Below are 72,089 nucleotides of genomic sequence, written 5' to 3'. Positions count from 1 at the left end.
ATTCAATTTATATATATAATTCATATATATGGTACAATAAAATATAGTAAATAGATAAAACATATACGTATAATTATATTAAATCATATATAATTTATATATGTATAATAAAATATAGTAATTAAATATATAATAATATAATTTATATTTATACGATATAATTTACACAAGAGATCAAACTACACATGCTTCTTTGTAACTTACTCATTTTCACTGAATGATAAGAACCGAGGCTCTTTCACGGCAACACAGATCTCACTGTTTGACTGGCTCCCTGATAACCCACTAAAGGCTTGTCTGTGTAACCAGTGCCCATGCATGGATGCTTAGGTTGCTTGTAGTGTTTGCTCTTGCAAACAATACTATATCTTGGTGCATATCTACAGGGTGAAATCCTCACTGGAATTGCTGAATAAACAACTCAATACACTTTTATTTTTGATTAATGTTTTATTTATTAACAATAAACAATCTGTTACTTGTATTAATTAGCATTTAGGCTCTTTGCATCTAATTAAAAATCTAGAGTAATTTTGGCTCAACCACATGAAAGTATATTTTCACTTTGAAAAATAAGTCCAGAGACAGGAAGTTCAGAGAGTCATCAGTGACCTAGGCTCCTTCTTTCTCTCTGCTCTGCCACACTGGGTATGTGACTTGCAGTTTCAGTGGTCCTGCATAGTTACTGGAGCTCTACACCTCACACCTGCATTCCAGGCAGCAAGAAAAAGAGAGGGAAGAAAAGAGGGACACACCTCCTAGATGAGTCAGCTCCCTTTAAAGAGCCTTCCAGAAAGTTCTACATAACGTTTCTTTTTTATTCTTTGTTAATTGGGGTATAGTTGCTTTAAAATGTTGTGTTACTTTCCCTGTACAATGAAGTGAATCAGCTATATGTATACATACATCCCCTCCCTCCTGGACCTCCCTCCCACTGCCCCCCCATCCCACCCATCTAGGTGACCACAGAGCACCCAGCTGAGCTCCCTGCACTATACAGCAGGTTCCCACTAGCTCTCTGTTTTACACATCCACATAACATTTCTGCTTACATCTCATTGACCAGAACTAAGTCACATGGCCACACCTGATAACAAGGAGGCTGGGAAATGTTTAGGCAGCAATGAAGCCTGCCAAACAATTAGGGTTCAGCTTCTAAGGAAGGAAAAGAGAAAGGGGGCAACTAGCTTCTCCCACACATCATTACTCATCTTGATAAATTCCAAAATGCTTCTTCTTTTCAATTTTTAGCAGAAAGAGCTGGATACATACATTTAAAACAAACAAAAAAGCTCCTCTACAACACCCACCTTCTTGTGGCTCTGTTTCATCTCTCTATTAAAGTGGGCATTTGGATGTCTTCATCCTAGAGCAACAGCAACGTTCATCCATACAAGCAGAGCAGACATGGAGCTCTGAAAAATTTCTGGCACATGGCACTAGCAGCTGTCATCACAAGGAAGGCCTTGGCGCCGTGTATAATGAGTCCCCATGAAACCATCATCCAGCTCTAACAAAATTCAACTCAGAGACAATCTCTTTTCAGCTAATTCCTTCCCACTCCCCCATATTTTTTGAAGAAAACTCCAGTCATATGATTTCATCTATAAATATCTCAGCATATATCTCTAAAAGATATAGACTCTTAAAAAAATACCACAATGCCATTATCACATGTAAAAATAACAACTCCTTAATACAAAAAGTCAGTGTTCAACTTTCCAAGTCTCATTATTAACAATTTGCTTGAACAAGAAAAGGGAACCCTCTTGCACTGTTGGTGGGAATGTAAATTGATACAGCCACTGTGGAGAACAGTATGGAGGTTCCTTAAAAAACTACAAATAGAACCACCATATGACCCAGCAATCCCACTACTGGGCATATACACTGAGAAAACCATAATTCAAAAAGAGTCATGTACCAAAATGTTCATTGCAGCTCTATTTACAATAGCCCGGAGATGGAAACAACCTAAGTGTCCACCATCGGATGAATGGATAAAGATGTGGCACATATATACAATGGAATATTACTCAGCCATAGAAAGAAACGAAATTGAGCTATTTGTAATGAGGTGGATAGACCTAGAGTCTGTTGTACAGAGTGAAGTAAGTCAGAAAGGGAGAGACAAATACCGTATGCTAACACATATATATGGAATTTAAGAAAAAAAATGTCATGAAGAACCTAGGGGTAAAAAAGGAATAAAGACACAGACCTACTAGAGAATGGACTTGTGGATATGGGGAGGGGGAAGGGTAAGCTGTGACAAAGCGAGAGAGAGACATGGACATATATACACTACCAAACGTAAAATAGATAGCTAGTGGGAAGCAGCCGCATAGCACAGGGAGATCATCTCAGTGCTTTGTGACCGCCTGGAGGGGTGGGATAGGGAGGGTGGGAGGGAGGGAGACGCAAGAGGGAAGAGATATGGGAATATATGTATATATATAACTGATTCATTTTGTTGTAAAGCAGAAACTAACACAGCATTGTAAAGCAATTATACTCCAATAAAGATGTTAAAAAAAAAAAATACAAGTAAGGCCCCTGCATTGCAATTGGTAAATATGTTTAAGTCTCTTTATTTATTTGTTTGTTTGTTTGTTTGTTTTAACATCTTTATTGGTGTATAATTGCTTTACAATGGTGTGTTAGTGTCTGCTTTATAACAAAGTGAATCAGCTATACGTATACATATATCCCCATATCTCCTCCCTCTTGCGTCTCCCTCCCACCCTCCCTATCCCACCCCTCTAGGTGGTCACAAACACCGAGCTGATCTCCCTGTGCTATGTGGCTGCTTCCCACTAGCTATCTATTTTTAAGTCTCTTTTAATTTGGAGGTTTCCAGCATAATTACTGGAGCTCTCTATCTCTTGTTTTTTACAATTAAAATAAACTTATTATGGAAAATTTTAAACACATATAAAAGCCTGTAGGCATTTCAGTTAGCAGCTGGTGGTCTAACTAGTACTCAAATCTGTCACCTTTTCTGCATCCCCAGCCCCCATCTCCCACCCCAGCCACCCACCCTGGTCAAGGCCACCATCATCTCTTCCTGGACCACTGCGATGGCCTCCCAATGGGCATTCCCATGCATCCATCCGTCTTCCACCTGGCACAAATTTTGTCTTGCACCCCTCTGCTTAAATAGGTAAAATAATAAGATCATTCACAAAAAACTTATATTTTTTTCTTGCGTTGTTCAAAAACTTGTCTCCGAAAGCAATTTCCAAGATGTGTCCTCCAAAAATGTTGGGTGCTCACCTGAATATATAATATCAGATATCAAGTGGTACAACTGTTCAGACAGAATCGCTCTGGGCCTTGGTGCGTGCACTCTCTTTGCTAACCCTAGGGCTTCAGGAATGTCCTGGGGCTCATTAAAGTCCAGTTTCCTGGTTCACATTCTCTATTCTTTCCTGCTGTCAGATAGCACTTTGCTGATTTGATTTCTGCCTTCTGGATTTTTCCTTGCCCGCATGCCTCAGTGTCCCTGCTTTCGGCCTGCCTTGGGTGCTAGTTTTTAACCTCCGTTCCTAGATCCCAGCTTGGCTCTCCCCTGCCTAGCTTTGGACCTACACCGTTTCAAAACTGTCATTTCCAATAGACGATATACACCTACTCTACCAACACACATACACACACACACACACACACACACACACACACACACACACACCCATCACCACCAGCAAAGACATGAGTTCAAATAATTTCTCCTTAATTGGCCACATTATCACCATACCTCGTATTTCCTTCTGTCTTGAAGGAATTAATCGCGTAGTGAGGCAGTGAAATGGACGCATGATAGCAACACCCCTCCCCACGACCTGAATATAATAACAAATGTCCAGTCCAACATGGGGATCTGGTATTTATTCGGCTAACAGAGGCTCCCCAGGATGTTGAATGATCATAATTTACTGTATAATATATTAGATATAATGTGCATCCAAACATAAGTTTAGGTGGGTGGCAAAGATGAAATCATACAGTCTTGTTTCGGCAGACTCACTGGATAAATCATACTTCTAAAATCCTGGGGTTGAATCAGTGCAGTAGCCAAAGGAGGGATGACAACAAGAGGAACAGAGTTACTTTTCAAGTTTGTTCACGCTCTGCTTTCTTCCTCTGCTCTGCTCCCAAATGTTCTTGGCGTATCTGTACAAAATGATCTCCTAAAATAATTTTCCCTCTAGCAGTCTCTGTGTCTGCTCCCTTCAATGGAGTAAACGAATATCTTCTCAGTGGCTACCCTTTAGCTGAACTTTCTGCCTTCCAGAAATAGAGCTTGGCTCTGGTCAGCTAACCCTGTGCCCTGCAAACTGCCCCAGCAGGGAGGGGCAGGCTGCTGTGACATGTCTTATGTAAGACCCTCCCGGGTGGCGCAGAGCCCAACAGAAGCAGGACCGTGCCAGGCAGCGCCTCCCAGCTGGCCCAGCGCTCCCCGACCCCATCATGTGAGCTACCGGCTGCTCAGGGTGGCTAATTTTATCTCTTGTTATTTCCACTACAGCTCTGGCTGCTCCTTTACTAGGGAATCTGGGGGAAGGTATCCTTCTACCTGTTAAGTCCAGATCAAGAAAGAACAAATGTCTTGAACTGGCCAGAGAACTAGGACTGAAACCCAGTTCCCCCTTCAAGCAGTTGGAACGGCACATTTCAAGGGACTGTCTGTGCTGCAGGCCCCATGGATGTTGGTTATTTAGGCACAGAATCTCTTTGAACTAGAGGGGACCTTAGTAAGAGAGACTGTCTAGTGCTACTCTCTCATAACTGTAGCTAAAGGACATCAAGGTAAGTGTCTAACAGACATTTCCACCTCCCCAGGAGCCCTTGCATGGAGGGAGGAAGGAGGGAGCTGGGAGAACAGCTGAAATGCACGTTTCTCCTCCAGTTCAGACAAAAGGCTTAATACGAGAGACTCGGGAAGCAACAGGAAACCTGAGATGTGGAGGTCACCTCTAGTTCTACTTTTCCATTCCATTCCTAGTTCCCATTTCTATGGAAAATCAGGGGAGGTGATTCTACAGATAACCTTGTAAGTGCCATATGCAGTGAGGGCACGTGTAGTTGAAAAGGCAGGTGATCTGAAAAAATACTTTTCTCCAAGGAATTCGCTCGGCCCCGTGCCTCATTTATCCATGCTATCTTTGGTAGGTTATTTTTAAATGCAAAAAAGGAAAAGGTCATTCACACAGACACGCAGTCTCACTGTCATAATCCGAGCCACCAGGCCTTGCCAAAGGAAACTGACCACAGAGCCCTTCCCCTGCAGGCCCAGATGGCAGCTCTGAGAGCAAGATGCCCTTCTGGAACCGGCAGCAAAGTCCTGCCACTCTTACTCACTTGTCTTGAGCATGTTTAGTTATGGAGCAACTTTCAGTGATGCCTTCACCTGCACATGGTAGAATGGCTCCTTTAATCCACGTATAGTATCTACATACTATACATATACATAAAGACTTCCCTTTAGACACCGCATTTCAGAAACAAGTCTTTAGAGGGACCTACAATTCACTGGAAAAAAAAAAAAAAAAAACGACAAACAAGGCTAGAATCAGTGCAGATACATGTTTAACAACTGGCTCTACAGAGAAATAAACTCTAATTTGTAGTGTTTGCCATTTTCCACACTGTTAATACTCCCACCTTGGCCAAGACCAAGCTAATCTAACTTGACTGAATGTAGGGTTGGAAGGAGATGCACACAACTGGCTCCTGAAGGCAGATGCGAGCCAGTGCAAGGTGGCATCAGCACGTCACTGGCTGGAATGGTCAAAAACAAATCACTTCTGTCCCTTCCAGAGCATCTCACTTTTCCTACACTAGTATAGAACTACTGGTTTTGTTTACTTTACCTCTGTCCCCCCAGAAGGACCAAATCAGGCCCTTTTTGGATCACTGTTGTGTCTTGGTCTCTTAACTGCTCAGAACTGACTCAATCATCACTTTGGGATTCTGGTAAAGTCCAGACAACTTTGGGCTGACTTGATAAGAATCTGTGGAACCAGGAGAAGCAGAACAGTACAATGATTGAGAATAGGATTTAGCGTCCAAACAAAGTGGTTTCAAAGTCAATTCTATCATGAAGATAAGCTAGGAGAACAACCCAATCAAAAAATGGGCAGAAGGGCTTCCCTGGTGGTGCAGTGGTTGAGAGTCTGCCTGCCGATGCAAGGGACATGGGTTTGTGCCCTGGTCCGGGAAGATCCCACATGCCACAGAGCGGCTGGGCCTGTGAGCCATAGCCGCTGAGCCTGCGTGTCTGGAGCCTGTGCTCCACAACGGGAGAGGCCACAACGGTGAGAAGCCCGCGTACCGCAAAAAAAAAAAAAAAAAAAAATGGGCAGAAGATAGAAAAAGACATTTCTCCAAAGAAGATACACAGATGGCCAAGAGGCACTTGAAAAGATGCTCAACATCGCTAATTATTAAAGAAATGCAAATCAAAACTACAATGAGGTATTGCCTCACACTGGTCAGAATGGCCAACATCAAGAAGTCTACAAATAAAAAATGCTAGAGAGGGTGCAAAGAAAAAAGAACCCTCCCACACTGTTGGTGAGAACGTAAATTAGTACAACCACTATAGAGAACAGTATGGAGGTTCCTTAAAAAACTAAAAATAGAGCTACCATATGATCCTGCGATCCCACTCCTGGACATATATCTGGAGAAAAACGTAATTCAAAAAGATACGTGCACCCCAATGTTCACAGCAGCACTATTTACAAGAGCCAAGACATGGAAGCAACCTAAGTATCCATCGACAGATGAATGGACAAAGAAGATGTGGTGTATATATCCAGTGGAATATTACTGAGCCATAAAAAAGAATGAAATAATGCCATTTGCAGCAACATGGATGGATCTAGAGATTATCACACTTAGTGAAATAAGTCAGACAGAGAAAGACAAATATCCTATGATATCGCTTCTATGTGGAATCCAAAAAAATGGTACAAATGAACTTATTTACAAAACAGAAATGGACTCACAGACTTAGCAAACAAACTTATGGTTACAAAAGGCAGGAGAGGGATAAACTAGGAGTTTGGAATTAAAATATACACACTAGGGGCTTCCCTGGTGGCGCAGTGGTTGAGAGTCCACCTGCCGATGCAGGGGACGCGGGCTCGTGCCCCGGTCCGGGAAGATCCCACATGCCGCGGAGCGGCTAGGCCCGTGAGCCATGGCCACTGAGCCTGCGCGTCCAGAGCCTGTGCTCCGCAATGGGAGAGGCCACAACAGTGAGAGGCCCGCGTACCGAAAAAAAAAATATATATATATACACACTACTATATATATAAAAGATAAACAACAAGGACCTAGTGTATAGCACAGGGAACTATATTCAATATCTTGTAATAACCAATAATAGAAAAGAATCTGAAAAAATATATATATATATAACTGAATTGCTTTGTTGCACATCTGAAACTAACACAACATTGTAAATTAACCATATTTAAATAATATTTTTTAATTAAAAAAATGTTAAAGTACACTAGGAGATTTAGGGTCTCATGACCTCTCCTAACCTCTCTAAATTGGAAAAATATATATATAACAAGCTCATTGGGAAGCTGTGAAAGTCAAGCAAGCAAATGTATACAGAACATTTACCTCAGCGTCGGGCACATGGTGCTCCATAAATAATAACTATGATCATTATTGCTATTACTTGACCTGGTTTCTATCTCAGCCCTGTCACTGCCTCGCTAGTCTATGGAGCCCCCTCCTGAGAAGTGATCAGGGTACCTGCTTCTTGTGCAGCTGCCAGGAGCCACCAAACAGGAATCTCATGAGTCTCACAAGGCAAGAGGGCCCTAGGGTGGGACGACAGGGTATCAGCCCCTGTGGTCCCATAGCCAGGCATTTTCTGTTTAGAAGAAAGACTGCAACAGACATTTCCAGCAGGAAGGCCACCATCAATAAACAGAGGGCCTTTGGAAGTGGACACAGTAGGCCTAGGCTGCCAACTACCCCAGCCTGAAGTTGGCTGCTGGGTAGGAGGCTTTCCCTCTACTCACCAGTCCTCCAGGCCTGCTCTTTACCTAATCCTGCCTCTCCGCCCTCAGCCCAGGCTCTTCCCCCCACCATCCCTGTGCTGAAATTCCCCTGCCCTGCTTCCTCCCTAGGCCGGCCACAGGGGCAGAAACATCTTCTAAAGCTTCCTTCTATTTATGTGTCACTGTACAGTTTTCAAACTCTTTTACATCCATATGTATTTTGACCTTATCCAAAGCTACTCAGCAAGGCAGGGCTGATCTTATTACCCTCCCTTCACACCTATAAAGAAATAGCGTCCCAGAGAGGCGAGTGACTTGGCCAAAAGTAGGACAATGTTCGTGGCAGAGCTGGTCCACCCTTGGCTTCGGGTCTCCCTCTACGCCTATTCTTTACACTAGGATTCTAACCAAAAGCCAGTTTTCCCTTATCAAGCCCCAAGCTGGACAGCAGCCCCGTCCTAATACCTGCATCCCTAGGATGATGAATCTCTTACCTCTCCCCAGTCTGTGTCTGAACAATCTGTTCCCATATTACCTTTGGCCAAAGTATCTTTCTGAGCTTGACTAGTTGTATGTGATGAGAGCAGAGCTGAGGCCCCTATACTTCCCTAAATGGACTCTTAGCCTTGTGAGTTATATAAAGGCTCTGGAATTCTCAAAGGAAAATCATTAAACAAACACTAGAGCTGGGAAGGACTTGAGGGATGACCTAGCCCAGCTTCTCATGGCACTAATGAGCAAATCAAGGCAGACAGCTTGAGGGATGTGGACCAAATTCCCAGACTGGTTAGCCAGTGGCCGAAGGGAGCCTAGGCCCTAGGTCTCCTGACTCCTTGTATACTGCTCTTTCACCTTAGGCCAAGGCTGTTTCTTGACCTTCTAATCCTTTTCTGAAGACTTGGGATTTTCCGTTGTTTTTTAGGAAGGCATTGAAAATACAAAGGAGGCAAGTTGTAAACCCAAATGTGGAAAACAGATACAAGTGCTTCCTTTACCAATGCAAGATCCCGCTGTTTCTTTACTCATTATGCCCAATGCAAGGAAGATTAGAAGATGTCAACTAAAGTAAATGACATTTTATACATAAATATATGTGAAGCCTAATTCCTAAACAATGAGATTTCCTTGTTCAAATGAGACCAAGTGTCTGAATGAGTGGCATAAACACCATGCTCAGAATGTCTTGGAATTCTTTTGGAATTTTCTTCAGAATTTCTTCAGCGTTTTCTTTAGAGTCTTTGCATGTCTTCAGTGAAATGATCCTACATCTTGGTGAAAATGGATTCTTAGCACCTTCTCTAGCAAAGGCCACCGAAGAAAAGACTCCATTGTGCACCTTCATCTCTCCACTGGGGTGATTCAGAGAATGTAGACCATTTATGTGAACCTGAGTATTCTTCCAGCTCTGAGAAAACCAACCGTCTTAGAAAATCTGTTGTGCTTTAGGAGAAAGACTCAGCTATGCTTGCTTTCAGGATCAAGAGAGCAAATCAGTCTCCCTTCAAGACCCAGATAAATAGTTCCAGTGAGGTTTGGTACAAAGTCCCCTTCCTCCCTCCTCCCAATCTTCTGGACTGCTTGCCGATACCAAAATTTTCTTTTAAAAGTGGTAAGGCTGAGACTTGGCAGGGAGAGAGATTATCAAAGCAGTGAAACCTTTCATTCTGCAATAAAAGATTTTTTTAAATTAAAGGTTGAGTAACCTAGTTAAGGCAGCGGGTAAGCCTTCACATAAACAAATTGTGTACATGATTTTCAGATCTTCCTTTGGTTTGGGCAGTATGGAAAGCTGGCAAAAACAGAGAGTGTGAAATACCTTCAAGAAAAGGAAGGATGTCCATGGATGGTGGGAGAAAAGCCCTCGAGGGCTCAACCAGGACAAAATGTAATAACGGAGAGGAGGTTTTATCATAAAACCAATGAAGCATAAGCTCAGGTTTCCTCAATTGCAAAAGGCTCCTTCTAAGGCTCTCTAGCTAATTTATGTTTATAAATTTATTTTTTTCTTAAAGAAGACCCCTTCTCCCGATTAAATATTCAGCCCCACAAAATCTGGGTGAGCCTCTGAGTGTGCCAGGTAGAGATTCTGTAACAGAGTTACATGTGTAGGCCAGGCTGAGGTGGGTCCTGGATGGAAATGCTCAGAGTCGCCTCTTCCACTTCAATGTGCAAGAAGGACCACATCTCTCTATTTTCTGTGAATCAACCTGATTGCCACCTGGAAGCACCACTTTGCTGGGCGGCTGTGCGTGCGCGCGCGCACACGCACACACACACACACACACACACACACACACACACACGCACACTCCTGAGGATGGCTGCTCTGTCCATACTGGAGGCACAGAAGTTGCTGCCAAGGCCGAGAACCTCAGAGCCCGTGTCCCCACGCCCTCACGGACATCATACAACCACCTTCCTTGAGGATTAGCCACTTCCTTGGGCTCCATTGACAGGGAAGAACAAATCTGACTCCATACTGGATCTCCTTCTTTTACTTTAATCTTTGTATTCTGCTGCCTTTGCTACAAGTTAATCACTAATGGGATGTTGCCTATAGCTTAAAGTATACATAATGGCCCATCTCCCGGAACCCTGCCTCCCAAGCCTGAGTGTCAAGCTAAAATACTTTGGTTTCGCTCACAGGAAACATCCTGACCAAGTCCACCTGTGAAGAGCTGCAGGAAGGAAGAAATTAACACATTCCCTCTGGAGTCTGGCTGGACCAGGAAATATTTGCAACAACTTATCACCTTTTTTTACCTTATCTCTTCAACTCCCCCTCTTTGCTCTATAAAAGAAAGTAGCACCCAAAACCAGGCAATCTGGCTCTCTGGGACACTAGTCCGCCATCTTCTCGGTCTGCTGGCTTTCTGAAAAAAGCTGCTATTCCTTGTCCCAACGCCTTGTCCTGCTGTGTGGTGAGCAGTACGAGCTTGGACTCGACAACACTCCTGAACCAAACGACGGGCACACTTCCTCCTCCAGAAACCCACTGACCTCTTTCCTCTTCTGCTACAAGAGAACCTCCTCTTCACTAAGCAGCTTCCTTCGAGGCACTTGCTTCTTCTCTTTTCTGTTCTTTTAAGATCATTGTTTTGGTCTACTCTACCCAGAGTCTGAGGATGAACAAACCAAATGCATGGGTACAAGGCCCTGATCAGCAAACACTCCCAAGAAGAGAGGAGACTTTATGTTGGGTCCCTTTAGTGTAGACAAAGAAGGGAGAGTGGAAAGAAAACAGTACATTTCCATGTTAAAATAGAATGATTGTTTCTATAAGTCGGTCACATGCCGTCGGTCCTGCCTCCTTATGTCTCTAATGGCTGGGAGAAAGGCTGTTATAAGCCAGAAGAGAAAGCCCTTTTTGAATTTAGATGGGGTGTAGAAGATACTACAGGTTGCATACAAAGGAGTGCTCATTTCTAGGCTTGATCCCCGGGCCAGGGAAACACTGCCTAAGGGAGTACCCAGCGCTTTACATGGTTGGCCCAGCTCTAAACCAGGTTTGTTTTTCCCCCTCATATTTAAGAGTCAATATTTGCAAAAGTACCGCAAATATCACTCCAAGGAAATGTTATTAATGTGTTCCCGTGGCCTCGTTTTTATTGTTTGCTTATTGTTTTTCTACTCCAGGTTCATTATAAGGAACCTTATCAGGTGGTTTGCAGCTTGGGGTAGAATGGTTCACTGCTGAGCAAAAAGCCACACAGGCCCTCCTGAAAGCCAGACCTGACCAAGTAAACCCTGGCCTCTTCTTGGTCCCTTCATCAGCAGGACTGCCCCAGTCCCAAAGGGCAGGAGAACTGGCTGTGGGTATTTACGCAGCTTGTGGGCAACGGAGGTCCAGCCATACTGTAAACAGTTCAACAGAAAGAAATGTACACTCTTTGTGTGAACTAGACTAGGTTCTCTATTATTTTTGCTTGTTTGTTTGTTTGGTTTTGGTGCACGGCTTCCTGATCACTTGAATCCATTTCACATTAATGGAACAAGTAAGTGCATAAAGGTTTCTTACGCTCAAAGATGTGATGAGTCAGATCTTTGGAAAAGAGTGAGCCTCTCTTAGGGTTCTTCCCCAGGGCTTTGTGAACGCTGCAATACAAATCTACCTGAGCATCTGCACTCCTGAGGATTGTAGCTTCCAGTTCAGGTCTGTGTGCCTTCAAGTTGCCAAAACAACACTTGCTAATGATGTTTTAAATTCCCCTAATGTTACCCAACTTGTGCTAAGCACAAATGAGGAATTGAATAAATAGGCCTCTGTTGATTCCACCTCTCTGTATTCAGCTTGTAACTAGAATACCCAAGACGAGAAATTACTCCTGAATCAGCCTGCTGATTCTTGCCACTTCAAGCATACCTGAGCTTTCTATCGCTATCATTGTATTGTATCTCTAGGACCCACTGGTGCCTGTCTCTCTATTTAATTGTCTGACATTTTTAAGGCTTTAGCAACAGTACCACCAAATTTTCCCAGGATGTTTACCATCAGTTACTCATCTTAATAGGCCTATAGGGCAGGGGCGTGTGAACACTGGCATTTTACGGACCAGGAAACATACTCCTGATGACACAAAGGGAATGTGAGGCAGAACCATGATCGGACTTCTAGATATTCAGGGCTATACATTACCTGAGACAAAAGTACGTGGATTTTCATCATTTTATGGGTGACCCATTATTCAAAGCACCACCTTCTCTAAAAAGCCTTTCTGAGCCACTCCAGTCCACAGCGACTCTTTCCTAGAGCACCCCGCCCCAACCACCTCCTGAAACCCTAACACACATCTTATTTGTATGTTATGTTGGTCTTTAAACACATTCTCTTTACATGATCAATCATTTTCAATGGTTCACAAAACCTTCCCTCTGGAATATTACCTCCTTAAGGATACTCTTGTTTGTATTCCTCTACCACCCCTAGCACCATGCTTATTCCAAGATGGGGCTGAGAATGCACTGCCTGTGACCACCACTAGCCTGGATGGCTAACTGAGGACAATAAATTGACATAAAAGTGAACCAGGATGTGCGCCTCAGCTTGACCCAAAAAGGGCACATAGATAACGCCTCCCAGGTACTGCCTGCCCAGCGGTCTCCTCTGAGCCAAGCAGGTAACAGCCACTGGCTCCCTACAGCCCTTGCAGGAATCTTGCTGGGTAGATTCCACCTGTGAACTGCCCTCTTCGTCTCTGGAGTTCATGCAGAAAAGTCTCAGGAGCTAACGTTGAAATGAGACTGTCAGAATACCCTGGGGAACTTGGCAGCAAAGACAGAGCTGAGTAACAGCCTGCCTCCTGTGTTCAAACCAACAAGCCTAACAGTAAACCCACCTGTCTACCCAGCAAGCTCCCCACTTAATCTGATCACCTGGAGAAAACCAAAAACACATTGACTTAAAAGACAAAAAACAAAAAAAAGGCAAAAATGTTCAACATAGAACATTTAGGAAATGAAGAAAAGAGCACAAAGTTATAAAATTATCCATTATCTCACCACCCAGAAATAAATACCATTAACATGTTGGTATATTTCTTTCTAGTCTTTTTTTTCCTCATGTAACTGAAATTGTAGTTTCGCAACCTGATTCACTTAGCAGTAACATTTCACTTAGCATTTTTCATGTTATTAAAAATTCCAAAAGCATGATGTTAATGGCTTCATAATATTTCCTATCACAGAGGTACTCTGACAATTTAGCCAGGCTTCTATTACTGTTCTGTTCACATGTCATGTTAATGTTACTAGAGGGTGGGACTGGGAAACCTGCCCAAATCATTGCACTTAAGTCCTTTTTAGGAAACAGACAAATAGACCCACTTCCTGTTGGAGAAAATAACTAGAATTTCTCATGACAAATCTGTTTTCCAACTATATAAAAATGGCCAGTGTGACTGACCCCATTGATGTCCCCTCCCCCATATTTCTCTTGATCTATTCACCTGCAAGATGTTAGACCCATTCCTTGCCCCGTGACAGCTTCTCATCTAAAGCACCAAGGCTTTCTCCTTTTCTGCCTGGAAGTTTTCTTCAGGATTCAAAGCCCCCAGGGGCAATTCTCAACCAACAGAGCAGAGTTGATGGATAAATACTCCCAACTTCCTTGACCCTCCCTGGGAAAGTTGTAAAGCTCATTCTACTCACTTACTTGAAGGTTCCTGGTAGGACTGGGCCGCAGTTGCCTGCAGTGGTAATCCACTTATTACTGGCTTTCGTCCCATTTTCCTAGTCCCAGCCCTTCAGAGATGCTTTCTGGGATCCACTCCCAAATAACTGGCTAACCTCAGCCTTGTCTCCAGGTCTGGTTGGGGGGAGACCAAACAAAAACAGTCATCTAAAATCCTATCTGAAAAAGAATATAGAGGCAGGAAATCCCAATATTTTACAATTGGCCGATAAACTACTGCTATTAATCATTCACTCTATGTGGAAAACACAAAAGTTTGCATCACTAACATAAGACTGTCTGAAACCTCCTTCCTTTCTGAGCCGTCTTAACTCCCTTCCATCCTCTTTGAAATTTCTCTCCATGATTTTGAGTGTAAATAAAACCCCAGTCCCCATTTCTTCAGTGGCCATTCTTTAGAACACACACATTGTTTGTCTGGAGGGCTATTTAGAAATCAGCCCTGTCACCTTCAGTGGTTGTTCTGCAAAGAATCTGTAGACACACAATTTGAAATGTCAGTGCATTTAAACAGACCAAAGTGCCTGCTAAATCCAACCCATAGGTTCGTAGTCTTTGTTTATACAGCTGTGGCTTCATCTAAACCTGCAGCAGCAGTCAAGTATCACATAAATAATTCACCGAGGAGTGCTTGAGGCCAATTCATGAAGCAATGAATGTTTTAAATAAGTTAGAAAGCCAAAGAGTCTTTGAAACCTCAAACTGTTTACAAAAGAATTGAGACTCCTCTTTCTACATAAAATAATGCAAACCTTTTGCACATTTCTAGAACATTCTTTACTAAGAAGTATTTTTAGCCCAATGATTGAAGAGTCTATGGCCCATCCCTTTCCCCCCATCTTTGGACACTCATTTCCCACGCTGGTAAACCTTTTTCTTCTCCAGTTCTTGTTTTTATGCTATTTAGCACTTAGAGACAGATTAAAACCTCCAGACGCTAAATTATGATACATTTCCCATTCCCTACTGATACATAGTTGAAAACTAACACAATTCTAAATCACAAAATTAGTAGAATGACAACAAAGTTCTAGTATTTCCTATTGTGCATATTTTCATACTTTTTTGAAATATCAAACATATTTCAAAGAATATTTACTTTCTGGCATCCTAATCCTAGGCTGAGTTTGCCTATTCAGTAACGCCATCAGTGACACACCCAAGATTACAGACCATTTTGCAGCACAGAATGATGAACTGAAAAGCTGGCTGAAGTCCCAAGTCACATATTCAACTATACCCAATATACACAATAGCCAAAGGATTAAAAGATGCTCCAAATTTGGCCCTCGGGTTAGTATTCAGACAGATGGTGAATTTATTTTACAAAAAAGTGGCCAATCTTACCAAGGGTGGTTATTGTGATGCCACAGCCCCATCAAAGGAGGGTATTACCAGTAAAAATCAAATTAATCTACATATCACCAAACAAATGTCCCCAGGTTTTTCTACCAGCTACTGAAAACAAATTAAACCTTAAAATAGCCACTAGACAGGTCTGGCAGCACAGCCAATTTATCAGCACTCATGCTGGCCAAAAACCTCAGCGGGGTTTGACGTCCGGGAGGTGAATGGGAGCAGACTGCAAATAATTCAAGTGGTCTGACATAAAGCTCCACATCTTAGGGCTCTTTTAGTCTAAGACAGGGAGAAAAACCCAACTCCAACTAGCATAAGGAAAGAAAGGAGGAGGGGAGGTTATGGTTTATGTACATGGGGACCCCTGGGTCTTCAGCAAAGTCAGGGGACTTTGGGCAAGCCTGAATCCAGGGGCTCGAACGGTGCCACTGGGGCAGCGCTCCTGTCTTTCTTCCCTCAGCTCTGGTTGCCCGGAACACTGGGGTCATTGCACAGACTGGAGCCTCTTCTTCATCACTTCAGTAAGATTTGGGGCTGTCCCTGTGTGGTTCAGCTTGCATCACTTGCCCTAGTCTTAGTCTCAGGCTATTTTGGCCAAGGCTGGCGTTACTTCCAGCCATAAATCTGGAGGTAGGGCTGCCCACATACACATGAACTGAAAATGAGAAGGGGTGATTCTGCAAGAGATGCTGGGTAAGCAAGAAAAGGTGTTTACCATTATGCCTTATCCCTCATTCATATCATATGTTGACTGAAAATAGCAACTATGTCCTGCATCTTCCTGCTCAAAGCAGCTGGCAGAGACCCTCAGCTCTAGCAGGCACTCAACACCATTTGTTGATTGATTGACTCTAGCAGAGCAATAAAAACCAGGGGGTTTGCTCTGAGCAAAGGCCATGCATGGCAGTCTGCAAAGACAAAGGACCTCACCAAAGGGCAGAGCTTAATCACACAGGTTTTAATGAGTCTCTAGCATTTTAACTTCAAACAGGAAGCCCGAACAGGCTAGGAGATTTGACTCTATCTAAACTAGATACCCAACACCCCAGAACATTTTTGAGAGGTGAACTTGTGGCCTGGTCCTGTATATTAGGGGAACTGGGTAGCTCCTTACACAAAATTTTGACAATTTCACAAGCACTTTTAGGTCCCTACTTTCTCACCAGCTGAACAACCAAAGCGCGTGTGGTAGAGCATTACAGAAAAGACATTAGGGTGGGTTCTAGTCACCACGCTGCTATTAATAAAGATGTGTGATTCTAAGCAAACCACTTGGTCTCTCTGAGCATTAGCTGCCTCATCTATAAAACAATGAATTTGTTCTCTTTAAGTTCTGGCATTCTAGAATCCACAACTTACTGAGCTCTGTAACAGGGCAGTGGCTCCTAACCTTGACTGCACATTAGAAATAGCTTGAGAGATTAAAAATAACCCTGATGCCTAGGCCACAATTCAGACCAATTAGGTGCAAATTTCTGGTGATAGGAGCAGGCCTCAATATATATTTTAAATCTCCCCCAGGTGATTCCAGGTGATTTGCAGCCAAGGTTAAGAACCACTATCCTGTTTCATTCTGCAATCTTCTGGAAGAGCAAGCTGAAAAGGGTGAAAAATGAGAACCGACAAAGCACAGCTCCCAGAGACCCCGTCTGCAGCCATTGTGGCCCTGCAGCTAGTGGCATCTGCAATGAGCATTTCACTTACTGCATTAGAAATCACTGTCTTTTACTGATGTGCCTAGTGCCATCTGGCACTCAGCATATTCCAGGGCAGGTTTCCAAAATTAGGGTATTATTATTTTTGGTGAATTCTTAGTACCAATGGTTTACCTAAAACTATTTCAGCCAAAGGATATTTTTCACTCTTAAGAGAATAGAAAACTTCAAGGTACCTCCCATGTTGCATAATGAACTAAGAAATGAGAGACACCCGAGCGATAGTTTAATCATTTTCCTCCTCTTATGTAATAACAAATGTTTTTGTTCAATTACATGAATCATCAGATTCGCCCTAACATCAGAATGCATTGAAAAGCAGGGGGAACTATATGCTTGGCAATTAGCTGCTTTTTAAAAGAAAAAAATCAAAATCAGTTGAGCTTTCTATGGTTCAATAATACTAACCAGCATTTATGTCACTTTCAGTGATAGACTGGTCTGTTTCACTGAACCTTTTTTCCTAGGAAAAAATTGCTATACAATTTCATGATTCACATCCATACCTCCTGCCACATAATCGCATGTTCCAGGCAAGCCTGCCTCCTACGTGCAAGGGCTTGCTTTTCACTTCTGCTGTTTGTTCCTTCTTCTCTCTGCTTTGTGAGCTCTGATGCCCTTTGAAAGTAGCAAGTTGGAAATAACTTCGGTTGAAGTTTCAGGAAGTTACCTTGCCTTCATGAAACGCTATTCACTTAAAAGACTTCTTAAAATATATCTGACACAGGATTCTTAAAAAATGACATAAGTGAAGTCAATGGAAAGTGAGCCCTCTTCACTCCTCCCTTTTAAAAAAGGAAACATTTTGGTGATTAAATAAAAACAAATGCCTCAGTTGACCAAATTTAGCTTTATTTATTTTCTTCAAAGAGGCTCAAACTCATGGGACCCATTTTCTTCTTTGGGTAGGGAGGTCCCTGGGTGTAAAGGGGGGCTTGTGCTTATTTTATATGGCTTCAAACTCAGTATTTCCTACACTTCAGGGTAGATTGCACTTCTATGGGAATGTTCAAAACCTACCTCTTCTACAAAACCCTTTCTAGAGTGATTTCTCACAATAATTCAGATTTGGGCTTCTCTTAATTAATCACGTTGTCTGATAACACCAGACTCCACTCCCACATAGGAACCCTTGCCTGGGGTTGAGAAGACATCACTCCTTTTCAAAGGAACCTGGGTCCCTCATTCACCATTGTCTCTGTCACTCCTACTTCACTCACTTCCGTTACCATTTTTTCTCTGAAAGTTTTAAGAAGTTTGTATTAGTAAGGGTTTTCCAAAGAAACAGAACCTCACGGGACAGATAAAGATACAGATAGATATCCTGTATCTATCTACCTACCTACCTACCTACCTATCTACACACACATATACATACATTCAGGGAGGAGCGGAGAGATATATTCATTGATTTTAATGGCCTCGTTTACATGACTGTGGGGACTGTCAAGTCCAAAATTTGTAGGCAGGCTGGCAGGCTAGAAATTGAGGTAAGAGTTGATCTTGAAGTCTTGAGTCCAAAATCTAGAAACTCAGGCAAGGTTTCTATGTTGCTGTCTGGAGGCACAATTCCTTCTTCTTTGGGAAACCCCAGTCTTCACTCTTAAGGCCTTCAACTGATTGGATAAAGCCCACCCAAACCACTGAGGGTAATATGCTTTACTTAAAGTCTTCTGATTATAAGTGTTAACCACAACTTTAAAAATGCTTTCACAGCAACATCCAGACTGGTGTTTGACAAATAATTCAGCACCATAGCCTAACCAAGTTAACAAGTAAAATTAACCATCACAGAGATGCAGCAGAGAGCAGGGCCCCTTTCTCAGAAATACAATGTTAATGCACCCCTCACTTCCCCTCAACTCTCCTTCTTCCTTAACCAGGGGGGGCCGATATCTAGTCCTGAAACCAGAGAGCCTCAAATTCCCCCAAAGTTATTGATGATATTCTAAGAAATCTTTGCTCTGCTTCAGCAGCCCTTCCCTGAGGCCATACATACTGCAAGGCTGAGCTGCCTGTATGGTGGAAAGGCCTGGGGTACAAGCACATGTGGGAAACCACATCCTCAAGTAGTATTTCAGAATATCACCTGCCCCCATTACATTCCATCAGTGTTCAGTGCTGTTTCAGCTGTGCCCTGTTTTTTCCTTTCCTGCCCAAATTATAGAAAATTTCCTTTATGGCTTGTTGCTAATTCTTCATCACCCACTTACCCTTAAATGTTTTTGCACCCTGACTTCTGCTTTTCACCCCCACCCAACTGAAGCCATGCATTAGAGAGTTCTTGATGACTCATTAGTTATCAGATTCTCTTGGGTCCACACTGCCTTTGACCCTCAGCTGCATCTGGGGCTGTTACTATGCCTTCCTTTTTGGCTTTTTTCCCCCTGACTCTTTATTTGAAGGAGAATCTCTAACTGACATCCTAAGCACAGTACTCCCCAAAGTTTTTCTTCAGCTGGTCTCTCTTCTCCTCCACCACTCCTTAACAATCTCATCTACCCCCAAACATTATCACTGTGATAAACAAGACTCCAAAACGTGTATCTCTAGCTGCAACCTCTCTCATAAGCTCTAGGCTAATATTTTTTCCCATATTCAGAACCTCTTCACCTAGCTGTTCCTCTGGTACCTAAATCTCAATATGTCAAAAAATCATGGTTTGGATAAAAAACCAAGAACCTACAAAATGATGCTATAATAGACACACTTTACAGTGAAAGACACATATAGATTGAAAGTGAGGGGATGGAAAAAGATACTTCATGCAAATGGAAACCACAAGAAAGCAGAGGTAGCAATACTCATATCAGACAAAACAGACTTCAAAACAAAGTCCATTAAGAAAGACAAAGTAGGACACCATATAATGATAAAGTAATCAATACAAGAAGAGGATATTACAATCATTAACACATATGCACCCAATATAGGAGCACCTAAATGTTGGGTTGGCCAGAAGGTTCATTCGGTTTCTCCATAAGATGGCTCTAGTAGGGCTTAGTTGTCTTTAACTTCATTTGAAACAATTTTGTTAGACTGTATTGTGACAGCTCTCATATCAACGTGCATTAAAAAAAAACAAAACATCAAAATTGGTGAATATTTGTGTAGCCATTTTAATATTGAAGATGGAAGAAAAAAGCAACATTTTCTGCATATTATGCTTTATTTCAAGAAAGGTAAAAATGCAACTGAAACACACAGAAAGATTTATGCAGTATATGGAGAAGGTGCTGTGACTCATTGAACACGTCAAAAGTGTTTTGCAAAGTTTCGTGCTGGAGATTTCTCACTGGACGATGCTCCACAGTCGGTAGCCCAGTTGAAGTTGCTAGCAATCAAATCGAGACATTAATTGAGAACAATCAATGACATACTCAAAATATCCAAATCAAGTGTTGAAAATCATTTGCACTATCCTGGTTATGTTCATCACTTTGACGTTTAGCTTCCACATAAGGTAAGCAAAAAAAACCTTCTTGACCATATTTCTGCATGCAATTCTCTACTTAAATGTAATGAAAACATTCCATTTTTAAAACAAATTGTGACAGGTGATGAAAAGTAGATAAACTGTACAATAATGTGGAATGGAAGAGATCGTGAGGCAAGTGAAATGAATCACCACTAACCACACCAAAGGCCGGTCTTCATCCAAAGAAGGTGATGTTGTGTATATGATGGGATTGGAAGGGAGTCCTCTATTACGAGCTCCTTCCAGAAAACCAAATGATTCATTCCAACAAGTACTGTTCCCAATTAGACCAACTAAAATCAGCACTCGACGAAAAGCATCCAGAATTAGTCAACAGAAAACGCATAATCTTCCATCAGGGTAATGCAAGACTGCATGTTTCTTTGATGACCAGGCAAAAACTGTTACAGCTTGGCTGGGAAGTTCTGATTCATCTGCCGTATTCACCAGATATTGCACCTTTCGATTTCTATTTATTTAGGTCTTTACAAATTTCTCTTAATAGAAAAAATTTCAATTTTTTTGAAAAATGGAAGACTGTAAAAGGCACCTGGAACCATTCTTTCCTCAAAAAGATAAAAAGTTTTGTGAAGATGGAATTATGAAGTTTCCTGAAAAATGGCAGAAAGTAGTGGAACAAAAGGGTGAATACATTGTTCATTATAGTTCTCGGTGAAAATGAAAAACTGTTTTATTTTTACTTAAAAACCGAAGACACTTTTTGGCCAATCCAATATATAAAATAAACACTAACAGACATAAAGGGAGAAAGTGATAAGAATACAATCTGAGTAGGAGATTTTAACATCTCACTGACATCAATGGGCAGACTTTCCAGACAGAAAATCAATAAGGCAGCAGAGATCCTAAATGACACATTAGAACAGTTTGACTTAATTGATATCTACAGAACACTACATCCAAAAAAAAGCAGAATACACATTATTTTAAAGTGCACATGGAACATTCTCTAGGATAGACCACACATTAGGACACAAAATAAGCCTCAACAAATTTAAGAGGATAGAATTTATTTCAAGTGTCTTTACTGACCACCATGGTATGAAACTAGAAATCAACCACAGAAATAAAAATGGGGAGAAAAACCAATCACATGGAGACTAAACAAAATGCTACTAATAAAAAACAATGAGTCAATGATGAAATCAAAGAGGAAATCAGAAAATACCTCAAGACAAATGACAATGAAAATACAACCTTACAAAATCTATGGGATGCAGCAAAAGCAGTTCTAAGACGGAAGTTCATAGCAATACAGGCCTTCCTCGAGAAATAAGAAAAATCGCAAATAAACAACCTAACTTACCACCTTAAAGAATTAGAGAAAGAAGAACAAACAAAACCCAAAGTCAGCAGAAGGAAGGAAATGATAAAGATCAGAGAGAAAATAAATAAAATAGAGATCAAAAAACTAACAGGATCAATAAAACCAAGAGCTGGTTTTTTGAAGAGATAAACAAAATTGACAAACCTCTAGCTAGGGTCACCAAGAAGATAAGACAGATCACCCAAATGAACAAAATAAGGAATTAAAGAGGAGAAATAACAACTGATACCACAGAAATACAAAAAATCATAAGAAAATACTATGAACAGTTAAATGTTGACAAATTGGACAATCTACAAGAAATGGGCAAGTTTCTAGAAACATTCAGCCTGCCAAAATTAAGCCAAGAAGAAACAGATAATTTGAACAGACCAATCACTAGAAGTGAAATAGAAGCTCTAAATAAAAAAAAATAAAAAAAAAAAAAACCTCCCTGCAAACAAAAGTCCAAGACTAGACGTCTTCACTAGGGAATTCTACCAAAAATACAAAGAAGAATTTATACCTATCCTTCTCAAACTATTCCAAAGACTGAAGAGGAGGGAAGCTCCCAAAGTCATCCTATGACACCACTATCACCCTGACCAAAACCAGAGAAAGACACTACCAAAACAGAAAATTACAGGCCAATATCTTTGATGAATATAGATACCAAACTCCTCAACAAATATTAGCAAACCTAATCCAACAATACATAGAAAGGATCATACACCACAATCAAGTTGGATTCATTCCAGAGTCACAAGGATGGTTCAACATACATAAATCAATCAATGTGATAAATCACATTAACAAACAAACAAAAAAGACAAAAAACACATGATCATTTCAACAGATGCAGAAAAAGCATTTGATAAAATTCAACATTCACTCATGATAAAAATTCACACCAAAGTGGGTATAGAGGGTACATAACATAATAAAACCCACTTATGACAAACCCACAGCCAACATAATATTAAATGGTGAAAAGCTGAAAGCCTTCCCACTAAATTCTGGAACAAGAGAAGGATGCCCACTATCATCACGTCTATTCAACATAGTATTGGAAGTCCCAGCCACAGCAATCAGACAAGAAAAAGAAATAAAAGGTATCCAAATTGGAAGGGAAGAGGTAAATTTATCATTACATGAAGATGACATGATAGTCTATATAGAAAACTCTAAAGACTCCACACAAAAATATTAAAACTAATAAATGAATTCAGCAAGGTAGCAGGATACAAGATTATTAGATTGAAATGTGTTGCATTTCTTTTTTTTTTAATCTTTTCTACATACAATGCTTCACATTTTTTAAATTTATTTATTTATTTTTGGCTGTGTTGGGTCTTCATTGCTGTGCACAGGCTTTCTCTAGTTGCAGTGAGTGGGGGTGACTCTTTGTTGCAGCATGCAGGCTTCTCACTGTGGTGGCTTCTCTTGTTGCAGAGCATGGGCTCTAGGCACATGGGCTTCAGTAGCTGTGGCACACAGGCTCAGCAGTTTGGCTCACAGGCTCTAGAACGCAGGCTCAGTAGTTGCGGTGCACAGGCTTAGTTGCTCTGCGGCATGTGGGATCTTCCCAGACCAGGGCTTGAACCCGTGTCCCCTGCATTGGCAGGTGGATTCTTAACCACTGTGCCACCAGGGAAGTCCTGAAATCTGTTGCATTTCTTTACACTAACAATGAAATATCAGAAGGAGAAAGTAAAAAAACCAATCCCATTTAAAACCGCATTAAAAAAAAAAAACACCTAGGAATAAACCTAACCAAGGAGATGAAAGACCTATATGCTGAAAACTACAAAACATTGATAAAGGAAGCTGAAGATGATGCAAAGGGATGTATCTCATGCTCTTAGATTGTAACAATTAATATCGTCAAAATGGCCATACTACCCAAAGCAGTCTACAGATTTACCCTACCAAGTTACCCTTGACATTTTTCACAGATCTAGAACAAATAATCCTAAAACTTATGTGTAACCACAAAAGACCCAGAATTGCCAAAGCAATCCTGAGGGAAAATAATAAAGGTGGAGGCATAACTCTCCTAGACTTCAGACAATACTATAAAGTTACAGTAATCAAAACAGCATGGTACTGGCACAAAGAAATATATATCAATGCAACAGAATAGAGAGCCCAGAAATAAATCCACACACCTATGATCAATTAATCTATGACAAAGGAGACATGAATATACAATGGAGAAAAGACAGTCTCTTCAGCAAGTGGTGTTGGGAAGGCTGGATGGCTTCATGTAAATCAGTGAAATGAGAACTCCCTCACACCATATACAAAAAAAAAAATTCAAAATGGTTTAAAGACCTAAATATGAGACATGACACCATTAAACTCCTAGAAGAGAACATAGGCAAAACATTTTCAGACATAAATCATAGCAATGTTTTCTTAGCTCATTCTCCCAAGGCAAAATAAATAAAAGCAAAAATAAACAAATGGGACCTAATCAAACTTATAAGCTTTTGCAGAGCAAAGGAAACCATAAACAAAATGAAAAGACATCTTATGGAATGGGAGAAAATACTTGCAAACAATGTGATCAAGAAGGGCTTAATATCCAAAATACACAAACAGCTCATACAACTCAATAACAACAACAAAAACAAACCAATCAAAAAATGGGCAGAAGACCTAAATAGGTATTTCTCCAAAGAAGATATCCAGATGGACTAACAGCACATGAAAAACTGTTCAACATCATTAACTTTTAGAGAAATGCAAATCAAAGCCACAATAAGGTATCACACAGGTCAGCATGGCTAACAACAAAAAGTCTGCAAGTAATAAATGCTGGAGAGGGTGTGGAGAAAAAGGAACCTTCCCACACTGTTGGTGGGAATGTAAATTAATGCAGGCACTATGAAGAACAGTATGGAGGTTCCTTAAAAAACTAAAAATAGAGTTACCATATGATCCAGCAATCCCACTCCTGGGCATATATCTGGAAAAGATGAAAACTCTAATTCAAAGAGATACATGCACCCCAATGTTCACAGCAGCACTATTAACAATAGCCAAGATATGGAAACAACCTAAATACTCATCAACAAATGACTGGTTTAAGAAGATACATGTATCTACACAATGGAATACTACTCAGCCACAAAAAAGAATGACGGACCTAGAGATGATCATACGAAGTGAAGTAAGTCAGACAGAGAAAGACAAATATTATACAATATAACTTATACATGGAATCTAAAAAATAATACAAATGAATCTATATACAAACCAGACTCACAGACATAGAAAACAAACTTATGGTTACCAAAGGGGAAAGGGGGTGGAAGAGGGATAAATTAGGAAAATGGGATTAACAGACAGCTGACTGAAAAATGGCAGGAGGTACTGGAGCAAAAGGGTGAATACACTGTTCAATAAAGTTCTTGGCGAAAATGAAAAGTGTCTTTTATTTTTACTTAAAAACCAAAGGAACTTTTTGGCCAACCCAATACTATCTATAAAATAGATAAGCAACAAGGATTTACTATATCACACAGGGAATAATATTCAATGTCTTGTAATAACCTATAATGGAAAATAATCTGAAAAAATATATATATATAAAACTGAATCACTTTGCTGTATACCTTAAACTAACACAATACTGTAAATCAACTATACTTCAATAAATTTTTTTAAAGTTATCTCTTTGCCAAAAAATTGTGTGTGTGTTTCTGTGTGTGTCTATGTGTTTGTGTGTGTGTGATTATGTGTGTGTTTGTGTGTTTGTGTGTGTCTATGTGTTTGTGTGTGTGTCTGTGTTTGTGTGTGTGTTTGTGTGTGTCTATGTGTTTGTGTGTGTATTTGTGTGTGTGCGCATCTATGTGTTTGTGTGTGTCTATGTGTTTGTGTGTTTGTGTGTTTTTGTGTATGTGTGTGTTTGTGTATGTCTATGTGTTTGTGTGTTTGTGTGTGTGTCTATGTGTTTGTGCGTTTGTGTGTGTGTGTGTGTGTGTGTGTGTGTGTGTGTACTCCTGGTACTGAACCCACTATGAATGTACCATATTTTCCAAGTACTCAGGTGCCAACTCTAGCAGTATTTTCTGACCGCTGTCTTGCCTTGGCCCCCACATCCACCTCATTTCCAAGCACTATTTATTCCACCACCATGTTGTCTTGAGTCTCTCACACACTGTTCCTTCTCTTTATGTTCTCATTGCCACCATCCTAGTGAAGGCTCCTCATGGCTCATCTCCTCTTTCACAATAGTCACCTCACTCCACCAGCAAATGAGCCTCCTTAATGTTCCTAAACACAGCTGGTTTCTCACTCACCACACTTTTTTGCTCAGGTCAGTTCCTTTGCAATCCCCTTTCAGGAAGTTACCCTTGAACCCATAGACTTTGCTCTGCCATTTTGGCATTTTACCATATTGCCTTGTAGCAATTTGTGCACCTCTAATTTTTCATTATGACCTTAATTTATCTTCGAAGCCCCTGTAGAGCTAAAGAGTTTAAAATCTGAAAGGGCAAATAAGCTATATTCACCAATATAAAGTGTTGTTCACAGAAGGTGCTTCATAGATCTTTGTAGAAAGAAGAAATATGTGTTAATCTTGTTTCCCCTCTAAAATTTAAAATAAAGGTTTAAATTTGCCTTATACTGTTCTATTCCCACTCCCATTCCAAGCCCTGGATAGTGTGGGACACAGAGATCTCAATAAGACTCTGTTACTTGAGGGGCTCATGGACTTTAATAAAAGACCTGGAAAAAACAACCCTGCCCTGAGCCAGGAAAATATCTCAACTAGAGACAGCAAACTGGTGGCCACATACTGATTGCAAACATATTTTGATGATCCTCGTAAGGTTTTAAACATTTTTAAATTAGTTTCTTAACATTCAATAAATCAGAAGTGTGCATGCAAAAGCTGGATTTCCAGCTTCTCTCGAAAAACAGTGACATTTAGCAACACTGGACCTATATTCCCCACTGGCTGACACTTGGCTGGAGCTGATTCGTGTGCCCTCTTTGGGACAGGGCCTAGAGACTCCAATTAGCCACACTTCCTTCTCGCCCTATTTAAAGAACCAGCCTGATCCCAATAGACACAGGATTTTGAACCCCCTGATCTAAATCATTCAGGACCATAACTTCATTCTGTAGCCCACCTACCAGTCAGGTTCTTCCTACGAGAACATGCTAAGGGGTTTTCCAGATTTCACGCTGACCTCCATCTCCGGGCTGATCCGTGAAGGTCCATCTCAGAGGGGCCAGTGGAGCCATTCCCTACACCAATTAATGCCTGTGACCTCATTTCGTTTCCTTCGGCCTTTCTTCTCCTTTGTTTCAAGTGAAAGGAAGCCAAAATTCTAAACAAAAACAAGCTTTCGACCTCACTCTCCTTAAAGAAAAAAGTAGAGCAATGACTGCCAACCCATCTCAAGTGCAAGTACCTCCACAGAACAAACAGCAGCCGTTTGACATGGCCCAGAGGGGACCTCAGGGGAAAATGAAGGGACTTTCCCAAGTTCAGCAAGGATTCAGCACTAGTGGCTCCGGAAGTGTTTTTAGATAAAATGTGAAAGTTCCAGAAGCCATCTGGTTATTTTTTTATAAAGCAAATATTTAGGGACTCCCAGGAATCCTCCAGATAATTAATGGAATTTACCCTTTTTCATCCAGTTACCTCGTTCACTGCAGACTCAAGTCTCCAGAACTGAACAAGACAGTATGGTCTGTGAACAGACTGAACTCCTTTGACCGTTTATCTTGGCAGAAACTCCAAGGATGAATATGAAATGTCAGTTGCTGGGTGGCACCCCAGCTAAGATGAAAAGTGAAACAGGGTAAGTCTTCGGCTGGAAGTGTGTGTTCAATTAATGTGTCGTCAAATTCCTCAAGTTTTACTGTAATCTGATTCACCCACAGCTATTTTTTCTGAGGGAAAATTTATATATATATATATAAACACACACTGTACATACATTGGTACACTGTACATACATTGGTTAAGATTTGATGCTTCTCTACTTCCACCACTTTGCAAAAACACAATTAGATGCGTCAAGAGCATGTTACCTAGGTTGCTGTTAATGCAAACAAGGAGTGAGATGCTGTCACCTTCCCAGGTGCCTCAAGTCTAAAGAAGCAGGGGGTTTTCTGGTGAAAAGTCTTTCCTTAGACTGATTTGTGACCAGAAGTGTACCTAATACAGATTCCTAGACATGTGTTATTATGAGGAACTACCGCCATGCAGCTGGACTGGCACTGGAGGGACTAAAGGTCACCGATTTAATTCACCAGCGCCTCTGCCCCCCCGCATGTGCAGGGGCAGCGGACCTGCCAGGACCCCTCCTGTGGCTGGGAGCCGGGGCACTGCGCAGACTCAGGCCGGCCTGTCGGAGGTGCTGGCAATGGCCGTGAGCGGGCTCCAGCAGCCCCAGACAAAGGCCCTGCTCCCACGTGCACTTTCCTGGTGACAGCAGTGACGATAATAAAAAAAATAATACAAGTATGCCCAGTTCCGGGCTACTGTGGCATTGAGAGCCAGCTGAGGCTCCTTGCTTCGGAAACACTGGCTAAGGGCTAACCTAGGTGGGGGCTTGCTCAGCACCCCAACCTCCTCCCCCCAGGCACCCACACCCCACATCGCTCGGTGCCACGCTGTCCTCTCTGGCTGGGAAGTCTTGCCTCCTGCCATTTCTCCTTCCCACCCCTGTGTGTCCGCTCAGGCCCCGCCAGTCCAGAGCTCCCACGCTGCAGCCGAGGGGAGGCTGGATCCTGCCTGCAGGAAGCGTTTGTCCATCTGCAGAGTGTTCCGTCGGCTGTTTTGCACTCAGCCACTCACTCCACATGCCCCGCAAGTGAGTGTCCCCCCTCCAACGTCAACACCTGGCTCCCCGCTTCACTTGCTCCTGTCTTGAAGGTGAGCGCAGCACCCCGCCCCCATCCCTTCAACACCTGGCTCCGAGGTCCTGACTCAGCACCTTCAGCCACTCCTGACTCGTCCCCACGGGCTCCGGCTCCTCCGTCACCGTCGTACCACATGACCTTAATCTTGTTAAGAGCGTAGCGTCTGTTTCTCCTCAGTCTTTTTGTCAACATGTGCTTTGCTTCCTTCCTGTTGGAAACAGGGAGCTCCTTGAAGGCATGAACTGCAGGTATTTTCCCACAGGGTGTTTTTAAGGGGCATTATGGCAGTCCCAGGGAGAAGATTCGGTGGGCTAGGAGACAGGAAGAGACAGGGACACAGAGGGCAAGAACCAGCTCAACTCTTTTCATAACGTCCTTCACAACGTTCAAAAGAGATTCAGGCTACCCATTCCTCAGGTAAGATACTGAGGCCCCCAGGCTGATGAAATCAACCACAGACCACGTGTGGGTAGGACCCAGCTCTGAGCCTAGACTTTCAACACAGAGCTCTCTCTATTAAGCTGTGTCGTCTGCCTTTGGCCTATCTAGATATTTCCCTAGATGCAAGAAGAAGCAAAAGAAATATTTCTTCTATCTGGATAAAGGACGAAAACTAAGAACCAGTGAAGACTTCCCTTTCTGTCATTCATGGTGGAGACAAATGAAAAGTGGAGCAATTCAGCCAAATTAAGCCACTTTGCTCGGCAAAGCCCCACTTGCTTTGCGTGCTTCTATTACACCCGCAGGAAGAGACCAGAGGCTCCTGTGGGCTCCACACGGTCCCCCAGCACTTACCGAGCGCTCCCAGGTGCTGTGTGCTAAGCGCATGGTTCAAAATTCCTAACGAATGAAGTCGACTTGGAGACTTTGTGAGGTGTGAAATGCAAGGCTATTTTGCCTAGCAGGAAAAAGCTGCTATTTTTCTACCTTATTTTAACTGCTCTAGGAAAATGGTAAGAATGACAAAGTTACTCCCACACCTGTCCCCTCCCCTCGGTGAAGGGGAGGTGGGGCAGGAGAAGCGATGTAACCATCAGGGCTTCCTGCCAGCTCTGCTGCTAAAGGCTGAACTCATTTTAATTTTGTCAAGTAAAATGAAGACATAGGAGGCTTCTTGAATTGAATCTGTACCAATAAGAAGAGGAGAGGACAGGGTCCGTGTTAGGAGGGAGGGGGTTTAAGGTGCAGTTGAATTGTTCAATCGCCCCTGGGCAGGGCCAGGGCAGTCAGGCACTTGGTCACTGCTGAGTGGAAAACTTGATGCCCTGGGATGGTTTGAGGTCTCCAACATCACCCTGATAACAGAACAGAGCAGTTGGTGCGAAGACCTGGCTCTCAGAAGCCAGGCTTCATTCCAGGCGAGGCCAGGACCAGAGGCAGAGCTGGCATCCGAATGACCACTAATTCCTCCAGTGGTGTTATCTTGCTGCCACAGGACTCAGTCAAGCCAGAACAAAGCAGGAAGATGATGACCTGAGAACTCCAAAGGGTGAGGCCCTGAATTCCACGAAATCCCAAAGTTATTACAACAACCTTGGGCAGCTTCTCAATCCTCCAAGCAATCACTCTGCTCCTGCCCAGCTCAGGACATGCCTTACTTTTTATCACATCTACATTTGGGGTGACACATTCTCCCCTGACTGGCTCCTGTTAGGTAACAGTTTGTTCCAATGACTTGATGAGATGCCCGGCTGATGGCTCAAGGATTAAGGATTTAGATTCTGTTCAAGTTCACATATCTCTAGGAAGCCCCACTCTTGGCTGGCTGGTAGCGGGAAAGTTTCTTGAATTTAATTATTTGATTAGACAATCCATTAATGTGCTTCAAAACTCAAAATGATATAAAATGTTCCCATTGAAAAATCTAACGTTCTCTTACCCACCATCACCCCATCCATCCCATTCTCTACCCCACAAAGTAACCATTTTACTAGTTCCTCAGTATGCTTCCGGTGTTCCTTTATGCAAATACAACCAAATATGAAAGTACACTCATTCCCCATCCTTTACACAAAATGTAGCCAATATACACTGTTTTGCATCTTTGCTGGCAATCATTCTCTCTTAGTTTACTGAGAACTTCCTCAGTCATTTCTGTAGCTGTGTAGTGTTTATCTGGTTCCATCACAATTCATTTAACTGGTCCTTGGTAGATGGTCCCTTAGATTGTGTACAGTCTTTGCTATTACAAAACAGAGCTGCAATGGAAAACCTTGGACATACATCCTGTTTTATATATATGCAAATCTATGTGTAGGAAAATTCCCAGCAGTGAGATTGCTGGATCCTAGGATCAATGCATTTGTAATTTTGAGGGCTATAACTCAACTGTCTTCCACACAGCTGGCCTGTGTGCCCCTCACAAGCATCGTAGGAAAGCGCCTGTTTGGTGGGATAAATGTTTGAGGAGAGCCGGTTCCCCATGCAGGGACGGCTCTGAAGATGCTCTGTGAGAGAGAGGTGAGAGGCAGCAGACTGTTCTGTGTTGTACTAAGTGGTACCCAGAAGTACACTGGAATGCAGTTCAGAAATGCCAAATCCACTGGAGTCACCACAGGGCTCAGAAAGTGCCCTGTAGCATGGGTGCCTTTGGGAAAAGAACTTGAACAACTGCTTTAGACCCTAAGTTGAAGAACTCAAAAAAGATCTGATGCCCTCAAGACCAGTTTTTGTAGGATGAAATAATACCATTTGCAGCAATATGGATGGACGTAGAGATTATCATACTAAGTGAAATAAGCCAGACAGAGAAAGACACATATCCTATGATATCGCTCATATGTGGAATCTAAAAAATGGTACAAATGAACTTATTTACAAAACAGAAACAGACTCACAGACATAGAAAACAAATTTATGGTTACCAAAGGGCTTTTCTGAAAGGGAGGAGGGGTAAATTAGGAGTTGGCGGTTAGCAGATACAAACTACTATAAATAAAATACAAAAACAACAAGGTCCTACTGTATAGCACAGGGAACTATAGTCAATATCCTATAATATACCATAATGGAAAAGAATCTGAAAAAGAATATATATATATATATATATATACACACACACACACACACACATATATATATATATACACACAGCTGAATCATTTTGCTGTATACCAGAAACTAACATAACATTGTAAATCAACTACACTTCAATTTAAAAAAAAAAAAAAAGACCAGTTTTTGAGCTTATGAGCCTTTCAGCATCCGTGGCTCGAGCGCTGGTGAATGGCAGGAGGGCTGTCGGGGGTTAGGGATCATGTTCTCCTTTCACCTCTGCCTGGCTGTGACTACCTCACTCTCCCTGGGCAATATGTTCAGCGATTCTTGTCCTGCACCCCTCTCTAGGGAATCAGATCATGTGGACGGAATCCCCTCACCAACTGTAAAGTGCTCTCCAATGTGGGAGTTATTCTAACTGAAAGACGGTGTCCAATCAGAACGCTGAGGACAGTGGATCAGGCAGGGCAAATGAATGAGAAGTAGGTTATGAGAAACTGAGTCACCCAGGTCCCTAGCGTATAACCTGGGTCAGCTGTGGAGAAGACACGAGCCAGTCTGTTCTACACACTGCACACAAGGGCTCTGATTAGAAACTCTTGGATTCCTTCCCCAACACAGCTTGGCCTTTGACAAGTTTAGCATGGACAGGAGGAGGACATTCTGTTTCTTCAGTGTCAGAGGCTGACTCATTTCCCTCTTCTCTGCAATAAGCACAAAGGCCAAAGGCAGTCCCTCCACCCAGAGACAGCAAACAGCTCTGAAAGCGGCGTCCTTCCAGATCAGCGGTAGGGAAAATATATCTATGAATATTCATCCACTACTCATTTAGGAGTGTTCTGTGTAAAGACCCTTTGAAAGCTGATGAGAACTGGCATAAAAGGGTTTGATGAATTCCTGAGTCAGATGGCCCCTACCCCAGAACACGTGCAATGGCTGTCACAGAGAGCGGGTTTACAAAGAAAATGTTTCTGCAGATGTCTGGGCTTGCACTGCAGCAGCCTCCCACTTTCAAGCAAGCATAAAACAGACGCTGGGATTGGGCTGGGCCCTGAGGAACTAAGCCACAGATCTCAAAACCAAACTAAACTTCAGCTCCCTGAGGGAACTTCCACAATGCTCATAATTTCTAAGATGTCAGGTCTGAGGATGGGGGACCTCTATCTGTAAATGTCTCCCTTCCCTGTCCCCTTACTCAGCTCCCACCATTCTAGACAGATCATCTCAGACCCTCCTGCCTCCTGGTGAGGGCTTCCCTGACTGCTCCATCCCACAGGGATGCTTCATTCTGCAGTCACAGAACTGCCTGGAAGTACCTCCCATGAGGAAGTGAATTACACACCCCGCCATCTTGTCAGTCTCCTTGCATCGTTGGCCTGCTTTAGTCATGAGCTTCATGATCATTATTTCACTTTCTATATGCTCTTTCCCTGTTTATTCATTCCCACACTTATTTTCATGCAACAAACATGTATTGAGCATATAACACGAACCTTGACTAAGTGCTAAAGATTCAAAGATAATGATAAAGATAATAATGATAATAATAATGATGATGATGATTATGTAACAACACAACGATAACAACCACCACCACCATAATAACAATACTTACTGAGTACTATACTCCAGCTTCTGGGCTATACTCTTACTTCATTTAATTCTCACAACCACCCTTGGAAGGAAGGTTTATAATTATCCCCATTTGGGAACTATATTCAGTATCCTGTGATAAACCATCATGATTCATAAAAGATTATAAAAGATTATAAAAGATAAAAGATTATGAAAATGAATATGTATATGTATAACTGAATCACTTTGCTGTACAGCAGAAATTAACACAACATTGTAAATCAACTATACTTCAATAAATTTTTTTTAGAAAAGAAAGAAAAAAAACAAAAAAATCTGGACTGAAAATATATATTTATAATTATCCCCATTTTACGGATGAGGAAACTGAGGCTCAGAAAGGCTAATTAATTTGCCTGAGGCTGGAAGCAACCTAAAAGTCCATCAACAGAAGAATAGATAAAGAAGATGTGGTACATATATACAATGGAATATTACTCAGCCATTAAAAAGAACAAATTAATGCCATTTGAAACAACATGGATGGACCTAGAGACTGTCATTCTGAGTGAAGTAAGTCAGACACAGAAAGACAAATATCAGATGATATCGCTTATATGTGGAACCTAAAAAAAGGGTACAAATGAACTTATTTACAAAACAGAAGTAGAGCAACACATGTAGAAAACAAACCTATGGTTACCAGGGGATGGGGGAGGGAGGGATAAATTGGGTGATTGGGATTGACACATACACACTACTATATATAAAACAGATAACTAATAAGGACCTACAGTATAGCACAGGGGACTCTACTCAATACTCTGTAATGGCCTACATGGGAAAAGAATCTAAAAAAAAAGTGGATATATGTATATGTATAACAGATTCACTTTGCTGTACACCTGAAACTAACACAACATGGTAAATCAATATACGCCCATAAAAATTGTTTTTTGATTTGCCTGAGCCTATACAGCTAGTATATGATAAAGTAGTTAGTAAATCCTCAAAAAGCTCCTGACTTTGTGAAGAAAGAGACCCCTTTTAAAATCTACCTATCTGAGATAGTCTGTGCCCTATACACAAATTATGGTTAGTTCGAGCTCCATGCAGGTTTTCTGAGGAACTCTGAATTCCTGCCACAACTAACTGCTCTCCTTATTCATGGTTTTAAGCCCCTTTCACATTTACAGCACATGTTTCTTTCATGTGTTTCTTTTCTCACATGTTTTATTTTTTCCCCCAAAAGAAAACAGGATAACTTTACATAGCAGACCCTGTTAAGTCCTAACCAACATTTATCTGGCTGCCCCCTTTCCAACAGCACCCAAATTTTGTTCACTCTCCCCCAAGGATCCGTGCATTTCAGGGAAGGTCTGAGCCTCTGGGAATGGGTTTAGGATGAACATGTAAATGAAACACAGAGGAAGACGGCCAAGGAGGCTTCTTGGAATTTTTTTTTTTTTTTCAGCTCTTAAAAAGAGATGAGTGGGGACTTCCCTGGTGGTCCAGTGGTTAAGACTCCGTGCTACCACTGCAGGGGGCACGGGTTCAATCCCTGGTCAGGGAACTAAGATCCCATGTGCCATATGGCATGGCCAAAAAAATAAATTTTTTTTTATATTTTTAAAAATTTCAAAAAATTAAAAAAAAAAAAAAGAGATGAGAGAGAGTAAACAAGAATGCCCTTTTTTGTACCTCTGCACATGACTGACTGTGTGTGAAGCTGGAACTATGGCAGCCATCTTGAGACCAGGGGAGCCAGACAAGCGAACACACTGAAGTTGGGAAGAACCTGGGTCTTTGATGACACTGTTGAATAGCCAAATTAGCCAAGTCTGGAGTGGTCCTTCTATTAGATTTCTTATTAAGCGAGATCATAAATCCCATTACTGTCCCAGCCTTGATGCATACCACTATGTTCTCTGCTAGCAATGGCCATGCACAGTGATGCCCCTCCAAAGACAAGGGGAGGGTAACAAGCACATCTCACTACCCTACAGCTGTCCACAGTCAGCTACAGTCTCCACTGCCCTGCACTGCCTACCAGCTCCCTTGCTCTGGTTCCCAGTGCAACCCTCAGCCCCTAAGGATAAGGAACACACCTGATCACATGAGCCTCACTTCTCTCTAAGGCTTCAGATGCCCTGCCCCTTGCTCTCTGGGTCCATCAGAGGACATAGAGGTGGGGTGGCACCTGGTGACAATGCTGAGAAAACTGTACAAATTGGAATCCAGGACTGAGTAAAGTCCACTTCAACAGTGAGGAAGTCTCAAAGAAAAGAGAAATGAGACTTTCTAACAGTACCTGTGCCAACAAGTTTGCAGAATTGAAGGGGCAGAATAAGGCATGTGAAGGGGGAGGAGACATGAAATGATAACATTCATTTGTTTTGTAGAAGATACCATTTACTGAGCATTTACTACATGTCAAACTGTGCTAAGCAATTAATAGATATAATCTCCTTTTCTCCTTACTCTTTCTCCTTTTTGCTTTCCCTGTGAGGTATAGAGATTGCACTGTCTCTATTCCAGAGAGGAATGTTGAGGAGATTATGAAACTTTCCCAACTCTATGCTGCTGGTAAATGGCAGAGCCAGGATTCAAACTGGCTTCAACTTGTCTGAAAGTCCATGCTCCACAAACCACCACCATGTACTGAAACCGAACAGGACGCTGTGGGGCTCCTGGGCACAGAAGCCTTTCCATGTCCCCCGTTTCTTGTAGGGAACAGACTCCAGCCTCCATGACCCTCCCTGAGTTCCAAAGAACAGGTGCTAATCTGGGAAGGGAGGCGATGCAGAGACAAGGGAGGACCAGCCAAGCAATAACAGTGCAGCCACAGGGCAGGTCCTGGTTCTGCCTCAGGGATACACATAACAATATCTTTAAGGTCTTTACGGAATTAAAACCTAACAAAATGGAAGGTGTCAGCATTCTTCATACTGGAGAAGACCAGAGAAGCTCATCAAGAAGATTACTTGAGACAAGATTAAAGGAATGCAGACCCTGCACACACCCCACCCTTGAACCGTTGCTGTAAAACTCCTCATCAAATCCTCTGGGCTTGGGACAGTTGGGGCAGGAGCCCACCGTGTCCCTCTTTGCCTGGCAAAGCAATAAAGCTATTCATTTCTGCTTCACCCAAAACTCTGTCTCTGAGATTCGATTCAGCACTGGTGCACAGAGGCTGAGCTTTCAGCATCAGTATCGCGTCATTCATTCCTTTTTTTTTTTTTTTTTTTTGCAGTACGCGGGCCTCTCACTGTTGCGGGCTCTCCCGTTGCGGAGCACAGGCTCCGGACGCGCAGGCTCAGCGGCCATAGCTCACGGGCCCAGCCGCTCCGCAGCATGTGGGATCTTCCCGGACCAGGGCACGAACCCGTGTCCCCTGCATCGGCAGGCGGACTCTCAACCACTGCGCCACCAGCGAAGCCCCATTCCTTGTTTTAATAAGAATTTGCCGAGCACCAACACTAAGAAAGCCAAGACTTGGGCTAAACACTAAAGATACAAAGACAAGTAAGACACAGTCTCTGTCCTTACGGAATTTACAGGCCAGCAGGGGCACAGCTATATCACCATCTCTGTATAGTACCATGGAAAGACCCCAGGCATGATGGAGCACAAAAGGGGCAGAGAGGCCAGAGGAGGAGTCCTGGAGGAGATGACACCTCCTCGATTTTAAACAAAAGTTAAGCATAGCTAAGGGCGCAGGACGGGGCAGTGCTGCGTAGGGGGGAAACAGCAAAGGCATGGCTGGAAGAGACATGAGATGGCTCGAGGCTGGAGGTGATCTGGGGACTGCTGGAGACAGTTTGGCTCATCACAGTGAGGGGAAGGGGACCACACAGTGAAGGTGAGTGGAGGCCAGGGATGCTGCTAAACATCCTACAGTGCACAGCACAGCCCACAGTGAAGAATTATCTGGCCTAATTATCCAGCTAAAAAGCAGGTCGAGGGCTTCCCGGGTGGCGCAGTGGTTGAGAGTCCGCCTGCCAATGCAGGGTACACGGGTTCGTGCCCCGGTCCGGGAAGATCCCACATGCCGCGGAGCGGCTGGGCCCGTGAGACATGGCCGCTGAGCCTGCGCGTCCGGAGCCTGTGCTCCGCAACGGGAGAGGCCACAACAGTGAGAGGCCCGCGTACCACAAAAAAAAAAAAGCAGGTCGAGAAACTCTGCTTTAGATTTTTAACTTAGTCCAGCCCTAGTCATTTTGCAAAGACTGAGGCCCTAAGAACTAAGTCATCTTGACTCTAAGAAGCCCAGGTCAGGCAGGACTTGGCCGTTGGCAGCTAAGACCTGGCACCAGTAGAGCCAGTGGTTCAGGCTCTGGAGTCAGACTGCTTGGGCTTGAATTCCATATCTGCCTCTTACCATCGTGTGACTTTGAGCAAATCACTGAACCTCTCCATGTTTTAGTCTCCTCATCTGTAAGATGCAGATACAGTAGCACTTAAGAGGTAGGGTAGTTGTTCTAGTTGTTCATTGCTGAATACAAACTACTCAGAAGATAGTGGCTTAGAACAGTCATTTTAGTTTGCTCACAAGATTGTAGGTCAGTAAATCAACTATACTTCAGTTTAAAAAAAAACAAAAGATCATGGGTCAGGAATTTAAGCAGGCTCAGCTGGGCAGTTCTCAGATCCAAGTGGTGTCACTTGGCGTGGCAGGATTCGAGGTGGCTTTTGCTCTCCCAGGTCTGGTGCCTCGTCAGGAAAAGCTCGAGGCTGGCTTCAACTGGCCCCTGTCCCTCTCCTTGTGGTCTCAGGGGCCCTCCCCATGGTTTCTCTGGCAGAGTAGACAAAGCTCTTTACATGGTGTCTGGCCCCCCTAGAGTGTTCCAAAAGACAGCTCAGAATGGGCCCGTCAGCATTTCTGCCATATTCTATGGATCAAAGCAATTATGGGGCCCATCCAGATTCAAGAGGAGGGGACATGGACCCCAGTTCTCAGCGGGAAAAGTATCAAAGAACCCGTGGCCATCCTTAATCTACCTCAGTGGCTGTGGGAATTAAATGTGTTGGTACACATAAAACACTTAGTTCTAGCACGAAGCAAGCTGTTTTTTTTAATGCACGTTTGCTGTCAATGCTATAACTTTATTAGTAGCAGTACATTCAAAAGCCTTGCTGGCAAGATCAGGGAAGCAGCACCTTTCACAGTTGACTGTCCACCTCCCTCCACAACCCTTCAGATAAACGGTGGTTCGTCTTAGAAAGAGGAAGGTGTAACTCTGACCTGATACCTCCACCCAGCACGGTGACCCTGGCCATGACCTGATGTGGCTCCCGAGGGTGACTTGCAGGTAAACTTGAGGGTGGCACCCTGGCCTGGGGCCAGTGTAGAACACCAGCTGGTTCACCCATCTGCTACCCTGACTCACCCCAGGTCTGTGCTGACCACATCTGGCTGCGATCACCTTCTTTGCAGGACACTCTGTTCCATGAATCCCAAGTAAAGCCTTCAGGAAAAAGGAAGATTGCATTTTCCAACTGTGCCTGTTGTCCTTTATGGCAAATATTTCCTATCTCTTCCTCCCCATCAAGATGAATCTATGGCATCGAGCATGCATGCATGCATTCACTCATTCACACATTTAACAAACACTTATTAAGCACCTACTGTATACCAAGCACTGAGCTAGACCCTGGGAGTACAGACTGAACAAGATAGAAAACCTTTGCCAACATGATGCTACTATTTTCAATGGAGGAGCCAGATAATAAACAAGTGAGATAGATTCTGATCACTGCTCTAAATGAAACAACGTGACATGATAGAAGGGAAACGGAGGAGTCTCTTTTTCAAGGGCTCTTTGAGGAGGTGATATTGAGTTTGGACCTAAGAAATGAAAATATGCCAACCTCTCAAAACTCTAGGGAAGAGAATTGTCAGCAACACGGACACCAAAGGCAAAGATGCTGAGGTGGTAAAGGGCTTAATGTGTCCCAGGTCCAAGGTGAGTGTAGAGAGGAGAATGGGCTGTGGTAAGGTTCAAGTCTAGGCAGTGTTCAGATCCTGCAGGACACATGAACCTGGAAACTCAACTCAAATCTGAACTTAAAAGGGAATTGATTGGCTCAACTGAAATGTGAAGGCATCACATGGGATTGAACTGGCTTCAGACAGAGTCAACAGGACGTGGCCTTTCTCCATCTCTCAGTCATCTTTGTTCTGAATTGGGTTTAGCTCGGGAATCCTCTCCCAATGGATGGGTTTCTGTAGCTCCAGGCACACATCTTCTTTACAGCCAGCAATCCCCAATGTTCTAGCAAAAGATCTGGACTTCAGTCTTACTGGATAAACTCAGGAGACGTGCTAATCTCTGAGCCAATCACTGTGACACAGGGCAAAAATATGCTGATTGTCTATACTAGAGTTACATGCTGCCCCCTGACACAGGGAGTAGAGTGGAGTCAGCCCGCCAGACCACTCACAGTAAGAATCAAGGCAGGAGTCCTGCTCCCAAAGAGAAATGGAGAGGCAGCTATCAAAAGAAGGTACATGGATGCTGGGCAGGTATCTATAAAGCAGGGCGATGGTCAACCATGGTAAGGAGTTGGGATCTTATGCTAAGAGCCCTGCAAAGCCATCAAAGGATTTTAAGCAAGGGAGTGGTCTGCTGCCATTTGACTGGGCAGAGAAAGGGTTCCAAGCAGCAAAACTTGGAAGGGTTGAAATTAGGGGGTATTACAGAATGACATGCAGGGGAGGTTGGTGCCTTGAGCTTGGGTACTTGGGTGATAGCAGTGAGAGTCAGAAAAATGTGGACAGATTTGAGATTCTCCTGTGGAAGAGCTGACATCTACTGTGGAAGGAGTCGAGGTGGGGAAGTAAGTGAAAAAAGAAGTCAAGCATGATTCCCAGGGTTTTGGCTTGACACCGAGGTGAAGCATGATGCCATTCACCAAGAGGGCAAAGACATGGGAGGTGGGAGGATGGGGACAAGTCAGGAAGGTCAACCCAAGAGTTCCATTGTGGCTGTGTTCAATTTGGGATTATCAGTTGGAGATGCTGAGTAGGTGGTTGGACAAACAAGTCTGGAACATAGAGGAAAGGTCTGTGTTGGAGTTATAAATCCAGGAGTCTGTATATGGACATTATTTAATTCAAGACTGAATGAGTTCACCCAGGGGAACATGAATATAGAAAGAAGGAGGGGGGCATTCATACTATTTCCCCAACAAATTTTCACTCTGCTCAAACCAATCTACTTAGGATCTAAGCAAATATGGGCTCTCCCACCTTTGGACTTGTGTGTGCACGTGTGCGCCACTCCCTCTGCGTGCAATGACTTCCTCTCACTCCCCTGTCCCCCTAAACACTCATTCTTGAAGGATTAGTTCAAATCTACTCTCTGCAGGAATCCTTGCCTCATTATCTGCATTGCATACATCAGTCTCTTTGCTTCCTCTAACTTTGATTGATTCTTCACCATACATTTAGCATTTACAAAACATTGTCTTTGTGTTCTGTGTATATGACATATTTCCCCCAAATCGATTACAGGCTCTTAGAAGGTAGCCTTGCAAGCCTTTGTACTCCCAACACCTGATTGCCCAGAAAAAAGTTAAAACAAAGATCTGTGTTGATCCAGAACACTCACTCCTACTTTCTTTCGGTAGTTTTTGTTCCAGTGGCTGGGAATTCATCTCAAGTTCCTACCCTCGGGGAGACAGCAGCTGAGCCAAGAGTGCCCCAATCAAAGCCCTAAGAATGAGGTAGCAATTGTTCAGTGCTTTAAAATCCTTATGGCACATATATTCTTGTGTCCAATAAAGAGGATGTGAGTCAATCCATATTGAAAAGAATCAGATGAAAGTAGTTTCCCACCGAGGAAAACCAGAGAATTCAAATGAACGCCTGTGAACCACTTCCCACTATGTCTGCACCTATCCCTGAATAATAGTCCCCTTATTTGGAACACATCTCCTGTGTTCGTGCGCATCTAACACTCCCTCCTCCCTTCCCAGCCCCGGTTTCATACCTTACAGCCTAAGGTCATTCCAAGAGGTCTCCAGGCGGTTAAACTGGATTCTCCAGCGCCTGGGAGCTCAGCCAGCACCAGGGACTGGGGAGAGCCCCAAATTTTCACTCTTCTGGTTATACTTGCGAAAGACCTCCCCATCCCGCCTCTCTGCCAAACTACCTCTCGGTTCTCTAGGTGTATTTGTCTCAACTTGTTACCCCAACGGCCTCCGGCTCTTCCAGGTGCCCTCCATCTGGGCTCTCCCTGCTCAACTACCCACAGCAGAGCTCTTCAATTAGGCAAACCACCCTCCAACCCCCAAATTCTCTTTAAAAGTGCAGCAAGCACACCCACAAGTTTGTGGATGCCAGTGGCTGTGACCACACGGAATCAAATCGAGCAGGTCTGACTCAATTTTCCAAAGCAGCCTTTTACTGCTGATTGAGTCATATCTGCCTGTTTTCCAGAGGTCACATTATTTTCCCTTTTTGACTCATGTTTCACTTCAAAACTAGTGTAACCTGAACCTGCTTTGCCTCTGGGAGCAGCAGCTGCACTCAGCCCCCAGGGCTCAGCCTGCAGATGCTGCGCTGTGGAAAAGGACCCCGCTAGGAACCAGACATGTGATTGCCATTTGTCTCGGTCGAAAATGGCCGAACACTGACAATTTCATATGGCTCAACCTGCCATGAGCTTGCTGCTCAGGTATCTGGGAGATCAGTGTCCAATTGGCTGGAGTACTGGGTACAGAGATGGTAGAACCTCAGAGTTGACTTTTATTTAAATCATCAGAGAATCAAGGACTGCTAGCACCCTGCCAGATGCTTTCAATGCTGGGAGATTTTCTTGACTCTGAGCTAGTTGAGCAAATCTAATGTAAGAGCTAGGATAACAATGCGGCTAGGAGCCTAGACTCAGGGGAGAGATTTCCTGGGTTCAAACCCCAGCTCTGCTATTCACCAGCCCTGTGACCATGAACAAGTTTGTTAGGTTGTCTGAGTCTCAGTTTTCTCGTCTATGACGTGGGATAATACAGGGTTGTTGTGAGAACTAAATAGGTGTGAAGTGAATAGGTGTGACGTTCTTAGCACACTGAAGTGTTAGCTATCATTAACTTGATTTAAGATAGGTGGTGTGGCCAAGAGACCCGTGGACAGAAATTAGAACCCCAGCAATGGAAAGTCAGCCTCCCCTTCCTGAGCAGCACTGTATGGCAGCCAGGACACCCCTCGGGAAGCTTGAGGATGGTGGATGTCACCACCCAGGAGACCTCAGCAATCCAGTGGCCTTGCATCCTTCCTTCCGGGTGCTTCAAGGGAAGGGTAGAGAATTTTATAGTCACTGAGAGCAGAAGTAACTCACACATGCCCTGCAGTCCCCAACAGAAGAGAGATGACAGGAGATGAAAAGGGAGGGGAATACAACTACCAGATGCCGAGAAGTAGACACGCTTGTTCTGGTGGGAAACGGAAGCATCGCTTGAATTCAGTGTTTACTTAGTAACTCAGATTAATGAGGACAAAGGCATGGTAAGGAAAATGATTAAAAAATGTCCTACAGGCTTTCCCATAACCACTTCCGTGTATATTATCTGACTAAATCCACACAAAAAAACCTGTCAGTTAGGCAAAGCCAGCATTCTATTGATGTTTAAAGGGGAGGAACTGAAGGATCAGGGAGCTTAAATGACCTACTTGAGCCTACCTGGTAGGTGATGGACTTGAGATCTGAGTCCCTTAAAGGCAGGGCCATGTTTATCTTTCTCTTCTGAAGGACTAAGTTCACGTTTATTGAGCAACTGAATGACCGAATGGACTGTGTCTCGAACACAGGCTCACATTCTCAGGCTAGTCTAGGTTCTCAGGCTAATGGCTCTGATGCTTATGCTTTGTGGAGTCCCAGACATGCAGTTGGGCAGGAATCAGGGGCATCTAAAGGAGGCAAAGGGACAGGGTTTCAAAAGTTTGTGCTAGGGGACTTCCCTGGTGGGGCAGTGGTTAAGAACCCACCTGCCAATGCAGGGGACACAGGTTTGATCCCTGGTCCTGGAAGATCCCACATGCTGCGGAGCAACTAAGCCTGTGCACCACAACTGCTGAGCCTGAGCTCTAGAGCCCACGAGCCACAACTACTGAGCCCATGCACCACAACGACTGAAGCCTGCACGCCTAGAGCCCATGCTCCACAACGAGAGAAGCCACCACAATGAGAAGCGCACACACAGCAATGAAGAGTAGAGAAAGCCCGCGCATAGCAACGAAGACCCAACACATCAAAAATAAATAAATGAATTAATTAAAAAAAAAGTTTGTGCTAGAACAGATTAGGCATCTCATATACATAATCAGCATAAAAATTCCCTTTCTCCATAACCCTCATGACAAGTGAGACTGTCCACCCACATTTGGCAGGCTGCCATTTAGAACACATTTGCATATATATATCACATTTGCATATAAATATATCACATCTCATTAGTGACATATCTGGAAGAGCACTTACCTCAAAAGGGTGTCTGAATGAACATCTTTCCTTCATGGATCTTTGAAGGAAAGGTAGGGAAATATGAGGTTGGGAACTGAACAGCCTCAGGCCTTGCTCTGGGCTTTCCCTTCATGTAAGGGATGTTCCTCCTCCATTCCAATGCAGTGGAGATTTCAATTCTAAGTGTTCAAGCCCTGCTCTTTTCCAAAGAGTTTTCTGGAGTTCTGATATGTTGGAAGAATGAGGGGAAAAGGTGTTTCTCCAAGTGGAGCATGTTTGATGAAGGACTAGGGAGTGTGGAGGCATCACAGCTGCCCGGAAGATAGATGGGCCCTGTGCTATCTGCCGTTAACTGGTGGCAAGTACAGTGATAAACATAGGAATGTCATGCTCACGTGCTTCCTGGTGCTGGTGACAGATGATGCTTGCTCCCAAGAGACAAATATTTGCAGCTTTTATTTGCCAGTTCTATCGTCAGTGATTCTAACCTCTCTATGATGAGTAGAGAAAGTCCTCAGGGTATACGTTAATGGAATTTATCTTCACTCTTTTGAATCCTTTAGAATTTCCTCATCATCTCGAGACTTCCCTGGTGGTGCAGTGGTTAAGAATCCGCCTGCCAATGCCAGGGACGTGGGTTTGAGCCCTGGTCCGGGAAGATCCCACATGCCGCAGAGCAACTAAGCCCATGCACCACAACTACTGAGCCTGCGCTCTAGAGCTTGCGAGCCACAACTACTGAGCCTGCGTGCCACAACTACTGAAGTCCGTACACCTAGAGCCCGTGGTCCGCAACAACAGAAGCCACTGCAATGAGAAGCCTGCGCACCACAACAAAGATAGCCCCTGCTCACTGCAACTAGAAAAAGCCCACGAGCAGCAATGAAGACCCAATGCAGCCAAAAATAAATAAATTTATTTTTTAAAAAAAAAGAATTTCCTCATTACCTTTTTGAAACATTGCCCACCATGTGGAGTAGGGTGTGTGCTTGTGTGTTCACCTCATTCTGCAACATAAGGAAAGTTTATTCTTTCATTTATTTGATGGCTTCTTCCCTTTGTTCTTTCCTTGCAAAACTCTTATTAGAAGGCTGTTGGAATTGCTGGATCTGTTTTCCAAGTCTCTTAACTCTTCCCTCCTATTTTTTCTCTTTGTCCTTTTGTACTATGTTCTGGGTCAGTTTTTCAGTCAACCTTCAAGCTCACAAATTTGCTTTTCCTTTGTGTCACTTGTGCTCCTCATCAGAGGAATATTTTAGTAATAAAGCTAACATAAAGAAAACTGTGGAAACTTGCAGAAGGTCATAATGATCAAAATAAATGGAGAGATTCACCATGTTCTTGAATAGGAAGACACAGTAACAGAGAATTGACAATTCTCAAATTAACCTATAAATCCAAAGCAATTTTAGTAAAACCACAGGAGAATTGTTTTTAATAGACAAGCCATCTAAAGTTAATTGGGATATGTTTTAAGAATAAAGATTTTTATCTCCTTTCCTGCTTTGAACTCCACTGATTGATAATAAAGGAGCTACAACAACAAAAAGAAAGTAGAAACCTATAAAAGACAAAGAGAATAAAGACAGAAACAGACAAGAGAATTCAATGCAATTTCGGAAGACAGAACCAGATGGAAGAGAGGTAAGTGACTGATCATAGCAGAGGAAGCAATGGTCTGTCACCTGGAAGGGCATGACCACTAGTAAGTGAGTCAAGTCACCCCAGTGGGAAACCTGAGATGCTCAGCTTTGGAGACTGCAGGTACACTGAAGGGCTGGGTTGCAGCCAGGAGCCAAAAAAAGCTGTTGTTGAAAATTTGTTTATGGAGTAATCATACCTTTCCCTCACCTCACACAGTCAGGTTACTAATTTCCCAGACTGGTGATTAAAAAGTTATTTTCTGTATAACTTAACGGGAAAGGCTGAGACTTAGGGTTACCCAGATGGAGCAGCAGTGGGGAGGCACATGGAAGTCTGCAAAAGAAATGAACTACATAGTTACCTTTCCCCAAATTGCCCTCCATAAGCTGACAGGCACATAAAGAACAGCAGAAGATTCTTTTTCAACAAGCTAAATGGCCCTAAAGAAAAAGCTTCCAGTTTTCTTTTCCCTTCCTCCCTCCCTCCCTCTTTCTCTCTTTCTTATGAACCCCCTGTTCAATCACCCCTAAACAGGCCCCACAGGTTCACTCGTCCTGCCCACTCACTCAGGGCCCCCAAACACTATTTAGAGGCTCACTCTTAAATATGAACAGAGTGCCAAGGCTCTCAAACAACTGAGTAAAACCTCTAGCATGAAAGAGAAAAACCAATGCAAGAATAAAGGGAAAGAAACATCTACAGGAAACAAACAGAAGAGGATATAAGATTTAAAAATCCACAACTGTAGGGAAATAAGATATTTGTATCCTTACACCCAGAAATAGAGGTTATGTAAAGGGATAAATCAAAGAAGAAGAAATACAGTTTTCTTCTGGAGATAAAAATTTAATCAAAATAAAACATTCAATAGAAAAGTTCTAGAATAAAGTTGAGGAAATCTTTTAAGAACTAGCACAAAAGAGCACTAAAATTTAGGAAAGAAAAGATAATTAAGGTAGAGGATGAATGCAAGGGGTCTATCGCCAACCAAAATGATTTCTTTAAAAAGAGAAGAGAGAAAATCGAGAGATGGGAAATATGAAAGTAATATGGCAAAAACATTTCCTAGCAGTAAAAAGTAAAAATCTCCAGACTGAAAGTGTCTCTTTCATGCCCAAGAAAACGAATGGAATGAGACCCATACCAAGGTACATAAACTGAGATGTGAGAGTTCTGGGAGAAAAGAGAAGATCCTAATGGTTCCCCAAAGGAAAAAAAAAAAGTCATTGGCAAGGAAACAGGCATCAGGTAGGACTAGGATTATTCAACAGCTACAGTGAGCGTTAGAGATCAATGAATGTTAGGGATCAGTAAGACAGCGCCTTCAAAGAAGTGAAAGAAAACTAAGTTTCAACCTAGACTTCAAATCGCAGCCAAGTCATCACTGCACAGACTGGATAAAATCACATATTTTCAGAAGGGTAAGAACTCTACAATACTAACCCCGTTCCTTCTTTTAAAAAGCAACTGGAGGACTTTCAAGTCTGCTAATGACAGCCTAGACCAGTCCTCCCATTCAGGTCAACTAAAACCGCTGTATGGAAAAAAATGTATAGAATATATATATATGTAATATTATATATTTAAAGATATTAAATACATAAGTAAATATATTTTTATAAATAATCAATATTTGTATTTTTTCTTAAAAGCATCAGAGAGTTTATAAGATGGCAAAGGAGGGCTTCCCTGGTGGCGCAGTGGTTGAGAGTCCGCCTGCCGATGCAGGGGACACAGGTTCGTGCCCCGGTCCGGGAAGATCCCACATGCCGTGGAGCAGCTGGGCCCGTGAACCATGGCCGCTGAGCCTGCGCGTCCGGAGCCCGTGCTCCACAATGAGAGAGGCCACAACAGTGAGAGGCCCAAGTACCGAAAAAAAAAAAGATGGCAAAGGTTTACCATGCCAAAATGTGAATGCCACACCAAGCACTCAAAGCTGTTCTGACGTGATCAGGAAGAAACAGCTGCACCATGGAGCTGGGGTATTTGGCAGCGTCGCTGGGCAAACCAGATAAAAGGGCCTGCCAAGTAGAGAGTCTGATGAATACCCACACATTAAGTTGAGGTCCTGAAGGGCTTTACTCTTAGAGCAGAGCTTCCCAAACTTGTCTGCACATTAGAATCATGGAGAGCTTTTAAAAATTCCAAAGTGCAGGCCACACCACAGACCAATTAAATCACAGTCTCTAGGGGTGAGACACAGGCATCCGTGTATTCTGAAGCTTCCCAGGTGGTTCCAGTGTGCAGATGAGTTTGGGAACCACAACTACAGGAGAAAGACTGAATTGGAAATAACACTGTTCCCGCATGGATGACTCAGGCAATCTCAGGTCTGGAAGTTCAATCAGATGGTCCCAGGGTGTCGGGAGCAAATGAGAATTCTCTGCGGAGGTGTATATTTTCATCCTGGGCCTCAAATTAGTTCTACAAATAAAACTTCAAACTCAATATTGAGTATAAGGTCTCTATGGCTGAGAACCAGGGGGGGATAGAAGACAACAGACATAAACCCACAAAGACATGAAGACTTCAGATAGTGAAAGTATTGGGCACAGACTCCAAAACCATGTTTCCTGTCTTAAAAGGTAAAAAGCAGGGCTTCCCTGGTGGCGCAGTGGTTAAGAATCTGCCTGCCAATGCAGGGGACACAGGTTCGAGCCCTGGTGCGGGAAGATCCCACATGCCACGGAGCAACTAAGACTGTGCACAACAACTACAAAAGCCTGCGCTCTAGAGCCCGCAAGCCACAACTACTGAGCCTGTGTGCTGCAACTACTGAAGCCCGCGTACCTAGAGCCCATGCTTCACAACACGAGAAGTCACTTCCACAAGAAGCCCGCACACTGCAACGAAGAGTAGCCCCCGCTCACCACAACTAGAGAAAGACTGCGCACTGCAACAAAGACCCAACGCAGCCAAAAATAAATAAATAAATAAAATAAATTAAAAATAAAAGGTAAAAAGAAAAGCTTGAAAACTTCAGTTGGGCAGTGAAAACTAAGAAGTGACTTTGATTTGAAAAAGAATCAAGTAGAAATTCTAGTAATAAAAAATACAATATTCATAATTAAGGATTTAATGGAAAGGTTTAACAGTAGATCATATACAGCCAAAGGCTAGGGAACTGGAATATAAATTAGAATAAAGTATCCAGAACGCATTCATGGAAAGACCAAAAGGATGAGAGAGAAAACAGAAGAGAAGATAAAAAAACATCGAGTAGGCATTGACAAACTTTTGCCTGAAATGTCAGATAGTAAATACTTTAGGCTATGTAGGTCTTACTATGTCTGTTGCAACTACTCACATCTGCCACTGCAGCTTGAAAAAACAAGGTAAACAAATAAGCATGACTATATTCAAAATTTACTTACAAAAATAGGTGGCTGACTCATAGGCCATAGTCTGTCCACACTTAACATAGAATTAAAAGATCTAAAGTAGGCTATGTCTCCAATTAGGCCTCAGAGGAAAATAGAGAGGAATAGGGTAAAGGCAGTAATTGAAGGAAAAAATCGCTAAGAATTTTCAAGAATTCATGAAAGACAGCAATTCACAAATTCAAGAGTCCAGTAAGTCCCCAGGATAAATATCTAAATATCCACATTTTGGTTTGTAAGAAAAAGCAAAAAGAAAGAGAAAATCTTAAACGAAGCTTGAGAAAAAGATTACCCTCAAAGGAGTGACAGAGTGACAGCTGACTTCTCAATATCAAAAAATAAATGATAAAGAGCCAGAACACAGGGGAATGTTATCTTCAATATACTAAGAGAGAAAAAAAAAAAAGCACCTACCTAGAATTCTATACGCCACAAAAATGTATTTCAAAAATGAAGGCAACAAAGAGACATTACTGGACAAGTAAAAATGTAGAATGTAGAGTTTGCCTTCTGTAAATCTGCACCTAAGGATATCCTAGAGGATGCACTTCAGGCATAAGGAAAAGTGATCACAGGCAGAAGGCAAACTTGAGGGGGAGGGAGAGGAAAGCAAAGAAAATGATAAATATGTGAGTAAATCTAAATGAATACTGACTTCGTAGAACAATGACTATTATGCCTTATGGTATTGTAAATACAGAAAGAATTGAAAAAAATAGTAATAATAGTGTGGAATTTGGGAAGTTGGTAATTAATACTAAAGTGTTTGTGTTGTCTAGGAGGAGGGTAAAGGTATGAATTAACATTTACGAAGTCAAGAATGCATACTGTAATTTCTAGGACAACTACCAAGAGAAAAGAAACAGGGTGCAACTTCCAAACTAGTAGAGGGGAAAACGTCAAACTAGTACAATCAATCAAATAAAAAAGAAGGCAAAGAAAGAGAGGGGAAAAACATAGAACAGCTGACACAATAGAAAGTACAAAATAAAAAGGCAGATTTAAACACAAGGTACAGTAAATACATTCAATGCAGATAAACTAATTGCTCCAGTTAAAAACCTAAGATTGCCTATCTAGACCAAAAAACAAACCAATAAAGAAATCCCAAATATATGCTATTTAAAAGTAACTTATCAGGAGTTCCCTGGTGATCTAGTGATCAGGATTCAGCACTTTCACTGCCATGGCCCAGGTTCAATTCTGGTTGGGAACTCCCTCAAGCTATGTGGTGTGGCCAAAAAAACAAAAAACTGTGTAGCCAATAAACATCATTGGCTATATACGCAAAGAATTTAAAAAATAAAATAGGGACTTCCCTGTTGGCACAGTGGTTAAGAATCAGCCTGCCAATGCAGGGGACACGGGTTAGATCCTTGGTCAGGGAAGATCCCACATGCCGCAGAGCAACTAAGCCCGTGCGCCACAACTACCAAGCCTGCCCTCTAGAGCCCGAAAGCCACAACTACTGAGCCCACGTGCTGCAACTACTGAAGCCCGTGTGCCTAGAGGCCATGCTTCAAAACAAGAGAAGCCACTGCCATGAGAAACCCGCACACTGCAACGAAGAGTAGCCCCCGCTCACCACAACTAGAGAAAGCCCACGCAAAGCAAAGAAGACCCAACACAGCCAAAAAACAAAGATAAAAATAAGTTAAAAAATAAAATTAAATTAAAAATTTTAAAAATACAAAATAAAATAAAAGTAACATATCTAAAACATAACCATACAGAAATGTTGACAACTGGAAAATATACTCCAACAAAATGAGGAAATAAATTTAAAAAGAGAAAGAAATGGGATTAAGGAAATAGGGAACTGGAATAGGAAGACAGAAGGTTCTGAGAAGAAAGCTTCCAGGTAAAAGGAGGGCATTGATAAACTAATGTTTCTGAGCATAGGGGCAGGGTGGGGCGGAAATCTGCTGATAGGTTTATGGTACCTCTGATTGAATATTTGGAAAAATTTAGATATAGATTTATAAAAAATTACACAAGTAAAAACAGAAGCAATGAGTAACTCCAAAAAAAAAGAAAAGGATTTCATTTATATAAGAAAGGAAATGCAATCATAATATACTAGTTGATTCTGCGATTAAAAAGTGTTTGCCCATTCTTAATGGCCATCATTAAAAAGTCTACAAATAACAAATGCTGGAGGGGGTCTGGAGAAAAGGGAACCCTCCTACACTGTTGGTGAAAATGTAAGTTGGTGCAGCCACTGTGGAAAACAGTATGGAGGTTCCTCTGAAAACTAAAAATAGAATTACCATGTGATCCAGCAATCCCACTCATGGGCATACATCCAGACAAAACTATAATTCAGACAGATACATGCACCCCTATGTTCACAGCAGCACTATTCACAATAGCCAGGACATGGAAACAACCTAAATGTCCAGTGACAGATGAATGGATAAAGAAAATGTGGTACATGGATACAATGGAATACTACTCAGCCATAAAAAGGAATGAATATGGATGCAACTAGAGATTATCATACTAAGTGAAGTAAGTCAGAAAAAGAAAGACAAATACAATACCGTATCATATCACTTATATGTGAAATCTAAAATACGACACAAATGAATTTATCTACAAAATAGAAACAGACTCAGACATAGAGAACAGACTTGTGGTTGCCAAGGGGAGAGGGGGGGATGATGTGGGAGGTTGGGGTTAGTAGATGCAAACTACTATACATAGAATGGATAAATAAGAAGGTCCTACTGTATAGCACAGGGAACTATATTCAATATCCTGTGATAAACCATAATGGAAAGAATATTTTTAAAAATGTGTGTGTATATATATATAAAACTGAATCACTTTGCTGTACAACAGAAATTAACACAACATTGTAAAACAACTATACTTTAGTTTTTTAAGAAAGTGTTTGCCTATTCTTAATGTAAACACTAATTATTGATTTAACCAAAATTTCTGTTATACTCTGTTGAGCAGAAGAGGGAACGGAGCAAGAGAGAGGAATACTTATTAATAGAAGCCAATAAATGATGTTTAAAAGTGATAAGTCAAGAATTAGCAGTATAATCATATTACTTAGAAATATAAAGATTAACGCTAGAAATATCAGCTAAAAGAAGTAACAGGACCTCTCAGGACAAGGAATGAAGAGTTGAAGAGTAGCAGGACGAATGTAGTTTGTAATTATAATCCTTCTCATTTTATTTAGCTTTGAAATTATATACATTATTTTGTTAAAATTTTAAATTAACAGATGAAAATTTTTTTTAAAAAAAGAAAATAAAAGCAAATAAGAGGAATTTTTCCTACCAGATAAAAATTTAAATGAAAGCTAGGTATCAGAATACATCACAAATTATATATGTTAAACAGTACTTGGCACAGAAATAGACAAATAGATTAATGAAACAGAATAAAAGTCCAGACAGATTCACATTCATATGGGAATTCAAGTCAAGAAAACAGCAGCATTTCAAATCAGTAGAGAAGCATTTATTTGATGATCTGCTGAGACACCTGTCAATCATTTAGGAAATTGCTGTTAGATCCCTGTCTCACACCACACACAGACATAAATTTCAGACAGATTGAAAAGCTAAATGCAAAAACCAAAATTTTAAAAAGAGAATGAGATATTATCTATATGTACTGACTTTGAAAAAGGCCTATAAAATATTTTTAGGTGAAAAAAGAAAATGGTAGTATCATATAATTAGTGTGATTCCATTTTTTCAAGTAAAAATATATGTGAGTGAGTTTGTAAGTGTGTGTTGTGTGTGTAATGAAAAGGGTCTGGAACATGCACCAAATTGTTTATATCAGTGACTAGATTTTCATAGTGGTGATAACAGGCGGGATTATATTTCTCAAAAATGTGGCAAAATTATTACTTTCATTTTTTCCTTTTTTTCATTTTTCAAATAAAAAATGTCAAAAGGAAAAATTTTTAATATTTTAAAGTAAACTTTTAATCTTAAACTTTAAATCTATCCATCTTTTACCAGGGAACTTGTAAAAACTGTGTTTATACATAAAGCCTACAAGAATAAGTGCGTATATTTATATCTGCTAAAGCTTCTTCGATCTTTAATTTTTTAAAAAACTTTATTGAACCTTTCTAAATAGGAAACATTCCCTTTAAGTAACATTTATTGAATGATTATAATGTGCAGTTCATAGAACTAGTTATAGCATGTAATTTGTCATAACACCCTGGGTTCAATATGGCAAATTTTCTACAGAAAATTGCAAGCCAAATTAAAAGAGGAAAATACTCCTTCTACATTATGACATGAAATGACTTCAGAACTCAAAGACAATAATGGCAATTTTTAAATTGACTCCTGTACTGTAGAGAAACTGAAAACATGGAGATTAAAAAAAAAAAGCATCCCTATATATTATCAATGGCAAGAACTACAAAGGAAGAGATGCATTAGGAGAAATTTTTCTGGAAGCATTTAATTTAAAATAAATCCTGCTTGTCCCAATCGTTTTTAAGCCCCAATAGTAAGATGTTTTTTCTCTTTCTCTGTAAGGTACAAAGCAGATCAACAAAATCAAATTGAAAGCCATAGAGGAAAAAAAAAAGACAATTAGAGTTTTTACATTATCTTGGAAAACCCGCATGGATATCTGACACCTTGAGGAGCATCAAATCTACACCTTGACCTCTATATCCCACCTCAAAGTCCTTTCCATCTCTTGCCATCATTTACTCAAAGACTGATTGAATGCCGGCTCTTTGCCAGGCACTGGACACTGGGGATGTGACAACCTCAAGCTGCTGTTAGCAGAGGGAGTGGGAGAGATGGATAAGCCAACAGGCAATTACAATTCAGAACTCAAATGCCAGCCTGGAGGTGTGTGCAGAGTATGAGGAAGTCTGGAGCTCAGACTGCTTCCCACAGATGTCCACCGTCTCCCCAAAGAGAAGCCACAGGAAGGAAGAGAAGAGCAACAAAATCTAAAAGCATTTTCACTTGTGACTGCAAAGTGGATGCCCTGCTACAATCACTCAGACAGGAAAGTGTGAAATGGACATGAGGGTGAGTAAAGGAGCCAGAGCCAGGCTGTGTAGACCAAGGTAGAAGGTCCTTCGTGAGCTGGACGGGACCAGTGCCCCCAGCCCCCTCCCCTCCCCTTCTCACCTGGCCCCTGGTCCCTGTCCTTCCTGGTGCTGCTGTCGTCCTGCTGCCCCTTGTCCTGCTGCCTCCGGAGAGGCTGCTGTAGGCTGTGCACAGCTGTGCTCTTCCGGAGATGCCTCCGCACACCCCATCTTCACTCCCTCCCTCCCCCGCTGCCCCCTCCACTCAGCTCTCATGGGAGGGGGCAATTCTTCCCCGCCCCCCCCCCGGGGTTTTCTATGCCCAGCCCTGCCCTGCCCTTCATTCTCTACACACAACAAATGTCCAGGCACTGACAACTAAGGAATCTACACATAACCACCAGAGATAATGGATGTGTACAATTCAGGGAACAGCTTCCAGGAAGTGCCAAGACTCAGATCCCCCCTCAGGGTCCCTTACATCCCTCTCCCGCTCAGGGCCCAGCCTCTGCCATTGCGGCAGGGAAGTGCTCCAGGCCTCTCCCGCCTCAGAGCCCAGGGAGGGCGGATCTTCTCTTATATTGCCTCTCACTGCCCAGAGAGAGGGAGAACCATCCGTCCTGCTCCACACCTGATGTCCCAGTGCCATTATTGGTAGGTCCCCTTCCACTACCCAAACAGCTTTAGTTTGGATGTTAAGTTTCACAGTCACCTTGACTAGGAATAATCTACTCTAAGACTGACAGTGAGAATACCCATTCCTTTCCAGAAAATCCCATCCCCAGAACCAAGGGAATGATCAGGCCCTGTGGGACCGGACAACAGTCAGACTCCAATTGCCTGCAAGTAGTACATTTACCAAAATCTGGCTCATTCCGTCTTACACATCATGCGTGGGACATCAGCCATCCTCTCCAGGTTTGCATTATGACAAGATCAACACTGTCCCTTTCCAGTCACCCTTCCAGTGAGAGGTGAGTGCTAGGCTCATTAGGAGTCCAAATGAACTTTCAAGTCTGGCCTTGTCACAGGCCAGTCAGACTACAAGCCACCTGTCCATAGGACGGTTCGCCCAGCACGGTTCACCTTCAATGGCAGGACCTCCGGATGTAGGAGGACTGAGACATTTTAGCAGATACACAAGCGCCTAAATATACAAATAAACCACGCACCTACCTACTAACTCTATTGGGAGATGGAGCCTAATATCAGCTCAGAAGTGAAAATCTTTCTGTCTGCAACATTTGGTGTGAACGGCAATATCCAATATCTCATCAGCAAGCTTATGCTACCTGCAGGAAGGTGATGCAGATCAGATCAGAGAGGAAACTGGGCCTTTGCAAGCCATTCACCCTCAGACCCAACCACATGGAGTCAGGACGTGACAGGAAGAAGCTATAAAAGAGCAGGCCCAGGAACCTGGATGGTCTGGGGTCTACTCACCATGCCTTTCCCCTTTACTACTCACTTCAATGTTTATATGGCACATGTGGATTCTGCTCCTGCTTTCGAAGCCTCCTAGCACATGAGATGATTGTCACACAAGGAACACTGATTATGTCTGGGCTGCTCAAGTGTCTCACAGACTGAGTGGCTGAGTTTTCAACCCTACCCGGCACCCAGCTCACGCCAGATTCAATAACTGTAACGCCAGCCTAGAGTGGCATACAGCTATCCTGTGGGTATGAAACACTCCAACGTGCCCCGTATGTCTAAATCTGTATGGAGTTTCTCATTTTCTAAACTGAGTCAGAAAATTTAGACCTGAATTCTAATTCTAGCTTCTCCTCTAAATAGCTCACATCTACTCCCGAGGCCTCAGGATCCTCAAGTGGAAAATATAATGGTTGGCCTAGGAAGCCACGAACGTCCCTTCCTGCTCTGTCATTCTGTGGGACTGCACTTCTGGTGCCAGTTGTCGTCTGGTTGTTGGACCTCAAAAAACATTCTCCAGGCCTCAGTTTCCTCATCTGTTAAAGTGGTGCCAATACAGTGAGCACCTCACAGGGAGGCTGTGGGCTTTAAGTGGGACCGCGTCCAGGGCAACATGCAGGAAATGAATGCATACAGTAGGAACTCAATAAATGTTAGTTTGCACTCTCCCAGATTCTCCATCTGTGTAAGCTGAATGATACCTGCCAGTCTATCCCGTGAAAATTTAAATGAGCTATGGAGAAAGATGGAAGGTGCCTGGAATTAAGAAAAGCATATGAGAAAAAGAAAAGAAAAGCATATGCAAATGGAAGGAATTATTATTATGCAAATACGGACGGAAATCAGTTTCAGAGCAGTAGCAGATTTGATGTGCCTGATTAATTTATTAAACAAACTACAAGCACAAATATCTGAAAACTAAAAACCATCTGCTTTAAAGCCCTGGGCTCATCTCAGATGAGACTGAAAGACAGAGGGCAAAGGAGGAAGCTCAGAAGGTTCCAGGGCTTCTAAGGCCCTGAAGCCAGGCCAGGAGGGAAGCTGAGGTGGGGGTGATGGTGACAGAGTGACTGTTGAAGGAGAGGAGGTGCCGAGGCCAAGGCACACCTGGGAACAGAAGTGATGACGGCTGAAGCAGAGGGGTCGCTGCAGAACTGCTCACTGTGGCTTATGGAGCACTTTGGCTCTTGTTAACATGAGGAAGTTCAGCTTCCCTTGTTAGGAAAAAGGGCAAGAGATTTTACCTAGGAGAGGAATCACCACAAGAAACAGTGTGCCTGCTTCAGCTCAGAGGCCTTGCAGAGACTGAGCTCTCAGGCCCGCAGGCAGTGGGTCTTCTGGGTCTGTTCATACGGAAGCAGAAGCTGTGGGCTGCTCAACGACATACAAAGCTCTGGGCAGGAATCTGGGCTTAGCTGTGGGGTATTTTTTTTACCATTTTATTTCTTAAAAAAAAAAAAAAAACTCAAACATACAGCACAGCTGAAAGCACTTTCCAGGGAACACTGGCATAATCCTACCTGGATTCTATCTTGATTGTTTTGCTATACTACTTTCTTGATCACATCTATCCCTCTATCCATCCATTACTCCATGTTAATTTTGGTGCATTTCGAAGTGACCTACAGGCCTCAATACCCTTCCCCCTAAATACTTCAGCAGGCATACTATTAACTGGAGCTCAATAATTTTTTTTACAGATCTTTCCTTCTGATATAAAATTTACATACTAGGAAATGCACAAATACTAAGATAATAGGTGCTGTGTTTTGACAAATGCATGCACCTGGGTGACCCAAACCCCTATCAAGATGTAGAACATCCAGTCACCCCAAGTTGGCTATAGATTTGTTACATGACCTTGGACAAGACCCTGTTTACCTTTGATTTCAGCATGTCCCAAACTTTTCTGATCACAGAACTCTTTTTCCAAATTCCAAGTTCCAAAGTCTGTCTTAAACAATTCAGCCTACTAGATGGAATGTTAAATACCATTCAAGCCCCCATATTACAGTTGAAGAAATCTGAGAACTGGAGACGTTACTTATCCTAGATCCCTAAGCTGGTAGCACAATTAGGACAGGAAATTAAAATGTATTGAGCAACCTCTCCAAACCAGGAAATATATTAGGTGCTGGGTTGATGTAAAGATGAAATACGATTACATATGTGAAGTGCCTTGCATTACGTCTGGAACAAGGAGACACCAAAAATCATTAGTGCTTTTCTCCTCTGTTCCATACTAACATTTTAATATGTTCACATGGCTAAGATAGTAAATGCACATCCTTCACCTCATTCCAATATAGTAATAACCCACGAGGGAGGCGGGGGAGGCATTTTTATCCACGCTTCGCAGGAGATTATATAGCTTGTCCTGATCATCATTAATAAATGATGGTGGTACCAGGACTTAAACTGAGTCTCCTGACCCTAAATAATTTCAGACGAGAGACTTAGGAGCTTTGTCCCTGTTCTCCCAGGCCATCTGGGACTAGAGTGGAAGAGGAATTTGGAAATGCTAAGAAGGCTATATTTGGTTCCAAGGGACAGAAACCCAACTTGAACTCACTAAAGAAGAGTTTAGTGGTTCTTATAATAGAAAGTCTCTCCCTCTCTCTTTCTCTCTCTCTCCCCCCACCCCCAAACCCTGCCTCCAATTTCCTCTTGTCTTGGCTCCATTCTCTGGCAACACCACCCTCATGGAGGTGGGATGGCCACCAGAAGGTCTTGGTTTACATTCACCCAGGTTAGCAATCTCAAAAGAAAAAGAGAACTTTCTTTTGTTATATCAGGCAAAAATCCAAGGATTGAGTTTACTGAACTAACTTGTTTCATGTGCCCATTCTTGAAACAATTATTATTATTATTTTTTAAAAGGATGGAATCTACTACTCCTGTTACTGGGGGTAGGGTCAGCTCCTCCCACAGCCTGAAAGAGAGGGAGGATGTGTCCTCCAGGAAAATCAACATGCTGTTATCAGAGGAAAGGGGAAATGGACGATGGATGCTGGGCAGCAAAATCTAGTCAACAAAAATAAGTTTAACCAAACTACTGGGTGGGGGCTTCCCTGGTGGTGCAGTGGTTAGGAATCCGCCTGCCAACACAGGGGACACGGGTTCGAGCCCTGGGCCGGGAAGATCCCATATGCCACGGAGCAACTAAGCCCGTGTGCCACAACTACTGAGCCCATGTGCCACAACTACTGAAGCCCGCACGCCTAGAGCCTGTGCTCCACAACAAGAGAAGCCACCACAATGAGAGGCCTGTGCACCACAACTAGAGAAAAGCCCATGCACAGCAATGAAGACCCAATGCAGCCCAAAATAAATAAATAAATTTATTAAGGAAAAAAAAAAAACAACTACTGGGTGACCAGGATCAACTTACACTGTTGAGAGTGGGTTAATCAGAGCTCTCCTGGAACTGTCCAAGCCCAGGCTTTAGAGGTTTTCATGGAGGTTTCACTATGTAGGCACAACTGATCAGATCATGGGCTACTGGTGATTGAATTCAATTTCTAACCCCTCACTCTCCCCCGAAGAATGTGTGGGCAGGGGCTGACAGTTCCAACCCTCTAATCACCTGTTCGGTCTTTCTGGCCACTAGCCCCATCCTGAAACTATCTAGGACCCCCCCTCATGGCTCAAGAGTCAATCCATTAGCATAAACTTAGGTAAGGTTGAAAGGACCTCATTATGAATTAAAAAACACTCCTAACACAAGGTCCAGTGGAAGCTCTTGTCAACTAAGAAAATGCCGAACACTTCCCCATTCCATAATTTAATAAAGCGTTCAGAGTTAAAAGGTCAATGCATTCATGTATTGTGCTTTCCAGGAACTTCACCTGATTTCTCACAGAAATCTTCAGTGCTTAAGCCCAGGGATGCAACAGATGTATGAGGTCCACTCCAAACCCTCCCCAGGAAGGTCCCCAAGCAACTCTGGTCGGTTCCCCCTTCCCCAAAGAGGACAGGGGCTGTGTCCTGCCCCATTGCAGCACTCCCTTACTTCCCTCAGAGATTTTCAGGCATCAGTGAAATTATAAAATAATTTTCCCCTGGCGAGGGTGGGGGGCTTTGGTTTTATTTTCCAAGGGAATCACTATAATTGTCAGCATTTTGAATGCCAGGCCTCGAGGGCAATATTTCTGCTCACAGGAGCCTTCTCATCATCACCATTCCTACTGTGAGGGGGTATGAAAGGTGGGATGTGAAAAGGGATTGGCCCACAGCTTCTCTTTTTCTAAGCACAGAGGACAGAAATAAGAAAAATTGTGGCAAAGATTGGAAGAGGTCAGCAAAGTTCCTCTGGACCCCAGCCTTCATTTTGCCTCCCTCCCCTATAGTCCTTCCTTTCTCCTTCGACAGGGTCCCGCCAGCTTCCTCCTTTCTGCCCCCCAGGAAGGAGACGGGGAAAGGAAGGACAGAGAGAAGACAGAGCCCAGGGAAGCTTGGCACCGTGGAGCCAAAGGAAATCCAGGAATTGAGGAGTGAGAACCAGGACAAGAGACTTTTGAGTGAGTTGATGTTGATATCGATCAAACACGAAAATGGGGGAATTCCTGGCGGTCCAGTGCTTTCACTGCGGTGGCCCAGGTTCAATCCCTGTCCAGGGAACTAAGATCCCGCAAGCTGCACAGCATGGCCAAAAAAAACCCCAAAAAACAAAAACATGAAAAGGGGATCAGAGACAATTACTGAAAAACAAATTACAGATTCTTCAAAACTCACTAAGTGGGAAGAGAAGAACCCAAAATGCAGTTTAGCCACATACGATTGATACTAATTAGAAAGTCCTCCTGTTCTCTAATCCCAACATAGACTCAAATTGGTCTTGATATCACTGTACCATCCCAACCACCATCACCTGGACTCCACATCAACCCTTGTTCCATCTTGTTCAGTCTTTCTAATGACAGCCAGAGGGCACTTCTTAAAACACGAATTGAGGGGCTTCCCTGGTGGCGCAGTGGTTGAGAGTCCGCCTGCCGATGCAGGGGACACGGGTTCGTGCCCCGGTCCGGGAAGATCCCACATGCCGCAGAGCGGCTGGGCCCGTGAGCCATGGCCGCTGAGCCTGCGCGTGCTCCGTAACGGGAGAGGCCACAGCAGTGAGAGGCCCGCGTACCGCAAAAAAAAAAAAAAACAGGAATTGAGTCATGTAACTCCCGTGCTTAAATCTTTCAACTGTTTCCAAGTCCACTTAGAATCAAATCCAAAATCCTTATCACGCCTTAAAAAGCTCCACATCATCTAGCCTCCACCAACTCATATCTTATTGATCTCCCTCCTCCCACTGAGCACTGGCCACCAAACTTTTAGTTTCTCAAGATACCAGGAAACTACCCCAAGACCTTGACTCATGCTGTTACTGCTTCCTGGAAAACTTTCCAGTTCTCCTCCACACCAGCTCCCGTTCATTGATAAGACCTCAGAGTTCTCTGTTAAATGCCCCCATCTCAATCTCAATTAGGTTCCCCATGTTGCAATGGCTATCAAATAAAGTCAAAGTGTAAATGGAGAATAGCTTAGAACTCTATTAATATATTCTGGAAAAGATTTACCAATTTGTAGATATGAAAGGATTCAATCGATTGGTGGGAAAGACTAGTCCTAGGATATGTAGATAGTTTAGCCTGGACAGCATTAACTTACTTAAATTCTTAAAGTTCCACCAAATTTTTCTCCATTTTCCCATTCATTCACCTGATCCTCCTGGGGGAGACAGAGCATCAAAGAAGTTGAGAGTGGGGAAGAATGTTGTGTAACAAGAAGTGTACTGAGACGGGGATCGGAAATCTGGACTCCATTCCCCTGTCTGCCAGCAATTAGTGTAAATTGGGGCAAGTCAAGTCTGCACTCTGGGCCTTAGTCTCCTAAACTCTGATAATAGTCTCTAAGATTCCTTCTAGCTTTTGTTTTTCAAGATACTAGGCTATCTGGATTAAATCCCCCCTTAACTCAATAATTTCTCCTAAAGTGCTCTAATGTAAACATACTCCTCTTAGCTTAGACACATGAGTGATATAGAACTCTGCTTCCCAAGGCATTCACTCCTTCTTTGTCGACCTGTGGTCTTAGAATCTGCCTCTCCGTAATTTCCTCTCATTAATCTTAGTGCACCAGAATAATCCAGAACAAGAGAATTTATCTGGCCCCATGACAGTGTTTAAAATGTAAAGATATTATCCTGGCCTCCATTTTCCAAGTTAAACCTCTCCACTTCCTTTCACTCTGTATATAAATGCTTTCCAGACACCTCAACATCCTTCTTGCCTATACCGGTCCTCTCTAGTTTATGAATGTCCATCTTAACACTTAGTTCCCAAAACTAAATTGTATATCCTTGCTGTGATCTCAGCAGATAGCTCTAAGAGTATCATCAGTGATCCAGGAAGAATACTTCTCCAAGCATTTTGGAGCAAGCATTGGCTATCAATATGGCTGTTGATTTATTGTTTAAACCATCTACATTATACTACTGCTTTTCATAGTAGTGGTTCCAGCTGAGCCTGAACTGGGATTCAGAGGCTGAGATTATCTGATGAACTGGTTCTAATGGTGACCCATAGGCAGTGACCATTCTGCATGAGGTGATTTTCATGGAGGAAATAGCTTGTGGAGAGGACTTGGTGCCAGAGTGCCTGGATGAAAATGAGAAACGAGGATATAGGTGTCTATCAAAATTGTGGCCTTCATCATGTCTTAGATCTCTGGAGAGTTGGGCTGGAAATGATACTAAGGTATACACAAGAGAGTGTCAGAGATTGGGGGAGGTGGCGCTACTCATTTCTGGTCATGACCTAGAGGAGTCTGATGTGGTGAATACTGAAGGAAACATGGCCCTTGCATTGTCTGTCTCTGGGAGGGAACTTGGGGTTCCCTTGGAACACCCCAGCAGGCAGTAAGCAACAGACAACAGTGGGGGAGGGGAACCTGCTCCTTGGGTAGCTTGTGGCAACCTTCTGAGGAACCCAAGAAAAGCTTAAGGGCACTTTGAAGGTGAACTGAAATCCGGTCTCAGGCACTGCCAGGGAAATCCGAGCTAGGGAAGTTGAATTACTACTGGTAATGAGAGCTCATTGGGACCAATAAACTGATGAAGCAAAGAAATTTGGGTTCTCTTAATATCAACAGTTGATGCAATCTCTTTCATGTTAATGTAAATCTAGAGCATCCAAGACTTTTGTGAAAAACTCCCAAGTGATGCCATATCTGCTGGTTTACATACTATATTTTGAGTAACAAGAAATCAGAATACATGGCCACAGATCCTCTAAAAAAGTAGTGTCAGACAGAGAAGTCTCCTGAACTTGTAGTATAATAAGTTGGCGTCATTGCTCTTAGCTGAGTTTCCATCTTTCTAAATCCTCTGACACTTTTTCCTAGTTGCTAAGAATGAACCTTTGCTCCCAACATTTTCACCATCTTTGTGTGGTCCCTGAAAATAAAGAGAGAAAACCCACTTGCAAAGGAAATGCCTGGGAATCGAAGGTATCTGCTTTGGGAGATGGAAAAAATCAGCTTTTCTTAAGGACATATTAAAATTAATCCTAGAAACAGATCTTGAACTTTTGTTATATTTGAACTGACATGAGATTTTCCAGAATGACTAGCAAATGAGAGAAGTGAGAAAAAATAAGTCATTTTGATAGGATTTCCTCACTTCTTTAATCCCAATATAAACTGTTTAGAGTTCTGTAGAGACTTCACCCATATAAAATCAAAACAAATGCTTACAGGAGGCTCCCTGGTGAGCTTCTAGATCTCGAGATCATTTTGGCCCGAGGGTGGTGCAGAAGCCAGATGGGTAGGTGAGGGGCAGAAAGAACAGGAAGTGATCTCACCCTGAATGACAGGCCCTGCTCTCACTCAGCCCCCAGCCCAAGTGGCTCATTCCTCTTCCTTTAAACAGGGTCAGAGGATCTTCACTACTGCCCTCATGCATCACACTCCAAATCTCACACAGAAAACCCTTTCTAACAACCAGCCTAAAACACAAGACAGCCCCTCAGGGATCGGCATACCAGCAGAAACTACATCACACTCAGGTACAGAGGGGTCTACAGACACACCCTTTGCCACCAGAAGATGGCATCTCAGAGGAAGACCACCCCAACTCAGGCTCGACCTTCAGAGCAAGCACTGTGGGTGCCCTTCTTCTTGTCCCTGCTACCATCTTGAAGTCCTGGGGCCTTAGCTCTCCAGCAGCAGTACTTTGGTGACCCTGCCCACTCAGGCTCAAGTAACATTTCTGCTGACAGTGTGTGAGGTGCAGACTGTTTACACAGCACTTCCCCTCCAACAGAGGCTCCCTGAGCGTAAGAATACTAACTTCAGAAGCCAAAGTGATGACCAGCTGGCTTCTTTCAGTGGGCCAGGCCCCAAGCAAGTCACAGATGAGGGAACACACACCTTGCAGATGGATGGCAGGGAAGCAGCTGCCTCGGGTAAAAGGTAGCCAGGCAGGTGTCCAAACTTGGATGGGTGACTGATAAAGAAATTTATTCTGTCCTTTGATTTCAGCCTGCCAGCCCAGTGGTTGTTTTTCATATCTCCTTCCATTTATTGATCTTTTAGTCCTCACCTTTCTAAAAACCGAGGAAGCTTATGACAAAAGCCAAAAATCCAACAGACCCCTTAAAACCAAAATAAAAGAACCGGGGCCTGGATTGGAAAACCAGGAAAGCACTGAAGTATATAATCTAAGCTGTAGACGATCATTGTAATCATCTCCCAAATCAGCTCTGTGCTCCTGATAGCCAAGGCAAAAAAGGAAAACTATTAATTTTTAAATTCTTACCTAATAAAAGGAAACATTCTTGTTTATTAACAGAAACAAAAAGTCTCCTGTCTCTAAACTCTAAGGTGACCCTTCAATATCTTGGGTTTTCCCAATTTGATTAAATCACAGTCAGGGCTGACGTACTGTTCCTGGGAACTGATTCTGCCAACACTGGAGAGTCAGAAGGCCACTGTCTTGTTTCTGGACTTTATGTACACCTCTATGCAGGGAATATGTGATGATGTTATAACTTATAGAGTTACACTTCTGAAATACAGATGAATTATTGAACTTGAACTGTCAAACAACTCTAAAAATTGATATCTCTTAAAATAACAATTATTTTCATATTAGAGTCCCAACATCTTATGGTGGAAGGGTCCATGTATGCTAACTATGGGGGAGGTGACACTCATCTCCTGAAATCCTGCCCTCCTGTTTCTTTTCTTTTTAACCTGACATATAACAGTGCTTGTTTGTCTGCTTGTTGTTTACGTTTTTAAAACCTGGGGTGTGATCATTTACATATATACATAACATAACAATTACCATTTTAACCATTTTTAAGTGCACAGCTCTGTAGCATCAAGTACCCTCATCTTTTTTCCCATTTCTGCAACCCAACCTCCACTCTTAGCCCCTCCTATAAAGAGAAAATCTACAGACATTGTTATTTTTCTTGGGGCTTTATGTCTCTTTACCTCTTTTTTTTTTTAATGAATTTATTTATTCTTTCTTTATTTATTTTTTGTTGCTACGTGCGGGCTTTTCTCTAGTTGTGGCGAGCGGGGGCTACTCTTTGTTGTGGTGCGTGGGTCTCTCACTGCGGTGGCTTCTCGTCGCGGAGCACAGTCTCTAGGCGCGCGCGCTTCAGTAGTTGTGGCTCAAGCGCAGGCTCCGTAGTTGTGGCACACGGGCTTAGTTGCTCCGTGGCATGTGGGGTCTTCCTGGACCAGGGCTTGAACCCATGTACCCTGCATTGGCAGGCAGATTCTTAACCACTGCGCTACCAGGGAAGCCCCTTTGTGTAATTTTAAGGAGATAGTTCAACAACAACAGAAGAAGAAAGAAAACAGCCTCAAACATGCTTCAAGGAATTTGGGAGGCTTGGGAAGCAAAGTAAAAAGTCCCCGAGGACAAAGCCCTGTATTTAAATACCAGTGAGGTGACTCGCAGGGCGAGGTGGGGCTTATGAGATGCCAAAGCAAGTGGTCAGTTGACTAGTTTTCGTCCAGTGAATCATCTGGTTGAGGAAAACACCAGCAATCTCTGCCGGCAGCTTCCCCAGCCTCACCTAGAAACCCACCATCAGCCTCACTTCCTTTCTCCCGCATTTGAGGTCTGGGCATCTGCATGAAGCGAAGTGAGGAAACATCCATGCTCTGGGTCACTCCTCCAAGCCCTGGCAGGAGACCCCTGCCCCTCCCTCCCTTCTCCCACAGGACGAGCTGAGCTGGGAGACTTCAGGCAGCCACCCATAGCCAGTCCCTCCCACACCAGGACTCAGGCTGGGGCCCAACGCAGAGGGGCTGCTGGGAATCAACGCAGGGACAAGTAGTTTCCTCCTGCCTGGTAAACCCTTGGAACAATCTGATGACTAGATTTTTTAACTCTGTTCCACAAAAAAAAAAAAAAAAAAAAGTGTTCCTGCAATAAGAGCAGTCAAGGAAGTATCAGTTCTGTTTTCTTTTGGTTTTTTGCAGTTGCTACATTTTCCGGTTGAAAACTGCTTGAGTATCTATAATGTTGTCTCCACTTCGCCTCTCTAGCTTTCTTACTTTACTGAGAGCCCTGAAACTCGCCATGCCTCTAGAGTATACAAACTTTTTCAAAAGTTGTTCAAAAATCCCTACCACTGTAGCAGTGAAACTACTGAAAGCTCTCTGTTCTTTCTCTGAAAATGCCTTCTTGTGGCCAAATCTCCAACAACCTCCAAGCTCAGAACGTGCCCAAATCCCCCCAGTCTGTCCAGAGGGTCTGGAATGCTGGGCACTTCCAGGAAAGACCTAGCACCAGATTTCCCCAAGAAAATGGTTGCCCTTTGGTGCAACCATTTCACTGGGCTCAGAGTACTGTTGTATAAAGTTCTAGGGAACCAGGCTCAGTTCCTTCTAAGCATAGAGTCACTGTTCTGAGGACAAGTCCAAAGCCAAGGTTTTCAAGACTTCATGTTGGGCCCCGCCTTGCTTTCCTACACTCTAAGGGAGAAAGGGAGGAAAACAAGGAAGAACTATAGCACTTGTTGTTGTTTTAGGATGATAGTACTTTTTTTTTCTGGCAGGTGTGGGCTTAGAGCACAGGTTCAATAACGACATCAGGAAACCCCACCTGTTGGGTGGATGAATCTGTTGGGACTCTCTGAGTTGCAACTGAGAAAAATCCCCTTGCTCAGCAGGCATGAGCAAAGGGGAATTTATCGTCTCAGGGAAATGAACATTTCACGGGTGGGTCTGGCTGGATACCTAATTCAGACCAAATGATGCCAGGAATCAATCTCTCTCTTGCTAACTATTCATCTAATTTCCTCTATGTTGCCTTCATTCTCAGCACACCATCATGTGGAACTCCCAAAGAATCCAGGCTTTCATTCAATTAGACTAAGGAGAGAGCTTCTCTCCTTTTGTATAGCTCCACATAAGTCCCCGGACTGATTCACAATGGACTGACCTGCACGGCATGCTCTCTCTGCTTCAACAAATCAGGAAACTTGAAAAATGAAATAAGCTGATTGGCCAGGTTTGGCCCTCCGGAGCCCTGCTACTCCAAAGGAAAATTGAGGTGATGTTACCAGAAGAAGGAAAGGATGGAGGCCAGACAAGAATATGAAATGCCCTCGACAGGGGCATGTGGTGGTCTTGTGTAGCCAAGACTGCTTGGGGTACAAGCAGGGACAGCTCACAGGTCAGCAGTTCCAAGGATCAGTCATGTCTGTGGCGCATAAGCTCAAAGGCCTTGGTGAGAGTGGTGAATAAATTTCAGAAGCAATCCACGCTTATGAGCTGAATCATCACAACTCCTAAATGGCAACCTGAATTCAGGGAAACTTAGAGACGCGGGTGAACCAATGAATTTCGTGGAGAACACAGAACTTGCACCAAGTCTTGAAGAATGCGCAGGACCGGATGGAAAGATGGGCCGGGGTAGCAGCAGGAACTATGCAGTTCTGCATGAATAAAGGCTAGGCGTCTGGCACAAGCGTGAGAACCGTGGCAGAGAGGAAGGGCCACGGCTTCCGAGGGCAATCAGCCCCTAGGGGAGGGGGAGACATATGGGCAAGAGTGGATGGGAATTTGAGGGACCAGATGAACACTCCATCACTGAGAGCAGTGACTGACTCGTTCTGTCCTCTTCCTTTTCTGTCTGTCTCTGATGTTTTAACATTGTCAGTATTTTGACTCTACCTTGGGCTAAATACAGGTTTTTCTGTATTGCATTCTAATTGTTTAAGAGCAGAGCCACATGCAGGAAAGCATTCCCAGCAGGATGCCAGTGCACAGTGATCCAAAGCAGGCCCAGGGCCCTCATGCTTTACCCTGCCATGTGCCTACCTGTCATCAAGATTTCAGGGCTGCCAAGAGACAGGGGCATGGTAGCAGACTTAAGCCATCCTGTTACTAGGAGATGCAGCTGATTAGTTAGATCACTTGTAAGCAGAGATTAGTATCCATCATCACCTGGGAGAAAACAAGGGGCGGAAGGATTGGGGCACAGGACAGGTAGGAGGCAGGGAAGGAAGAGCTAAAGGAAAGACTCATGACACGGTGTCCTTCAGAGTCAGGGAAGGGCAGTAAAAACACAGCCTTGGAGCCACAAAGACCTCGGTTTAGTCACAGGGTACAAACTTTCAGTTATAAGACGAATAAATTCTGGGACTCTAACGTACAGCATGGTGACTATAGCTAATAATAGTACCATATTTGCTAAAATTTGGTAACAGAGTAGATCTTAAGTGTTCCCACCACACACAAAGAGTAGTAACTATATGAGGTGATGGGTTTATTAATTAACTCGATTGTGGTAATCATTTCACTATATATGTATATTAACTCATCACATTGTACATCATTAAAAAAAATCACATTGTACAACGTAAAAAAAGACGGACCTCAGTTTAAATCTGCGCTTAATAGCTGGGAGGCAGAACTTAATCTCTTTAAACTGCAGGTTCCTCACCAATAAAACAAGGATCATAAAACTTGTATTTTATTGCAAGCATTAATAAAGAGGAAGGAAGGAAAGTCCTGGCTCTGTATATTATTGTTCTGCCACTCCCTCACCATGGGTCCTGGGACAGATTAACCTTAAACTCTTTAAGCTACAATTTCCTCATCTGTAAAATAAAATGATAAAAGTGCCTAGTTCAATGCGTTGTGGTTCGGATTAGATAAGGTAACGCACATACAAATTCAACAGCGTCTGGCAACAGTAAGCACTTAACAGGTATTAATGATGATGATGGTGATGATGATGATCTTAATTGCATTAGGGTGCTTGCGACTGTATGTGACAGAAACCCCAAACAGAAGTGACTTAAACTGTAAAGAAATGTTATTACATGATGAAAAGTCCCAAGGTAAAGAGGTTCCAGAATGAGTAATTCGTTGGCTCAAAAATGTCATCAAGCATCTATGCTCTTTCCTGCCTTCATTCCGAGCTTCTCAACACGTAGGCTGTTTCCTAACTTGGGTTAAACCTCATGGGTGCAAGATGGCTGACATCACTCCGGATACCACATCTTCTTCTAACAATCTCCAAAGGTGGAGAAGATCACGTCTTTCCTTTTCAAGAAAAAGGAAAATTTTTCTGGAAGCCACCCTCTATCAGCAGACCTTCCCTCACAGTGTAATAGGGAAGAAACTTTGTATTCTATTACAAGTTAATCACTATAGGGATGTTGCTTATAAATTTAAATTATATATATGGCCCATCTCTGGGAACTCTGTCTCCCAGGTAATGAGCATTAAGCTAAAATACCTTTGTTTAGCTCACAGGAAACATCCTGACCAGGCCCACCAGTGAATGACTGCAGGAGGGAAGAAATTAACACAACCCCTCCAGAGCTTTACTCTCTCCTCCTTAAGTATAAAAGAAGCCTGAATTCTAACTCAGGCAAGACAGTTCTTTGGGACACAAGTCCACCATCTTTTCGATCTGCTGGCTTTCTGAATAGTCGCTATTCCTCACCCAACAACTCCTCTCTCCATTTATTGGCCTGTCCTATGGCGAGCAGCATAAGTTTGAACTGGGTAACAACAGCTCCTTAGCCAGAGTTCCATACACATGCTAACACCTAAACCTATCACTGGCCTCTCAAGAGATGAACGACATCATGGTTCCCTTAGCAAGGAAGAAGGTGGGTATGGCTGTTGAGAAGGCAACCAACATCAGTCACCTTGATAATGATGATGAAAACTCTGGTCACAGAGTACAGAGGAGAGAGAGCTGTACGTGGGGGAGAGGGGAGAGGGCACTTTAGCTGTTTACTGTAACTCTTTTTTTTTTTTTTTCGTACGCGGGCCTCTCACTGCTGTGGCCTCTCCCGTTGCGGAGCACAGGCTCTGGGCGCGCAGGCTCAGCGGCCATGGCCCACGGGCCCAGCCGCTCCGTGGCATGTGGGATCGTCCCGGACCGGGGCACAAACCCGTGTCCCCTGCATCGGCAGGCGGACTCTCAACCACTGCGCCACCAGGGAAGCCCCTACTGTAACTCTTAAGAGAAGAATCTTTGGAACCACAAAGTTCTACCCCAAATCTTGGCTCTGCTACTTTCTCATTGTGTGAACCTGTGCAATTATTTATCCTTTATGCCTTTGTTTCCACAGCTTAGAAGGTCAATATCTAAAGGATGTTTGAGAATAAAATTAAGCCACACAGAGTAAGTGCTCAATAAATAAGTGAAACTATCTTTAGTACTTCTAGCCTAGCAACAAGCACAGAAGCCAGATCAGTTGCTATGCCAACAATCACAGAAGCTATTGAACATGTCTATATGTGCTACTACAGTAGACTCTTCTCTGGGGCCACAGAAGCATGTTCAGAATGAGGGGAAGAGATTAGGAATGCAGTTGTGGAACCAAACAGGATCCAAGCTGCTTCCAGTGGTAACATTTAGGAGCTATATAATCTTGGGGAAGTTACTGAACCATCTCTTGGCCTCAGTTTTCTCATCTGCAAAATGGAGTAACAGGCATTAAGTTGTGGGATTAAACGAGTTAATACAAATGCCTGCGGTGTAAACTGTCAATAAAGGTCAGCTATTGTTAGCAGGTTTTCTCCTTTTGCCATAAAGATGCCGTTATTCTATTCTGTCTCTCACTCGGCAAACTGTCACAAAAGCAGCAGAGAAAAACCTGGCTTTCAATTCTTGCTCCTTCTCTTAACAGCCACAAGGCCTCTGAACATCGAGTGCTTCTTCAGTAACAGGATCAGCCCATCTACCCCTCCAGAGATGACAGGCTCCGAACACAAAGTTTTGAAGACCGAAACCCAACATATAATGTCACATTATTTATACTTACTGCCAACAATTCCAATTTTTGTCTCATTCTTTCTTATCACCCATACTCTTCTTTGGCTTCCTGCCTGGAACTTTATCCTCTACTATGTCACTACTTATCATCATCTCCAATAACTCCATTTTCCCTTCAACCCAAATCTTTATGCATCATTACTAATAACCTCTTCAATGTGCCTCGAACTTTTTACTCTGGGATGGTGGGAAATACATGTATGTGTATTCTTTTTTTAAAAAAAAAATATTTATTTATTTATTTAATTTATTTATTTTCCTTATTTTTTTGGCTGCGTCGGGTCTTACTTGTGGCACACGGGATCTTCACTGAGGCGTGCGGGGTCTTTCATTACGGCACGTGGGCTCTTTGTTGTGGCGCGTGGGCTTCTCTCTAGTTGCGGCGTGTGGGTTTTCTCTCTAGTTGTGGCACAAGGGCTCCAGAGTGCGTGAACTCTGTAGTTTGAAGCACGTGGGTTCCCTCGTTGAGGCGCACAAGCTCAATAGTTGTGGCGCGTGGGCTTAGTCGCCCCGCATCATGTGGGATCTTAGTTCCCTGACCAGGGATTGAACCCACGTCCCCTGCATTGGAATGCAGATTCTTTACCACTGGACCACCAGGGAAGTCCCGTGTATTCTTTTTATTTATTTTAAATTCAATCTATTTTCCCCATCTCACAGGGACTGGTGCTGAATCAGCATATGCAAAATGCTAGCTAAGCACATAGTAATGCTTATTATAAATGCTAAATAAAATATATGATGTCAATAAATACTTGCAGAAGTCCTACTGTGTGCAGGGCACTAGGCTACTGAGATGACTCAGGCACAGTTACTGCCCTCAAAGAGCTGACCTACTCCAGTTTGGGAGTGAAGACTTGTGACTAAGTAAACATTACACATATAAATACTTCTCAAATAAATATTTAAAGTAATAAAGGCCTTTTAGAAAGAATAATGAATTTAACAGGTTTCGAAATGGAAGTCACTGAAAAAGCACCAGAAGGTGAACTTTCTCTAACAACCTTTAATATTTTAAATGTTTGAGACTGTATCATTCTTTCCAGAGCAGATGAAACCCAGATGATGACCTGCTAAAAGTGTAACTACTTATAGGTTTCATTTGTTTATCCTTTTCTGATCTGGCCTGAAGATGAAGCAGTGGCTGGGTGTGAGTGTGGGACGGGTGACTGTAGCCTCTAACCTGGGTGTTTAACCCCAACAAAATGTGATGCTGACCAGGGTGATGGGGAGATAAAGTGTTTACTGGAAGGAAAGTGGGATG

Source organism: Orcinus orca, chromosome 3, assembly GCF_937001465.1.
Source record: "Orcinus orca chromosome 3, mOrcOrc1.1, whole genome shotgun sequence".
In the NCBI taxonomy this organism is placed as follows: Eukaryota; Metazoa; Chordata; class Mammalia; order Artiodactyla; family Delphinidae; genus Orcinus; species Orcinus orca.
Note: the sequence above shows the minus strand (reverse complement) of the source record.